Source organism: Vulpes lagopus, chromosome 11, assembly GCF_018345385.1.
Source record: "Vulpes lagopus strain Blue_001 chromosome 11, ASM1834538v1, whole genome shotgun sequence".
In the NCBI taxonomy this organism is placed as follows: domain Eukaryota; kingdom Metazoa; phylum Chordata; class Mammalia; order Carnivora; family Canidae; genus Vulpes; species Vulpes lagopus.
The window spans coordinates 35,131,765-35,203,853 of record NC_054834.1 but is presented as its reverse complement, the minus strand read 5'-3'; the positions used below and the strand labels follow the sequence as shown (position 1 = coordinate 35,203,853).

The window sequence follows — 72,089 nt, the reverse complement described above, 5'->3', positions numbered from 1 at the left end:
ATACTTCGCATACAGAAAGCACAAGCCATTACTGGCAACATTTATTTTCACATTTGATGGTCCAATAATGAGAAAAAAAATCTATTTACAGTCCAGAGACTGTTTCCCCTTGTATAGCATACTTCTACATAATTATAAAAGAGCATGCTCTTAAAAAATATTCTATGAAAATAAACTTAAAGGACATATTTTAGAAAAAAAAATTAATTCCAAGAATATAATAAAATACTGTTATATTTCTGCCATCAAATAACTATTTCAAGACATATTTTCATTACATTTGGTTACTACTGATCTATCTAGCCCACTTTAAAATCTATTACACAGTAAAGTTCATTTAAAATATTCACTAATCCACATTTTTCCACAACCTAAATAACTAAGAACCATCAAAGATGATTTTTTAAATATATTTTAACTGGGTCCATTTATGCATTTTGGACTATTTTGTCTTGGATTATTACCCAAATGAAACATAGACGAGACCCCAAATTTTCACTTATTAGGAAAAAAAAGCCTGTAAAAATTTTATGCTTTGCAATCAAAGGTAGTACTCCCAGCATGGTGCCTGCTACCCATGCGCAGCTGTGAATGAAAAAAATCAAGGTGTGATTAAACAGTCTTTTTCATATTATCCTCCCTTAAAGGTTTTTTAATTGGAACACAGCCATCATTAACAGAGCCTGTTCACCAGAAGCCTTTGCTCCCCGTGACGAAAGGAGCCACCCAACTTCTGGCTTCTCCTTGCCAAGTTGATGCCTGCTACTGACGTCTCTCAACAGTGTACCCGCTCTGTCCCATGTCAGTTTTAATAAAGGAAATAGCATGAAAATAACTCTGTTTATAAGCTTTTGACATCCTGTGGCTTTATACGAAATTTAATTTTCACAGCACAAACAGGAAGCACTGGGTTAGATCTTCTCTCCTGTGTACACACACCTCTTTCTCCCATCCCCATTCTGGTCCTCCTTCCCTGTCTCCCCTACGTCCCTCTGTGGTAGGACCGCGTGCTGGTGGCCTGCCCTGAAAACTTCAGAAGCATTTTGTGCTTCCTTCTGTGTGTTCCCTGCATCTATTTTGTTGTCAAAACACCCCTTAACTGAAGCTGTGTCCATTTGTGTCATGACTCCAGCTCTCAGATCTCCCATTTCCTGTCACCTGAGTCTTCTCCATGACATCCTTGGGCAGACTTCTCCCTGCTGGGATCCCTCCCCCAGTCTCCTTCTAAGTAAATATGCCTAAAACATTACTTTCTTCATGGCATTCCCCTGCTTAATATTTTGTTCTGGTTCCCAATTGTCCACTAGATAGAAGCACTAATCCCATAATGGGTTTTTCAACCCTCTACAATGTTGCTCAATTAATGTGTCCATCTTTCTTTTTTCTTTTTTTTAATTTTTTTATTTATTCATGAGAGACACACACAGAAAGAGAGAGAGAGAGAGAGAGAGAGAGGCAGAGACATAGGCAGAGGGAGAAGCAGGCTACCCGTGGGAGGCCTGATTCAGGACTCAATCCCAGGATCCAAGATCACGCCCTCAGCCAAAGGTAGACACTCAACTACTGAGTCACCCAGGTGCCCCTTCCTTTTTCTTGTAAATCCCAACATAGCTATTATTCAAGACAGGTCAATGTGCACATTGCTTCCTTTCTATCTGCACCTCCTCCTTCTCCTGCATCATGGTTACTCTTTCAGCCTGTCCCAGCTTCCCCTTTGACTTTGGGCACAGAATGTCCTTCCTCTTACACACCATCAGAACTACCAACTCATAAAGATCTTGCTCAGTCCTACTTCCTCAGAGAGTCTTCTACACTCACTCTACATAATAATTTTCCACCTCTGAAATAATTAACCCTTGTTCTTTTTTTAGATGTCTCTTCCTATTCTTCCATCTCTCATATTCCCTCATGCTCAAAGAAATTGGCTCAGACACCTGGTTGGAGACCTGTTGGCTTTATCTTCTCATTAGTTTTCCAGTTTATTTGCCCTTTCTTGGCTTAATTCCTTCCTTGTTCGGCCTATATAGTATCACATTCTCATCAACCTGATCAATAGTCCCACCTCACCTTGACCTTCAGCCTTGCTATCTCCAGTGCTGATTAATAAATTGTTTAGTCCTTCTGGGTTTTTTTTTTTCAGTAGCTACTGGTACAAATTTGATGACAATGTAGATTAGCTCCTTTAAATTTTCTATTTGCATTTATGACTATTTAGCAAATCTTCCCTACTCTCACTCAGCTTCCTTTTCTTTTAAGCCTTTTCTAGAGTTTAAGTGCCTAAACTCTTCCCTTTTCCTTTCATTCTCTGCAAATTGCCATCAGAAGATATAATCTTATTCAGTATCACTATTGTCACATTCAGATTTGCCTATATTTCTCCCTAGTCTTAGAGGAAGAGTGCCCTTAACTCTCCATGGCTGCCAATCCCTTCCCCTTCCATCTTCTTTGGGTTCCACTGTTTTAGTTCATCCTCTCCCTTGGCTTCGTCAATTTATAACATGCTCAAAGCATCCCCATATTTTTTTTCTAAGATTTATTTATGTTAGACAGAGAGAGAGAGCATGAGTGGGGTGTGGGGCTGAGAAAGAGGGAGAGAGAGAGAATCTCAAGCAGATTGTGAGCTGAGCATAGAGCCTGATGGGGAGCTGAATCTCATGACCCATGAGATCATGATCTGAGCTGAAATCAAAAGTCAGACACTTAACCGACTGAGCCCCCAGGTGCCTCCGCATCCCCATATTTTAAAATGACCCTGTTTCCTTTTTGGCTTTATAAGTAAACTTGTTAAAGGAATAGCTATGTTCCCATTTTTATTCTTAATTCCCAACCTGAGCCACTGCAATCTAACTCCTACCCCACTGTTTTACTGAAACTGCTTTCAAAAATACATATATACATACACAATGTATTAAGCCACAAGAAGGAAAGAAATCCTGCTATTTGCAACAACAGGAATGGACCCTGAAGGCATTATACTAAGTGAAATAGGTCAGCCAGAAAAAGACGAATATTGTAGGATCTCACTTATCAGTGGAATCTAAACACAAACAAACTCATAGAAAAGGGTATTAGATCTGTGATTACCAGAGATGGGGAATGGAGGAAACAGATGAACCGATCCAAAGGTACAAACTTCCAGTTGTAAGATAAATAAGTGCTGGGGAAGGAATGTATGACATGATGACTAAAGTTAACACTTATGGTATATTTAAAAGTTTCTAAGAGAGTAAATCCTAAAATTCTCATCACAATACAGTGGGGGGTTGTACCTATATGAAATGGTGGATGTTAACTAAACTTCTGTGGCAATCATTTCACAATATACTTAAGTCAAATAATTATGCTGTACACTTTAAACTTACACAATGTTGTATGTCAATTATATCTCAATAACACTAAAAAGAAAAAAAGAACAAAAAAACAAAAATGTTGCTAGTTACTCTTTCCTACCTGCCAAATGCAATGGCCTCATTCCATCCTTGTACAGCATTCCACAGTTGTTTGCCTACACCTTCACTTTCATGACATACCTCTGTATTCCCTTCTACCTTCAAGACTTCTCCTGAGAGTTTTTCACTGATTACTCTTCCTTGGCCTAGTCTTTTTTTTTTTTTTTTTTTTTTAAAGCCTTGGCCTTCTTTTTTTTTTTTAATTTTTATTTATTTATGATAGTCACAGAGAGAAAGAGAGGCAGAGACATAGGCAGAGGGAGAAGCAGGCTCCATGCACCGGGAGCCCGATGTGGGATTCGATCCTGGGTCTCCAGGATCGCGCCCTGGGCCAAAGGCAGGCGCCAAACCACTGCGCCACCCAGGGATCCCATCCTTGGCCTAGCCTTTAAACATGGGTCTTTATGAAAATTATTCCTAGGTTCTCTCTTTCTATTACTAATATTCTTTCAAGATGATTTCTTTGATTCCTATAGTTTTATGTGATTCTTGTATTCTGATTACTCTTCAATTTACTTCCATCTTCAATCTAAACTTTAGACCCATATTTCTAGAAGTCACCAAATTTCTTTTTTTAAATATTTTATTTATTTATGAGAGAGAGACAGAGAGACAGAGAGGCAGAGGCAGAGGGAGAAACAGGCTCCATGCATGGAGCCCGACGTGGGACTCGATCTGGGGATTCCAGGATCACGCCCTGGAAGGTGTGTGAAGCCCTGAAAGCAGCGCTAAACCCCTGAGCCACCCTGGCCACCCCAAATTTCTGCTGACATTTCAAATAACCTACAGAAAGCTGAACTCAGTGTTTTCACTTGACACTTGCTTCTTCCTCTATCTTTTTTATATTTGTTAACAGCTTCACCAGAATACTTGTGAGTGTCTCTTCCTAGGTAGCCATCTACCTTTTGTAGCCATCTACCTCAGATGCCTACTGTTCTTCTTTTGGAGATAGTCATCTGAGACTATTTCCTATACCACACCTCTAAGTCTAGTGGGTAACCAAGTCTTTACTCATTCTACCCTTCCAAAGTGCTCTCATCCTCATCCTGAAAACTTAAATTCAGGTGATTCTTGAATCTTCCTAGTTTATTGAAAAAGACATCTAATGAGTCCTTCCCTCAAGAGTCTCTATCTCTTTCAGTCTACTCCATGTATCAGCCCTAACAGTATTTCTGTGTTGCTAGACCTCTCTTGTTACATACATGACCATGTCACTTTTCTATCTAAAAAAATCAACACTGATCTGAAACATGTTTCTAAAAGCTAGCGTTTTATCTTCCCAAGGCAAAATAAGGTCTACACATAAAAGCTGGGTGAGAAGACCAGCATATAACTTTTGCCCACGTGATTTTTTTAAAAGATTTTATTTATTTATTCATGTGAGATACAGAGAGAAAGGCAGAGACATAAGCAGGAGCCTGATGCAGGACTTGATCCCAGGACCCCAGAATCATGACCTAAGCCAAAGGCAGATGCTCAACCACTGAGTCACCCAGATGCCCTTGCCCACATGATTTTTATTTGAGAGATGGTTCTTATTTTCTTCCTTTGTCCAAAGGACCAGGTGCCATGTATGAAACCATTCCTTCCTCTTTCCAGATGCAATTCCCTCTACTCCACAAAGGGTCTGTCATCAGTGGTTACATACCAGCTTCATTTGCCTACTGTGGCAGTTCAGTTGTATCTCACAGCCATGGTTAAAAGATGGAATTTGGGCTTCAGTGAGCTCTCTTAAAGATGTCTCATGTATTTCTACAGAAATGTATTTTCACTTGCCAATAAAATTAATGTCACTTTTTAAATGCCTGCTGCAATGTCCAGCATCCTGGCTTTCCAACTGGAATAAGATAATAAAGATTAAAGGAACTCACCTAATTCAAGATGGGCCTGGATTTCCAGGATTATTTTTGAAGATTTACATTTGTTCCTTTGCATTTTACATGCACAAACTAAACCATCAAGCTAATAAAGCTGCTTTCAGTCTACTCTGACAGCACATGAAGGTACCTACTCACTATCAGTGCCAGCCTGGGCATCATGCAAGTCTTAACACATGGATCTTCCCTCCCACCACAGCTGGGAGAATTTGGGGATTTTTTTTTAACTTTAAGACTTGTACAGGCTGTTCTTCCACTCACCTTCCAATGTGAAGCACTACTTAGAAGAAGACTGAAAGCCTGATTTTGTGTTGGTTTTTAAGCCTTTCACAAAACATAAATATTAAGAGTTTTATCTGAGTTTACTTGTACTGTCTCACTCAAGATGGATCTTAAAAATGCTTTAAGAATCTCCCCCTGGTTTGTCATGTGTTAGGGTGTGTGTGAGAGCAGGAAAGAAGAAGCCAAGGATCAAGTTGGTTTATCTTAAAATTTTTAGCTTGTAGTCAATCATTTCATTTTAATGTGCTACATCATACCACAGTAATTGTTTTAACCCATTTCTGCCAGTCTACCAAACTTTCTGTGAAATCAACTTACTTTGTCTTTTTGAAATTGCCCTCCAGAAAACAAGACAAATAGAGATCTGAAGTGACTGCATGAAGAGTTACATCAGAATCCTACTATTTAAGCATAGTTTGAGCTTGTTTTTCTCCTCACAACTTTGTGCATATTTGCCATACAAGGCCCTGAGATATCTATATTTTGCAGGATATAAAAACACTTAGATTAAATGGATCAATCAATTCATTAACTAATAATTAATTAACACTTAATTAATTAACTTTCTGCTTCACTTGTCTTCTAAGTACATAGCTGTTAACATTTGTTTAGGGGAGCCAAACATGATATACTAACAGTCGTTTTCATAAGCCATTATGCTATGTTACAGAAGTTTTGGGATACAAAATCATGTAACTATAATGTCCTCTTTAAAAAAAAAAAAAAAAAAAGACACCCTTCCCCCACCCTAAAGAAAAGCTATAAATTTAGGCCAATATAAACTTGTCAGAGTTCTCCCTCTCAATTTCACACCAGGGCGTGGTGCTACACAGCTGGGGAGCTGAGCTAATAAGTGTTGAAAAATGAAAAATGCTGCTTTATGGCATCACATAAACTGGCAAAAAGATTACTTTTACCTCCACCCCATTTTTGACAAACAAATGCCAAAATGTAGATGCTGTAAGAATGAGATTTTATGGTATTAGACCCATGGGGCAAACAGAATTGTCTTGTGGGATTTTCTTTTTATTGAATACTATATGTAATAAGAAGTGGCATAACATTTATAAAATCTAATCACTTTTTGTTCCTTTTTGAACCTCAAAGGGGTCATTTCTAGGAAAGCTGTTGGAAACACTGCATAATGATCTATTTATCCAGTAGTGAAAGAGGATTATCCCTTTTACAAGGAGACTGAGTTTTCCCCAATAGCAGAAATACCGTAATATGAATGCACAAAATGAGCACTTTAAGGAACATCACATTCAACAAATATTTATTGAATAACGATAATAAAATTCAGAGAGTGAGGCTAAGTGCTCTTGTGTAATTTACATTAAATAATATCATCAGGATCAAGTTGTTTTTCTTGGGATGGTTTGCTTCCTAGCTGATGGCCATTCACTCACTCACTCGTCACTCACTAGCCATTCATTCAGCACTCAGCCAGCAAACATCTATTGCAAATTTACCATTTCCCAGTTCTATAGGCCCACTAAATCATGAGAATCCTGCCATTACAGCAGATATCCTAAATTTATCATGAGAAGAAATCCCTTTATTCAGGGACTAGAAATCAGCCTGATAGAGCCAGAAACACAAAAAGAGAGAGAGAGAGAGAGAGAGAGAGAGAGAGAGAGAGAGAGAGAGACAAAAGGGTACCTTGTCAGGAACAGTTTTTCCCTATAAAGGTGCATATTGAACTCCAATGAAAAAGGGAGGAGAGAGCTTAGGCCTCTAGGTGTTCTTAAGAGTCCAATGACCAGGAATTTCTGATTGTAAAATTAGAGAACTGTGGTTGTCTATTCTTCCTATGTCTTCCTGATTTTTCCATATCTAAAAGCATATCCTTTCTCCTCTGAGCTTGCTAAAATTTTACCTATCGCTCTTTATAGTAGCTCTTAGTATTTATCTTATATTACAAGTATGTACACCTTCTGTCTCTCTACTAAATGTAAAATCCTTGAGGGTAGGACCAACGTTTTATGTATCTGTCATTCACCAACAGTGTTCAGCATAGTACATTAGGGATAGTCTATATAATCAAATACTCATGGCATCAAATAATACTTACTGTAGTCATCAGTAAAGACAATAAGTACTAATTGAGAAAACCAAAAAGCATTACTAACATTTGGGAAACATACCATCGTAGTAGTCCAAATCGTATGCTTATTAGTAAATAATAGGATGAAATGAGGGAATTCTGATCACAGTTTTTAAAATGTGTAATTACATGAAGAAGCCACTGAAAAGTGACCTTCAAATTCCCAAAAATATTTGAGTATATTTTATAGGATACGTTGAAACTTACAATTACATGAGCTGAGTCATTTTACCATTTTTATGTTCCATAATTTAATAAAATGCATCACTGGAGAATTTCCCTCTCCAACAAATCCAAATTCTGCAAATGGCAGATGGTTTTCAAGAAAGAATCTATTCTCCAGTCATTGTTACTCCTGGGTTACTACTCAGTTTACAACTACTTACATCAAAATGGTAAGAACAAGAAGGATTTTGGTGAATTGTAATAGGTTCTAACTATTAGGTAGATTGCTATAACATCTATCTGTTTTCTCATCATCCTGCTGCAATACACTCTGAGCCACAAAAAGGAAAACAGAAGTTCTTTAAGAATACAGACTTGTCGATCTATCAGTGCTATTAACATTTTACCTAATTTGGCTAAGTTTAATAAAAAGTTTCTACTACCAATCCTTGGGTAATAGTTACTAAAGTTTTGATATCTGGTTGAACTTTGAGGATGACTGCAATTGTGATGGTAGTTCACTATATCTCCACATCATATCTAGGACAGTAGCACTGATTCCTGATTTCATGCTAGAAGAGAGGATTATTACAGCTTTCTTCTTAAAGATTTGGTTAGACTCTTCAAATTTGGAAAGTGGTGAATATTGGACAACTTTACATTCACATGAGACATCTGGATATGTGAGTAATCACCAATTTGGTATTACTTACAACGAGTTTTTTCCATCCACTTGAATTCTAATGATGGTCATCACAATACAACTTTCACAGGGCTAGGCACAAAATACCCAAAAGGCTTAGGTGAGCTTAAAGTAAATCAACCACAAACAGCAGGGCCTGACAGAAACACTCTTAGAGAGGCATTAAAGCACTTCTTCAAACAATGTGGGAGGTGGGCAAGAAACTTCAGCAGAAAAACCTGGAATGTAGAAGTGTGGAATGTGGTGACATCTTTCGAGGAAATGATTTAGTCAACCACAGGTCAAAAAACACAATACTTATAAACAATAACAACCTCTAAGAACAGCAGTCATAGCCACAAATTAAAGTTTTTTCTTCAAAGCGCTTCATTTTGAGCTTCAGATCCCAAAATAATTTCCATAATTAGCATAACCTTTGAATGTAAAGAATGCTCTTTTTTTCTAATGTTATATAATTTAAAAGAAAAAAATTTGGTTCTTTACAGTATTCTGTGTTGTTTGGGGGGAGTTGTTATTTTTTGAGGGGGGAGGTCATATGAATCTTTTAAATGAAGTCCTCAGAGAAGTTTCTTGGATTGACTCTATTGGAAATATCTCAGAGATCTGCAGAACACAGTTAAGAAGTTTCAATATCACATTCTATATTTTCCTTCTCCTTCTTTTTTCCTTACTCAAAAATGAACAAGTCCCCTTTTATTTTTTTTAATTTAATTTTTCATGAGAGACACAGAGAGAGAGGCAGAGGCAGAGACATAGGCAGAGGGAGAAGCAGGCTGCACAGGGATCCCAATGTGGGATTCGATCCTGGCACTGCGGGATTATACCCTGAGCCAAAGGCAGATGCTCAACCATTAAGCCACCCAGGCATTCCTCCCTTTTTCTTTAAAGATTTCAGGGGTGGAGGGTGGAGGGCAGCAGACTTTCCACTAAGCAGGGAACCTGATGTCCATGGGGCTCCAGCCCAGGACTGGATCCTGATCTGGGCAGAAGGCAGGTGCTTAACTGACTGAGCCACTGAGATGTCCCTGAACAAATCCCCTAAATAATTTCATAAGAGAAACACGGTGCTTTACACAGAGGACAACTCGATAAAAATGCACGGACCCTGTGTTTATGGCCAGGGCCATGGGTCAAATCAAAATCATGTCCTGCATGAACTGAAACAATCAAAAGATTTCATTTGCTGTGCATTTTTATGTTTTCTGGAAGTTTGCTTTAAGACGAAGAACATATTTATTGATAGTTCTGTCTTCACGTTGATCAATTGAATGGCTTAAGACAATAATAAGATTAGAGTCTATGTATGTGTATCAAAGGAAACATGGGATTTGCCTTCTCTACTTCCATTCGGTATGCCTTCTCTGAATAAGCAACAAATTGGTAGCAGCTATTACCCAGAGTGGCTTCCAGATGTTAACCATGTGACTAAACAGACCTCCTCTCTGATGAGACTGGCAAGAGAGGGAAACTTAGTGTGTGCAATGATTTTGCTAACTACAAAATGTACCTTTTTGTCTATCAGCTCCACCTGCACTATGAAAAAAACCTACATAAATAGGATATGTTTTTGTGGGGAAGAGGAAGATTTGAATCTGTATAGCATAAGTGAATCCATTCTTTTTTTAAAAAAAGAATAGCTAATTAAATAAAAGCTGATTATTTATTTTTTAATGCTTTACCTTTTTTTAGATTTTAAGTCTTACATCCACACTTTATAGAAAGAGATATACATGCTTACAGTCTATGTTAAGATATAGCAAGTGCTTTTAATGTTTTACATAGTTTAGGTAAAAATTTGCTGTTAAATGGTTTTAAGCTAAAGTTGAACATTAATGCATTTTATATTTCTTTTGTGTGAAGAAAAATAAATAATTCACACTTTTTCAAGTGAAGTATGTACTTTTCCTGGCTTTCTTGAAATTATATTATTATTAGAAGCAAGTGCCAGCAGGCTTCATGGGTGGCATTTCTCACTGAAAAGCAAGACATGAATCAATATTTTTATTAGAGTCAACCCACTTGTCTTCATAAACAAAATATTATTAATGTTTCTCCATTTAGACTTCAGTGCTAGTAACAAGAACATACAAATTGTTGGAAGAGAGAAATAAACGATTCTGATAAGCAGTTTTTCAAAGACTATCATTGGTGCAAATTGACACAAGAAGTTGAGATTGTCAGTCAAAAAGTTTCAAAAGCTGATGTTTAATGTGTTTTTTCTAATGTATTGAGTAGACTGTTTATTCATCTCATACTTTCGCTACTGACACAGCTGTAGTTAATGAGACTTTTGAACATCCTTTGTCTATTATGCATTCTCTAATGACCATGTAAATATAAATTAGTGGAGAATATGGGAAAAAATTAAGTGAAAATTCTTTCTTTCACACACACACACAACCCCACACAGAGTGCCTTCAAGTGAAGAATAATTGCAAAGGACATAGCCTAGTGGCAACATTAAATGAAAGCTCTTTATTTTTGTTAATACTACTTTTTAGGGCCACAGTGTGGGAGTGGGAAGTGAAAAAGAAAGTAAATGGTCTGATGTGGACATGCTAGGTTGGTGGTGGCTGAGCTTATGTAGGTGCAGCTATAGAGGGCATTTGGGCTCAATGAAGACTGATCCAAGAAAAAGAAGATAGACTTAAGTTTTGAAGGATGGGACAGGGGAAAGCTACTCCTGGACAATAGGTCAGAATGCGTAAGGGCACGGGGCAAGAGGCAGCACAGCACATCTGAAGAATTCTTAGAGTTCGACCTGATAAGAAAGTAGAACAGAACTAATGAACAATCAAAGAGACAAACAAAAAACCAGACTCTTAAATACAGAGAATGATGATCGACAGAGGGTGATGGGTGAAGTAGAGGGGATAGAGAATGAACTTGTCCTGATAAGCACTGAAAAACATATGGAATTATTGAATTATTATATTGTATACCTGAAACTAATATAACACTGTACCTTTATTATACTTCAATAAAAAAGGACAACATCATATGTTTTCACTCATACGTGCAATATAAGACATAGTGAAAGGGATTATAAGGGAAAGGAGGGGAACTGAGTGGGAAAAAATAGAGAGGGAGACAAACCATGAGAGACTCCTAACTCTGGGAAACAAAGGGTTGTTGAAGGGGAGGTAGGGGGGATGGGGTGACTGGGTGATGGGCACTGAGGAGGGCACTTGATATGATGAGCATTGGGTGTTATACTATATGCTGGCAAATGGAATTTAAATTTTAAAAAAATGAAAAATAAAAGAAAAAAAGAAAAAAGTTTAAAACGCCAAGAAAAAAAAAAAAAGAATAGAATAGGAGATTGGCTGTCTTTGGAAATAAACAGGGAACTGAACAGTTTTTTGAAAACTGATTTTGTAAAATCAAACCTTATATTAGATATTTTACAAAACTTAAAAACCAATTCTGTGAAGAATCCTTTTATATAGTCTAGGTATTTAGAATATAAAGATGAAAAAAATCCAGTTTGCCTTCAAGAAGGTCAAAGAAATAGACACTCACTGAAATATAAATTATACTATATTTAACCTATCTTGTAAATTTAGACTTTGGCATGCATATCATACTTTCTTAAAATGAGGCATTACTATAAAAATAACCCCATTTGCTAGTTGTTCCCACACATGGATTTTCAAGAATCATCTTAAAATATGGCATTTTCTAAACAGTGCAACTTTACCTCACAAGTGTACAAGACAAGACAATCCTTTGGAATGTGGAAGGAAAATATTAAAACTTCTTGATATCTTATTTTATCCCATGTTTTAAATTTCTACTTTGGTTTATGTATTGTATATATATAACACATCACTCAATAGTGCTTTCATATAATTTATAAATAAATAAATATGCACATATAAGAAATGTGATAAAAATGTTTTACTAGTGAAACATATAATAGAAAAATTTTAGAAACAATCACTATAGAACTTAATTATTTTTCTCCTACCAATTAAACTGGATGACACACTAGCTAGACCAGGTAAATAGCATTGCTTTGGTTTAGTTAAGAGTTTAAGGCAAAAGGACCGCTAAAAACCTTGTTTGTTAGGAGTTGGAATGAACTTGTGGCCAGTAATCCTATGTGTTGTTGCTTTCAAAAATACATAAGCATGAAACAGGGTCATGCCTAAGAACCAGACATTTCTAGGGAGTCCTTTGGTGGGTTCACAATACCTCTAAAGTACATTCAAAATTGTGTGTGTGTGTGTGTGTGTGTGTGTGTGTGTGTGACTGTGTATTGGTGTCTGTTCCTTTCTTTTAAGATGGTCCGTAAGTGTAAGCTGAATCTTAAAGGACACGGTGAACATGCCTCACCATTCTCCCTACCGTCTAATTAAGAGACCTGCCACAGGACAACATTCTCTCTTCATAGGCTGGCTGACTTCAGTGCTCAAATCACATATGTCACATTTTAAACAAGTGGCCTTCCTGGATTATGGCTCTTTCTTTTCCTTGTCTTTTATGACCTAGTTCTTCTTTTCACTCAGCATCATGTCCTAATTTTGTCGGATTCCTACCACAAGAATTCTTGACAACGGGCTTTGTGTTTTTCAAAGAATTCTGCTTCCCAAGTTAAGGTGGAAACTAGTCCTAATATTGTGATCCTAACTCTGGCCTTGTCTGGTTTTCTCCAAGTTTTGGCCAGTCTACCTCTAGCTACTGCCAATATGACCAATGACAAGCAGGTGCCCGAATGAGTTTAGAGTTTCACTCTTCATTTTCTCTTTTTCTTCAAAATATAACTCAATCAAAATGTTTCTTAATTCCAGAAAGTAATATTTATAATTTTGTTGTAGGTATTTCAAAAGAATACAAAGATAAATAAAATATTTCTGGCTCTTAAGAAAGTGCAACTTACTAGATCACAAGGCTCACAGGATAAGTATTCACATTTAAGTTTCCTACCTCAAATCTACTGAACCTTTCACCACAGAACACTGATAATTTTGTCTATAATAAGTTTGGTATTGTTTGTGAGATTTCAGACTTTCAACACAGTTTAATAAAGATCTCTATTTTCACTTATTTTTAAAAATATTTTATTTATTTATTCACTAGAAACACACAGAGAGGCAGAGAGAGAAGCAGGCTCCTCGCAGGGAGCCGGAAGCAGGACTCGGTCCCTGGACCAGGATCATGCCCTGAGCCAAAGGCAGACGCTGAACCATGGAGTCACCCAGACATCTCTATTTTCACTTCTATTCTTTTACTTTGTTGGCCTCTGTGAAAGCAAACGAAAATAATGTATACAAATAAAACTGTTTAAGAAATGCTAAATTAACATCTGCCACTGCTTGAAACTCCTATTATTTTGTCACTTGCATCCATTTATCTACTGGGATAGAAGGCATATAACACAGAATTTACCATCTTAACCATTTGTAAGTGTACCATTCAGCAGTGTTGAGTAGAGTCACATAGTTGTAAGACAGATGTCCAGAACATTTTCATCTTTCAAATATGAAATTCTATCTGAAACTGTACCCATTATGTAATTCTTTCCACTTCCTCTGGTAGTCATCCTTCTACTTTTCTCTTTCTATAATTTTGACTACTCTAGATACCTCATACAAGCGGAGTCATACAGTATTTGTTCTTTTATAACTGGATTATTTTGCTTGGCATAATGTTCTAAAGGTTCATTCATATTGTAGCACGTGACAAAATTTACTTGATGTTTAAAGCTGAATAATATTTCATTGTATATATGGATAGACACTGTCTAACACTCATATAATTTTGGACACTTGGGTTGCTTCTATCACTTGGCTATTTATTATAAATAGCACCGCTGTAAACATGGATGTGCAAATATCTCCAAGACCCTGCTTTCCCCTATGACCCAGCAATTGCACTGCTGGGGATTTACCCCAAAGATCCAGATTCAATGAAATGCTGGGACACCTGCACCCCGATGTTTACAGAAGCAATGTCCACAATAGCCAAACTGTGGAAGGAACCTCGGTGTCTGTCGAAAGATGAATGGATATTTCCCTTAATCTATCTTCATGGTCTTTTAATTGTAATGGATAAAGAAGATGTGGTCTATGTATACAATGGGTTATTACTCAGCCATTACAAAAGACAAATGCCCACCATTTGCTTCGATGTGGATGGAACTGAAGGGTATTATGTTGAGTGAAATAAGTCAGTCGGAGAAGGACAAACATTATATGGTCTCATTCATTTGGGGAATATAAAAATAGTGAAAGGGAATAAAGGGGAAAGGAGAAAAATGAGTGGGAAATATCAGAAAGGGAGACAGAACACGAGAGACTCCTTAACTCTGGGAAACGAACTAGGGGTGGTGGAAGGGGAGGTGGGCGGGGGTGGGGGTGAATGGGTGACGGGCACTGAGGGGAGCACTTGATGGGATGAGCACTGGGTGTTATTCTATATGTTGCCAAATTGAACACCAATAAAAAATAAATTTATAAAAAAAGAAGCCTAGATTACATGTAAAAATAAAAAGACCCTGCTTTCAATTATTTTGTATATATACATTTGTGTCCATTTTTAACCTATATAAATACATTTTGCTCTTAAAGACTGACATTTTGCCAGCATTTTATAAGAAAGTAAATTCTCTGAAAGTATAATAATACAAAGGAACATTTGCCTTTACAATGTAAATTAAGGAGAATTTTACAAAAAAAAAAAGGAGAATTTTACAGAGCTCCTTCATTTTAATACAGATAGGACAATAGAAAATCCATCGTCATACTTCATATAAAATATTTTCCATTGGTCAATGATACAGATAAATAGATAGATATACACACACATGCATACACACATATATCTCCTGAAAGTAGTCCACTTTGGAATAAATTGTATTTATTTTTTAAACTGCAATGGCTGATTTTGTACTATGTGGTTATCTTTTCTTTTTTAAAGATTTTATTTATTTATTCATGATAGAGAGAGAAAGAGAGAGAGAGAGAGAGAAGCAGAGACACAGGGAGAGGGAGAAGCAGGCTCCATGCAGGGCAACCGACGCGGGACTTGATCCCCGGACTCCAGGATCGTGCCCTGGGCAAAAGGCAGGCACTAAACCACCGAGCCACCCAGGGATCCCCCTATCTGGTTATCTTTTTTTAAAATTTTTTAACTCTTTTATTAACCAACAGGGAAAAGGTAAGAAGAGAGAAGAAGGGTGCTAAAGTCAGTCACAGCAGGAAGAAGGACAATCATAATTGCTGATCTTTCTGATACTACTAAGTAGGAGTTTGTGCAGTACAATTAAGAGTACTGGGCCATAATTTTACAAGCAGAATTAAGTATCAGAGCTACATTTATAAAAATACCAAGTGTTCCATATTTAGACTTTCATGATACTAGAATCCTAGAACTTGTAAGCTTATCAAGCCCTACTCCCTTATTTCACAGTTGGAGAAATGCGCTCAAGAGACTAATGGACTGGGGATCCCTGGGTGGCTCAGTGGTTTAGCACCTGCCTCCAGCCCAGGGTGTGATCCTGGAGTCCCAGGATCGAGTCCCACATTGGGCTCCCTGCATGAGGCCTGCTTCGCCCTTTGCCTGTGTCTCTGCCTCTCTCTCTCTCTCTCTCTCTCTCTCTCTCTCTCTGTGTGTCTCTCATGAATAAATAAATAAAATCTTTTTAAAAAGAGAGACTAATGGCCTGTCTAATATCAGCTTATAATTCCTGAAGCTGGAACAGGAACTCCTCAGTATGATTTCAAAATTCTTCTTACTGTATACTATTATGATTACATGTATATTTCATCTTCCTTTAACTGAATGTAGCAGGATATAGATGTTCAGATTGTGTTGACAGGGAAATATCTCTTTTTGCTTTTCTTCCTTTTATTTATAATAGATGTACGGGATACCACAAAGTCCCCTCAGCAAATAGGAGGGTTTGAAGATTTAACCTTTACTGCCCTTAAGGAAGCAGGATCTGGTTAGGAGTTGCTAATAGTTATTGCTCTGAATTTGAAGAGCTATCAAGGTCTGCTGCAGGAGAGCAAAGAATGGATTCTAGAATCCACAGGCTGTATGATGATCTCAATAGAGGGACTCCAACACTACCAGGAGGACTTAGATAAAGTAGAATAAGAGGTGTTTCCAGAAAGTAGCTTGGGAATATGAGAAGTGGTCATGGGAGGCGCTCAAAAGGGAGACAATCCCTTTCCTAAAGAAGAGTCATGTGACAAGGTGAAGAACACGTACAGATGCCCAGGTATTTACATTGACCACTCAGTCTATGTTCAATGGAGGAACTTCCAGAGTCTTTACCCAAGGGCCTGCACACTGTTTTGGTGAGAATCACTTTGTGAACAGTGCAGCAGAGTGATAAATACCCATTCTCCCAAACTGTATTTGGCTTATATCTGAGAGACCCATGTGTCCACCTCCCCAGTGCTGCCTCAGCCTAGCTCACAATGCCCCAGGTGGTCCTTCTGTTCTAAACAGACCCCATCAGAACCATGCATATCTAGTAGAAGTAGGGGGACTCCTCTCAGCTGTACCTAGAAGGGCTATGTCTAGCATAACAAATGCAAGTGTAAGCTCCCTAGAACTGAAGTAATGGCTATACTAAAGTTTAAAAACGTAGACAACTATTCCTTTGTAATGAGTTTAGTTTTAGTCTTTTATAAGAATTCAGGACCTTTAAAAAAAAAGAATTCAGGACCTTTAAGTTTTCTCTAGTTTTTCTTTCATAAATGGATAAAGGCTTGAAGATATAAAGGACCTCACTTTGTTAATTTATAAAATTTTTAAAATTACCTAATTCTGAGACATTTTGTCTAATGTGTATGTATTATTTACATACATGTGTTTCTCTTTCCTTTCAAATAATTTAACAGATATAAACCAAACAATGGAGAGGATGCAACTTGATGCTCGGGAAAACAAGATGCATAACTGCGTATTGTTTGTATGACTAACTTGACTTCACTTAACTGTAATCATTTGAAAGTACCAAACATACTACTCTGAATGACTAGTCCTTCAATCATTTTTTTTACAGCCAACAAGTTGCCCTCAAGGGTTCTAAACACACAGCAAACTAGATTCTGACTTTGCCTTTATATCTTTAGATTTCCAGAAATATTAAAACCCTACAAAAAGGGAGATTTTTTTTTTTTGGCTTTTATTTTGTTTACTAGCTTTTCTTAGTTTAGACATCAAAATTACCAAAGCGGAGTACATCAAGCAATGGGCTTATAGACTGTCTAAAAGCAAATGAGTCACAACAAAAAAATTAAGAGATATACAAAGAGTAAAAGAATGCATGAATAAAAATCCGCCAGGGAATATTTTCCCCCCAGTTCAATAGGGCAAAAGATCTACCATAAAAGAAGCAAACAACCATCCTGAAACTTAATTACATTTCAAAGTAATGTAGTTACATGAAAGGAACAAAACATTTTTGTTCAATAGTTTGCCTACCAGATGGCACTTCTAAATATAGTCATCTAAAACCTTCTGTTTGTTCTATAAATAAAGATGAAAGGAATAGCAATAATAGCTAAGCATTTAAATCACTGGAAATAAAAGAGCACTTTGATTAGGTTTGGAAAAATCTGGTTTATTCTAACAAGGATCTTAAATCTGGGAAGACACAAGTTTGAGGTGAAGCTCAGAATCTCAAGCTTCCGGGACTGCTCTTGTCTCCGCTCAAAATGGTTTTCATTCAGGTAGAGGAACAAACCAGGAACTAATCCCAGGATACGTGGGGAAATCTGAAGTAACATTAGAACTCCTAATCAGTAAAGACTCTAAAGGGCTACAGTCCAAATCCCAGAAGTATTTGAGGGTTTGGGTTTTTTGTTTTGTTCTGTTTTTGAAATGAAATAGTTGGGACATGCCCTGTCTTATTTTTGTGAGCTAAAGTGTAAATGTGTAACAGTTAAGGACCGGGACTTTGGAGTCAGGCCCAATATGTGAGCCCAGGCTCTACAAATGACTGGCAGTATGCTCTTGAGCCAAGTTCCTTACCGTTTTGAGCTCCACTGGCAAAACAGATAGCAATAGGACAGAGTTTTATGGGAATGTACTAATGACAGCGCTTGGCACCTACTAAGTCCCAATGAATTTCAGCTATGTAGTATCACTATTAGTATATATGATCTACATTACATCACCATATTATTAGGCTTCTGATTTTCTGCTGTCTCAGAGCATGGCGTGATGTGCAGCCAGGTTCTCTGGCAATAATGGAGTTCTAACAGTAGAAGTCAAAGCCTTACCTGGCATATCTCCAAGTGGTTTCTCCTAGTATAACACTGCCCTCTTCTCACCTGGATCTTGAAAGTTATCGAGAGTTCGTATGTGGAAGGCAAGCCTAAAGATGGAAGTACTTCTTAAGAATTGGTTGTCAGAGGTCAGTCCACCCCAGTCCGTCCGTCCACTAGAATGACTTCATTCTCAGTATTCTCAGCTGACGATCTATAGGCTTTAGTGAAATGACTCAGAGTTCCTTTTGGATCTGGTGAACTAATGGCATGTAGGACCATTCCCATAGACAGCATTGGTCCAACACTGCAATTGCATAGAGCTTGTCTTGGCAACTGACCCATGATGTTAAGCAACCTAGTCACTTGGGAGTAGGGTGAGTACCATGAACAAATAAAAGATAAGTTGGAATTGCTTAAACATGATGCAAACTACAATGAATGGAAGACTAGAGTTTAACAGCACTTAAAGTTCTCCTGGGTTGTTTGATGAATTTTACATGAGGAAAGAGCCGTTTGAGGGGTCTACAGCCCTCGGCATTAAAAGATGTCTATGGTTAGGTCTTTATCAACAAGGTAATCCTACTTGTTTTCAGTAGTTTAAAACTTGTGATAAAATGTACATAAAATCTACCATTTTAATCATTTTTAAGTGCAGAGTTCAGTAACATTAAATACATCTGCAATGTCGTAAAACCATCATCACTATTTCCAGAAATTTTTTAATCATCCCAAACAGAAACTCTATGCCCATTAAACAACAGCTCCTCACCAATCCTTCTTCCCCTTTGCTTTTGGTAATCACTGCCCTCCTTTCTGTCTTTAAGAATTTGCTTCTTCTAGGAACCTCACCTAAGTGGGATCATTCAATATTTATCCTTTTGTGTCTGGCTTATTTCGCTTGGTATAGTGTTTCCAAGGGTCATGGAAATTGTAGCATGTATCAGAATTCCTTTCCTTTTTAGGGCTGAATAATACTCCATTGCACATGTTTACATTTTGTTTTCCATCCATCCATTGATGGCCAGTTGGGTTGCTTCCACCTTTTGGCTACTGTGAATAAGGAACACTGGTATGCCAACATCTCTTTTGAGCTCCTGCTTTCATTTCTTCACGGCCCAAAGTAGAATTGCTAGATCATACGGTAACCATTTAACTTTTTGTGGAGCAACTGAACTGCTTCCACGGCTGCTGCAACCATTTCACCTCTCCATCGGCAATGCACAAGAGTTCCAATTTCTCCACATCACCACCGACATTTATTTTGTTCTTGTTTTTGTGATAATAACCACCTTAGTGGGTGTGACATGGTACCTCCTTAGAACTGCTGTGCGAACCATTTCTTTAAAACTACAGAGCTGGGATCCCTGGGTGGCGCAGCGGTTTGGCGCCTGCCTTTGGCCCAGGGCGCGATCCTGGAGACCCGGGATCGAATCCCACGTCGGGCTCCCGGTGCGTGGAGCCTGCTTCTCCCTCTGCCTGTGTCTCTGCCTCTCTCTCTCTCTCTGTGACTATCATAAATAAATAAATAAAAAAATTAAAACCACAGAGCTATTACAACACTTGTCTTATCTTGAATATAAAAGCCACAAACGTCCTGTTCAAGGCCCAAAAGTGGAAGGTCAAATATGATTATATCTGCTGAATTCTGAGCAAAATAACACCAATTATATCTGCTAAATCTTGAGCAAAATAACACCAATATCTCTCCACATAAAATATAAGCCAGTCTTGAGGAACCCTGGCTGGCTCAGTGGTTGAGGGACTCCTTCAGCCCAGGGCGTGATCCTGGAGACCCGGTATCGAGTCCCACGTCGGGTTCGGCACGGAGCCTGCTTCTCCTTCTGCTTGTCTCACTCTCTCATGAATAAATAAATAAAATCTTAAAAAAAAACCAAAAAAAGGCAATCCTAAATTCTGGGATTGCAGCTAAAAATCCTACAGTAAATAAACAGGCTGCTTAGGCTTCCTGAAAAGCTGTCACCTGCACAGACCACCCTCCGCATAACCAAAGCGTCAGGGCTGCAAGACTTGCCTCTGACTTGACCAGAGGGGCAGGACCGCAGCAGCCCCAGCGCGCATGCGCGGCCCGAGGAGCGCCCCCTGCGTCCCTACGTGCGCGGGCTCGCGCGGCGAAGGGGCGGGGCTGCGGAGGGCGGGGCTGCGGAGGGGCGGGGTTGCGGCGAAGGAGCGGGGCTGCAGCGAAGGGGCGGGGCCGCGGCGGAGGGGCTGGGCTGTGGCGAAGGGGCGGGGCTGCGGCGGAGGGCGGGGCTGCGGAGGGGCGGGGCCGCGGCGAAGGGGCGGGGTTGCGGCGAAGGAGCGGGGCTGCGGCGAAGGGGCGGGGCCACGACGGGGCGGGGCCGCGGCGGAGGGGCGGGGCCCCGCACTCCTCGGGCGGCAGCGATGGCGGCTGTGTCGGGTTCCGTCCGCTTGCAGCGCTGCGTGGCGTCGCCGGCCGGGAGGCACAGCGCCTCTCTGATCTTCCTGCACGGCTCAGGTGGATTACGCCCTAGTTTTCTCCTTGGGGAGCGTCCTGCCCTCGGGTTCCCCAGTGTTGCCGTCGTGGAAGAGTCGCCCCCCCCCCCCCCCCCCAGGGCTCGGTGAACTCGGAAGGGCGACCCTCCCCGCTCGCTGGCCCCGCGCGGGGGGACCCGCCGCCTTCCCCGCCGCGGGTTCCCTCTGCCTGGCGGTGCTCGGCCCGTCGTCCTGCTGGTGGCCCCCGTGCCCCCCCGGGCCATCCCCCCATCCACAACACTGTCTCCATTGCAGCCCTTGCTACCGTGCCCCCCTCCCCTCCCCCCCCACCCGGGTTCTCCCTCAAGTCTAAACAGAGCGAGTTAGTAAGGTAAGTTTTCTGCAAGAGGCACATAAATTACTTAGTACTCTCCAGGGCCAGCTATTAGGGATTGGGGTTTCAGCCGCCTTGGATTCTGTGCCACTTTCTTCCTCCAGCCTCGTACTCCTGTAGACGCGGGAGATACTGGAGTGGTTTATGGATTATGTCCTTTGTGCGAGGCCCTGTGCCGGGGCCGGAGCGCTTTCTCCCAGTCCTGTCGCCCCTGCTGCTCCTTCTGCTTTGTTCCTCTTTCCCCCTCTTGTCCTTAAACCCCCGAGATGGAGCACAAGGTCACATCTCGGCCCGAGGGACAGATAGTCTCCTTCCACCGCCTGCCCTTAGGGCGTTTAATTCTTTGTAGGACTCCTCACCCTCATCTGTAATTGCTTAACGCCTGTCCTCCCCACTTCGCCTTCCCTTCCTCAAGAGTAAGGACCCTTGTGTTTTTGTTTTGTTTGTTTGTTTTTTTAAAGGACCCTTGTTTTAATCTTTGCATCTTTGCATCCCTAGTGCCCGGCCCAGGGTGAGTTCTTGGGAAATATATATTTTTTTTTTAAAGAAATGAGATGCAGCCGGTGTCCTCAGGGCGCCTACCTAAAGTCAAAAAACAAAAACAATTCAATTAGTTTGAGTCAGCAGTGGATGGGAGATCACAAGATGGTGCGTGATTTACTGCCAAGAGGATCGTAAGGAGAAAACTGTGGTTAGGCCTATTAAGCATTTGGAAGATGAAGAGCTTGTCGGATTTGAGCGAGAACGTGGGCTCTCAAGCCGAGATTTCTTCTGTAGGCCTAAAGAGGATGGTGGCTGGTTAGTGCAAGGGGATTGGGAAGGTACAAAGGGGAGACCTCCAATGGGCCAGTTGTGGGAAGTATTTTCATTTTAAAAACAAGTCCAGAGAAGTTGAACAGCTTGCCCAAGGCCATTTGATGTTACTGTGAGTGTAGTGGGTTTAGGATCCGCACCCAGATCTCTCTGACCCCCCCCAGAAGGGGTAAGGCGGAAAAACTCTGAGCTAGGCTGTATCATTTTGGAAATAGGGAAGAAATGGGCCAAAGATGTTGAAAGGGAAAGACTTGGCTGATGAAATATATTTAGAAGATGAAGCCAGATGTCTTAAGAGGACATCAATGCTTTACAATTAAGAGACTTATTCCTGGTACTGTTTGGAGCTCCAGGGGTGTTCATTTATAAGCATCCAGAAATGCCCCAATACTGTAGTCTTTGTAATAAATAAGCTGATTATCTCATAATATCTTTTTTTTTTTTTTTTTTTTTTAGATTTTATTTATTTATTCATAGAGACAGAGAGAGAGAGAGAGAGAGAGGCAGAGACACAGGCAGAGGGAGAAGCAGGCTCCATGCAGGGAGCCTGATGTGGGACTCGATCCCAGGTCCCAGGATCCGGCCTGGGCTGCAGGGCGCTAAACCGCTGAGCCATCCGGGCTGCCTCCTATCTCATAATATCTTTAGGAAATAGTCCTAGACTTTTCTTTGGTCCATGGCCACTTTGCTTAAAGTACTATCCTTACTCTTTTCAATTTCAAATTACTGACCTTTTTATAGGTTGTAAGCCCAGACTTGTACAATATAAAAATATATATATTTTTTCCCTTTGTACTTTGGAACAAAGAATTTATCCAAAGAATTCTGCCAATTATGCAAATGAAGTGCAATTCCTATATAGTTAGAGCTCCATTGCAGTAAATTAAAACCCTTACTGGAAGTCCGATTTTAACATTTGACTTTATGTGGTTATGTTATAAATGCTTGGGTTCTGGTTAATCCAAATACGGGCAGACCAGTTTTAACAGTCTTAGCAAAGCTCCTGGAATAAAGTGCTGGCTTTTTAAAAGTGCACCTTGTGAATGGATGACTGGAGGTTACTTTGTAGCATTAAGTTTTGCTTTTCAAGGTTGAAAAAGTGTATTTAGAGGCAGATTTTTTTTTTTTTTTAATCTTAAAAGGCTGAAGTTCTCTGCTAGGATATGGCAGCCATAGAAGAACATATGGGAATGTAATATATAGCCAACTTAGTTTGAGCCTTTCCTACTCCTAAAATACCAAAGAAGTACTTTCTTTCAGGATGGTAAAAACAATAGTTTAATTTAGTTCAGCTTTCCAACTTAGATTAATTCATTCTATTGTATGCTACTTTAGAACACTATGGTTCTTCTTTTAATGGTATTTTCATATGTGTAATTACCAAATTTAATGTCTATATTCCACACTACACCATAAGGTTCACACAGACCCGAACCATGGTATTTTGCTTTCTGCCCTTATAGTCAGTCTCAGTGAACTAAGTTGACTGTCGCTAAAGTTACTAGTAACCTCTTGTGTTGCTAAATGTGGTGAATGTTTTCCAGTCATCTTATTTGAACTGTCAGCAACATTCAGTGTTCTGGAAACACTTGATTCTTTCTACCTATTTATTTCTTTTGATTTATTTTGCAGACTCATACTCTTCTTTCTGTCCACTAATGTTGGGGTTCCTCAGAATTTGGTCCTAGGACCTCTTTTTTCATTTTGCATTTTTCTCTCCAGGCTAATGTGCATATATACCTGAGGATTCTATTTTTTCCACCATACGATGACATAAATTTGTGTCTCTATTTTAGGTTTCCTTTGTGCTCTGGACATGTTTATCCAACTGCATAATAAGTGTTCATTCATTAATCTATTCATTCAAGAGATATCTATTATATGGCCAGCAGTGGCACTGTTCTAGGCTCTAGGCATATACTGATGAATGAAACAAACAAAAATCCCTGTTCTTGTGGAACTTACATTCCAGTGGAGGAAATTTTATATAGTGGGTAGAAGTCCAATGGGGGGAGAAAAAAAAAAGTAGGACGAAGAGAATGGGAGGTGCCAGGGGTGATAGTTTTAGATAAGGTGGTCAGAGTAGGCCTCACTATGAGGGTGACACTTCAGCACCTAGACTTGAGTGAGGGAATCATGTGGATGTTGGGTTAGACTTATTGTGGACGAGGGAGAAGCCAGGACAAAGGCCCTGAAGTAGGTTCCCTAACATTCATGGAACAGCAGTCAGGCGTGTGTGCCTGGAGTGAGACGAGTAGGCCAGGATCTTCAAAAGGGCACAGATGGTGTGGGGCAGGGGTCAGCAAACTCTCCATAAAGGGTCAGATAGCAACTATTTTAAGTTTTGTGAGCCAGATATGGTTTCTTTGACATTCTTCTTTTCTGCTTACTTTCCCTTTTCAATCCTTGTTCTTTATTTTTTTTAGCAACTCTTTAAAAATGTAAAAACCATTCATAGGTTTTGACATTTGTCTTCCACCTGGCTGTACTTTGCTCAACTCCAGGTAGAAGACCCTGTAGGCAGTAGAGCAAGTATAGACCTACTGATTCATGTGTTTCCTGTCTCAGTGTGTAGTTCCTTTGTTCATTCATCTGTCCTGGCCAGAAACCTCACAGTCATCCTTGAAACCTTCCACCACTGACCCATCATAATGAACCTATTACCAATCTCTATTAATTTTATCTTCTAAGTATCCTTGTACCTCTTTCTGTGCATTCCATTGCTGGACCCCTAATATAAACATCTGTCACCTGAACAGTAGGCTCCTAATTGATCTCCCACACCCACTTTTGTCCCTCCCTCCTGTCCACACAGCTGCCAGAGTGACCCTTAGAAGATGGCACCTTTCTGCCACAAAGTAGCTCCATGCTCTTAGGAATTGTCACATCCCCACAGTTTCTCTTGCCTCATCTTGCACTCCCTGCTCTTTCTCATTCTTCGGTATCCTCCTCCCCCTTCCTATAAAGAATCTTAGCACTTGCCATATTCTGTCCAAGATACTCTTTCCTTGTGCACTTCACTTTTCACCATCCTGTAGATCTGAAAACTGTGTCAGTTTGTGTCATTTGTGATCTAAGCATTAAATGAATAAATAACTCGGTAAAATACAAAATGAACTTTGCTTTACAGAGCTTTTATTTTAGTAATTGTATCACCGAACTCCTTAGCTGGGTCAGTTCTGAATATAGTAAAACCCTGGCAGCACCAAGTGTCTCATCTTTGCAGTGGTTACATTTGTCTCTCATATTTATGTATGATTATTTGACTCATGTCCTAGTGAGCACAGCATCTGACACATTATAATAGGTATTCAGTAGATATATTTTTAGTTGATGTCTTAATGAACTGATTTAAAAAATTAAAAGTTGTTACCTTTAAAATTTCCTCTTCAAGACTACATAACATGGACCTATATTACCTTCCTTTTTTTTTATGGAAATATCCATACATTAATTCTTACATGGATTTTGGTTATTTTTCAGCCTTGGGATGTATAATCAATATTTTACATGATGTAAACCTGTTATCAAAATTAAATTTAGATTTCTTCAAGTGGGGGGCGCCTGAGTGGCTCCGTGGTTGAGCATTGGCCTTTGGCTCAGGTTGTGATCCTGGGGTCTTGGAATCGAGTCCCTGTGGGGAGCCTGCTTCTCCCTCTGCCTATGTCTCTGCCTCTCTCTGTATGTCTCTGATGAATAAATAAATACATATTTTTTTAAAAAATAAAAAAGAAAGATTTCTTCAAGTTAAAGTAAGCTGAATACCCCTTTTGAAAAATTTTGTTATTTTTACCAAGAAAATTGCTTTAGGTTGTTAAACTACAAAAGTTTATATGCACCTCAGAAATTTATTGTTTTTATGAGTAAGATGAGAAATGACAGTATTTAAAATCAGATACAGAAAGAATTTTTTTTTAGAAAAAAATAAATTTACTTCATGTATTTGTGCCTGTTATACCCTTTAAACAAACAAGGAACTGAAAACTCAAACAAGGTCTTTATTTCTTTATTTTTTAAGATTTTATTTCTTTATCCATGAGAGACACAGAGAGAGGCCGAGACACAGGTAGAGGAGAAGCAGGCTCATGCAGGGAGCCTGACGCGGGACTTGATCTCAGATCTCCTGGACCATGCTCTGGGCTGAAGGCAGTTGCAAAACTGTTGCGTCACCCAGGGATCCCTCAAAACAAGGTCTTTAAAGTGATTGGTGGTGTAGTTATTTTTACATATGGAGATTTTTTTTTTTTTGTATTCCTTGTTCCAGCCTCTACGTGATATGAAAGTTACATAGACTGCTTTTAAATATGCTGTGTTATCAAAATGATTTCTCTTAATCTATATTTTGTGATCCATCAGGTGATTCTGGACAAGGATTGAGAACATGGATCAAGCAGGTTTTAAATCAAGAGTTAACATTCCAACACATAAAAATTATTTATCCAACAGCTCCTCCCAGGTATGCAATAATTTATCTCACTACTTAGTATAACTGTGGCATAAAATGTATATAAATAGATGTACCAGCTAAATGTTCTTTAAACGTAATTCTGTATTTAAAATATTTTGAATTGGGGTACCTTTTGCCCAGAACTTTTTTTTTCCAGTTCCACAATTGGGCCAAGTTTTACAAGACGAAAAATTTCTTCACTCTTTGTAAAGCATTCCCTGAAGCTCTTAACTTAGACTTTGTCCTAAGCACAGCCTATAGAACTCTGCTTCCTTTGTCCCTAAGATTGCTCATCTTTCAAATTCTCTTTTCCCTTTGTTTACTCCTAAAAGAAACTGCTCCCAACAAATATAAGCTTTCTAATAATTTAGTTAGGCCAAAGTCCATAATCTCTGGCAAAGGGTTTCATGGCATTCTTTCTATACTTAAAAAGATTTAGAAACAATGTTAAGCTTTTTGAATCAGTAAACCAGAATAGGAATGTGATATTGACTACTTAATAAAATATTTAGATTATACAGTCAGTAGATGTGTTTAATAAAAATACACGGTCAGGAGATTGGTATAGTTTTAAAGTCATACTGTTTTTTATAATTATTAAGTTAGCATCTGCATATGCTTTTTATCCTGAGCACATATTTTAAACTGGGGTTTGCACATACTTTTTTTGGTAAGCAAACTAATGTGCTGAGCTGTGCATCCCTATCTGATTTCCCATTATCTGTTCTTGATTTGTTCTTATTAATTATGCTGTGTGCTTATACAAATCCATTTTGGTTTTTTGATTGTGGTTTTTATTTTTTTCCCCTAAGTTGTATTGAGAATCAGAACCAGAACTTCAAGGACCTTCTTATGTGCAATTAAGATTTTACTTACCTCAATTGATAGACTCGAAAGAGGTAGAACAATAAAATGATAATTTTGTTGTAAAATTAAGATTCAAAAAGTTATTTCAATATAATCTTAAAGTGGTTTAGTAGTTTGGTAGTGTAAATAAAAGACTAATAACCAAGGGGTTATTTTTGTATTGTAACTCAGATGTTTTTGAAATGTCAAAAGAGCTTGTCATTTGCTATTGGTTTTCAGAGTAAGTGAAGTTTAGAAGAAGAAAGACTGTGATATTCCTATGGAGATGGGAAAGATAAGTTCATTTCATCCTAAATGTAAATATAGTTGATAAAATTGAATGGAAGATCATTAGAAACAGATTCTAGAATTAATACTTTCAGCTTATGAATTTTATATCATCACCAGCTTTGATAGGTGTTCCAGGCCAGTGTATCTCAAACTGTAGGTCAGAAATATTTCTGAGAATCCAAAAATCTTCATGTGCACTCATATTATTTGTGGATGCTATTTTGTTTAAGTAAAATATAAAATCACTCAACTCTTTCAGTGAATTCATGGTAACATTTTGATATTATATATTTTCATTGTCACCTGTTTGAACAGGCTGTCAAACATTTTAAACCATGCTGACCAATGAAATGAAATACGTGAATTTAAATTTTCTTGGTACCACATTAAAAAAAGGAAAAACAAGTAAATTGATTTTAATAATATATTTTACTTAACTTACTATATCCAAATTATTATCATATCAACATATAATCAATATAAAATTATTAAAGTAACAATTTACGTTCTTTTATTCATTCTAAATCTTTGAAATCTGGTATATATATCTTACATGTGCAGTACATCTCAATTTGGATGCTGATCAATTAAATTTCTATTAAATAATTATTTACTCAAAACAAAAACACTAATTTGAAAAGAAATATGCCCACCTGTGGGTTTATTATTGCAGCATTATTTACAGTAATGAAGATATGGAAGCAACCCAAGTGCCACCAATAAATGAATGGATAAAGATTTGGCGTGTGTGTGTGTGTGTGTGTGTGTGTGTGTGTGTGTGACACTGGAGTATTACTCAGCCATAAAAATGAGTGAGATCTTGCCACTTGCAGCAAGATGGATGGACCTAAAGGGTATTATGCTAAGTGAAATAAGTCAGACAAATACCATATGGTCTCATTTTCATGTGGAATATTAAAAAACAAATAGAAACAAACCAAAAAACAGACTTAAATGCAGAGAACAAACTGATGGTTGCCAGAGAGGAGGTGAGTGGGGGGATCAGTGAAGCAGACAAAGGGGATTAAGAGGTAGAAATTTCCATTTATAAAGTAAATAAATCACAGAGATGAAGAGTACAGCATAGAGAATATAGTCAGTAATGTAATAACATTTGGTGACAGATGGTGACTGCACTCATCATGGTGAACACTGAGCAGTGTATAGAATTGTTGAATCACGTTGTATATCTGAAACTAATGTAACACTGTATGTTACTTATACTTCAATTAAAAAATTATGTTAAATAAAAGTGAAAGTTCAGTGGCTGGTTAAATTACGTGCATTTTTAAATGCTATATAGCTCTGTGTGGCTAGAAATTACCATTTGGGACAGTATAATTTGAGACTTTAAAGAGGAGGTCCCATATATTATAGTACATTAAAGACGACCATCCTAGATCAAATCATCATTTTTACTTAAATTTCTCATGGATTATAGTGCTTGGAATTGTTAGATTTCTTTTGTTGAAATGAGAGTGATTTTTTTTGTTGAAATGAAGTGATTTAAATTGTTAGTTCTCAAGCACAGATGGTTCTCCCTCAGAGAACATTTGCAATGTTGGGAGACATTTTTGGTTGTCAGAACTGGCCGGAGAGGCAGCATAAGAGGCTACTGGCATCTCGGGTAGAAACCTGGGATGCTGCTAAACGTCCTACACAGCAAGAGACAGCCCCCACAACAGAGAATAATCCAGCCCCAAATCTCAGTAGTGCCCAGCCTGAGAAACCCTGCTTTAAATTACACCTTTCTCCCACACGTACTAGATGATTAGTATCTTGAATCTCTGTTAGAGGGAAAAAAAATGTTGCAGTGTGGTCAGCTGTTTATATTTTAGAAAAACAAATATATGAGGTAATTAAAATATGAATGGTATCATTGTCTTTGAATCAGTACAAAAAGAAGTTGAGATTGCACCTAAGAACAGTTCTTTATGTACTAGGCTTTCTTTATTTTTAGATTTAATTACTCTAGGTCAGAAACGTTAAATACAAAATTCCACTTTCCTTCAAAATTTACTCTTGAGAGCATGGAATTGTGAAGCTTTGCTTCCTTGTTTTCACTGGTTATAAGATTCCTAAAATGAAGAAATTAAAACCTCACAATTAAGTAAACTTTACAGTTTTCCATTCAGAAACTTGAGAGCTTTTCAAAAATTTTCAGAAAGAGTGTGTTTATATGTTTTTAGTCCAAATAAGATCTATATTGTGGGTTATTACATCTCAGACCCCTATCCTTGATTAGAGGCATCATATATGACAGTGAAATGAAACACATTATAATTGAGGATAGTAATGCCAGTTAATTTGCTATCAATATACAAATCAAGTAAGTTTGTAAAATGTTTGTTGCTTTCAAACATAAATACCAGAACCCTCAACTGACCTAGAAAAGTTATTTTGTGTCAGATATTCAGCACGTTGTACATTCTGTAGCTCTGCTGTATTTCATTGGTCCTTTCCCACATTGGAAATCAAATGTCACTGATCAGGGATTACCAATGGCTCCAGACATTTCAACTTTATGATCTTCTAAATATTGGAAGGGATCTTATAACGAGCCAGTATAACAAGCAAGAACTGGTTCAATGTTTTATTATATTAGAAAATCTATTTCAACATTGTGAAATAGTGTGAAATCATTTTTCTTTTGTTCTGTGAACAGTGAAGAAATCAGCAAATCTTCCAAATGTCTCAGACTCTCAGAGCAATTAGAAACTTTATTTAATATGTAATTTAAAGTTACAAGATCTGAACTATTTCACTTTCAAATATGAACCACATCCTTATTGATTGAGGATTTTGCAGTCTTAGTTCATCTTACATCTCATTGAAGTTTTGGTACATGCTATTTCCTTTCTGTTTTAATGCGTTTCAAGATTATTTTGACTTAAGTACATGGGCCCAGAATCGAAGTAGTTAGGACGCTAGATACTAGTGTTTAAATACTTCATTCTCTTGTCCTTTTTGAAATTGGTAATGATGCTTTCTTTAGTTTCATAGTGAATTAAGTGTAATACATTTTAAGCATTTTCATGTTTTTAGACCTAATTCTCTGTCTCACAAATAATCGTTTCTTATTTTTTTTCCCATTAAATCGTGTTTGGTAGTTATGTAGTATGACTCCTGTTCACAATCTGACCTCTTTTCCGTATGCTTTTTCCAGACTGTTCAATCAGTCTGGCCCTAGTGCCCTTAGATTTTAGCACTATTAGTGGTGATTTTATATAAATATAGTTAATAAAAATTTGTCCTAGAGGAACAATATTTTGGAGCCTTTTTACATTTTCCTAACTAAAAGTAAAAACTTCAGTAAACCACAAGTATCGTAAAAAGTAAATGGCCACTATTAAGACTGTCATCCTATCTTTAATATCTTTAATGTCTTAAGTGTTTATTTAGTTGTGCAAATGTGAGTTCATACTAAACATATTATAAATTCTGCCTTTTTTCACTTAAAACTGTATTTAATGATTTCTTCCTATAATGATTTCAATTCCTTTTGTTTAGGGAGTTAACTTTTCTAAATTGTTTTCCAAGAATGGACAGTTTGCAGTATTACTAACAGTAATACTTAGCATTAATTTATTTTAAAAAACATTTTCTCATTTTATTACTGAAGCTCTCTGAGGTTTACCAGTTATTATATAAACAGTGCTTTCTATATCACTAATTCAACTTAGCAGTTTACTGAACTAATGTGTTTAGGTAAAAATATGATAGATAAGTGATTTTTTTTTCCTTGTACACTCAAAATTCTTTAAATATTTTTTCTTGGTCACAAAATTGTTGCCTTTACAATGATATCTGCCTTATAATTTAACAGCATCTGACACATAACAGACTGAGAATAAAAATACATAAGAATGTCAAAACAGGAACAGAGTACTAATTTGTTGATTAATTCTAAGCTTAGTTAATGGATAAAAGCTTTGCAAATATGTGTAGTTACATTTACATTTTATTCATTTTTGTGCCATTTATATTTAAGTTTATTATATATTAATAAAAATAAAAGTTATGTGGTACATATTCAGAGTAACAAATAATAGTAATGTATAAGCAATAAATTCACTTGTTATTCTTCTGATTACTTTGAATCAGCAATCTGATATGTGCTGTACAATGTAGAACCTTTGAGAAACCAATACTTCAGTTAAGAAGGAAAAATGAAGACATTTAGAGATAGGTCATCTAATTCTCATTTAAAATAAAATTGTGAAGGCTATTAATGCAGAATTTATCAGTTCTAGGTCTTAAAATTTGCATGTCTAAAATGAACAGATTGGCCTGGATCTCCAAAATCCTTTACAGTCATTGACTTTTTGAATTTTAGGTCTCTTAAGATTTTATGCAGTATAAGAAAGAACCAGTAATGTAATACTCCTCTTTTGTGCCACAGTGTTAGACCAATAGGTCAGGGAAATATCCAAGATATACTATTGTTCAGCAGGCTATTGAAGATAGAATTATTGTAGTACAGTAGTTAAGAATATGATCTTTCGATTAGCCCGCCTGGGTCGGAATCAAGATTTCTCTACATAGGCTTTAAGATCTTGAGCAAGGTATTTCACCTCTCTAATGGTGTCCCAACTTCCTGAAATGCAAAATAGAGGTGGTAATTGTATTTACCTCAAAGGGTTATCGTGAGAATATATGATGTTATTGAGTATATATGTAAATTCCCCAACATGATGTCTGACATAAAACAAGCACTCAATAAATGTTAGTTATTAGTAGTAATCTATGGTATCCCTGTGGGCAGGATGTAGAAATATTATCCAAAGGATTAATCGCTGATAATTCTTGAAGAAATTTTCCAGACCTATGTGTGTGGGTTGTATTGTAAAGGACTATTTGGGTTAGCAGTTTTATTTTCCCATACATGAGTTTTATCTTCATACTGTTCAAATTCCCAGATGACATAAAGCTGAGAAAAATAATGAATATATTGAATAATAAAATGGAAATCTGAAATGATCTGATAGTCTAGAATAGGATGAGCATACTACAGCCTGTGGGTTTAATATGGCCAAACACCTATTTTTGTAAATAAAGTTTTATTGGAATACAACCACACTCTCTCACTTACATATTATCTATGGTTGCTTTTGTGCTATAAAATGGAGATCAGTAGTTGTCAAAGAGACTATATGGTCCACAGAGCCTACAATATTTACTCTGTGGCTTTTACAGAAAAGGTTTGCTGACCCCTGGCCTAATGCAGTAGCTTTCAGAATTTTTAAACTCCAACTCACAATGGGTTTTATATTTTACTTGCTGATCCTGTACATACATTTCAGTGATTAAAGTATTATAAATACTAGAGCATAGGGTTGCCAGCTCTATTTAGCAATGAAGAAACAATATCTGAGACATATTTATACTAAAAAAGTATTTATTGTTTATCTGAAATTAAAATTTAACTGGTGTCCTGTATTTTATCTGCAACTCCATCTGGTTGTTACCCCCAGAGAGTTTGATTTAATTAGTTTGGGATGTGGCCAAGGCAGAAAGATTTTTAAAAGCTTCATTTCTTATTCTTATATGCAGCCAAAGGTGAGATCCACTGGTCTAGCAATCATAAAAGTTTGAACTAGGTCACTGTGGTGGAAATGCAATATAAGCAGTCAATTCAGGAGAGATTCACACAGCAGAAACTGGGAAAAATTGAAAATTAGGGGAAAGGAGAAGGTGGTGATGTTAATTTAGGGAATCTATGAGAAGATTATACGTTCGATGACTGAATATGCAATGTGTTTTGTATGGGGCATTTTAAATTTAGCATTTGGCCTGATATTCATGAGTTAGCACCCATGATTTTTTTTTATTTTATTTTTACTCTACAGTTTATTGAAAAATTGGAGTTTTAAACTGGAAGACAAATGTTTTTAAAATATACTGTTCCCAGTAAGAATCATCTGGGAAATTATTTAGTCTCTCAAATTCTGATTGAGTAGATATGAGACAGAGCTCATAATTTGCATCTTAAGGAGCACCACTTCTGATGTAGGTAGATTCAAAGTGTCTGTCAACCATTTGTACTCAAGTATACCAGCATGTTTATAAAAAAAAAAAAAATTACAGAATCTTCCTTCCCACTTCTGAAAACTGAAGTAGATTTTGAGAGTGATCTGGCTCTCTTTGTCGTTTTTCTGCATCAAAATTTGAGAGCTCTTACTTTGGAAAATACAGGTTAAATTGAAATAGAGTTTCAAAAACATTTTTGCAGGAGATAACTTTTTAAAATATCTCTATTACTTATGTGCTTGAGATTGAGATATTTTAAGTTTGGAAAAAGGTACTAATGAAAACAAAGTAAAAGGAGGGGAAAAGATATGTTATATAAATAGTAAACATAGGGAAGTTGACATACTATATTATTATTAAATAAAGTATACTACAAGTTAGTATTACCAGAGATAAAAATGAACATTTATAAGCTAAAAGTAGATGTTAAAGAGGAAGACCATAATCCTACATGGGCAAGTCCTTAATAATATTGCTTATATGCATGTGCAGAGAAAAAGGATAGAACTAGAGAGAGAAGCAGGCTAATCTTTAATCTTTGTTGAAGATTTTAATCCTCATTCTTCAGGATCTAATAAGATAGATCTAATAGACTAGAATAATAGAACAATTTAGGAAAAGAATGTGGCTAAGCAGATACAAAATTTCATTAGTACTATAACTATTTTGAACATTGACATTGATAGAACTCTATATAAAAAAAGCTTGTAGGACAGTCACCAAGAGATGACATAGAAAAAAGATCATAAGGATGGATGAGTATCAAAAGACGGAAATTGCACAGAATATTTTCTGTGATAAGAATGGGATGAAATTAGAAGTCAACAGCAATAGGATATTTAGAATACTTCCAAATATTAGGAAATTAACAACATTTCTAAATGTGAAAATAAATAAAGGATATCAACACAAATCCTAAAGGGAAGAAAGGGAACTATCATGAACAACTTTATAGTAATAGATTTGAACAGTTACAAAAAAAGATAAAAATTCAATGAGAAATACAAATGACAAAAATAAAGTAAAAATCAAATTACCCTCATTATTATGAAAGAAATTAAATTTATTATCAGCACCTTCACACAAGAAACCTTCAGGTCCAAATAATTACACTAGTAAATATTATTGAACATTGAAGTAAGAAACAAACTCAGGAAACAGGAGCATTTCCTAAAACATCTTAAGAGACCAGTATGAACCTGATAACAAAACTTAACAGACATTCAAGAAAAGGAAACTACAAATCAATATCCCTCATGAACAAATATGTAAAATTCCTTAACAAAATACTAGTAAATCAAATTCAGCTACATATAAAATGGATAATACATTGTGACCAGATGGAGTTTATCCCAGGATTGAAGAGTTAGCTTTACATTTGAAAAGCCATCAATGTAATCACTGTGTTAATAAAATGAAAGATCAAAAATCATGTTTATTTCAAAGGATACAGAAAAAGCATTTAACCAATTCATAAAGAAAACTCTGAGCTAATAAGGTAAAGAATGAAATTTCCTCAACATAATAAAAGGTGCATGGGAAAAAACTTGTAACTAACACCATATTTAATGATGAAGTACTGAATGCTTCCCCTCAAAGATTACATAGGAGGATGTCCTTAATTCTGTTCAACAATGTATGGAAGTTCAAACATAAGGCAAGACAATGAAATAAAAAGAAGAGAAAGTAACGGTGCCTTTATTCCCAGATAATATAACTGTTTACACAAAGATCATAAGGAATCTACTAAATATCTAGAAATAAGTGAATTTAGGAAGACATCAGGTTGCAAGAGTAAGATACTAAAATTAAATCCATTTTTATGCATTCACAACAAATAATAGTATGTCTTTTTTCATCTTTTTACTTTTAGCCAGTGTGTCATTACATTTAAAGTGGGTTTCTTACAGACCTATATTTTTGAGATTTGTTTTTTGTCTTTAACCAATGTGATAGCTTCTTTTAAGTGATTTGTTTAGACCATTTACATTTAATATAATTATTGATAATGTTTGGTTTAAGTCTACAGCTTTTTGTTCCTCTTTCTCCCTCTGCCATCTTCTTTATGGATAATTTGGATATTTTTAATACTCCATTTCACTTATCTATTTTTATTTTTTCCCAATTGCTCTAGGGATTACAAGATATATAAACTTTTCACATAGTTAGATTTTTACCACTTTACATGACATGTAGGAAGCATACAACCATATCGTTTCCTTTATCTTCTCCCTTGTTGTGCTTGTCACATGTATTTCATTTATGTATGTTGAAAACTCTATCAAAACACAGTTATAAATTTTGTTTTCAATAGTCATACATATTTTAAAGAGCTTAGGGGAGAACAATAGTCTATTATATTTATCAAGTTGTAGTCTATTACAGCATGTCAGTATGTTTTGATTAAATTGTAAATTGCCATTATGACTATAAGGTATTCCTTTTCCTCAACCCTATTTAATAGATGTTTTTAATCAGCTAAGTTAGGGGCACGTTAAGTAAAAGTCAGCAATTAACTTGCCATGTTGATTTAAATGGAAAATATTGCTTCACTTTTTTCATTATTAATTTGGACTTCATTTAATTGAAGTGCTCAATAAAGATTTTTGTTTCTGTAACATACTTTAGTTGTATTTGTAATTAGAGGTTTTCTTGGTTTGGGCTTACTATTAGAATTTCCATTTTAAAAATAATAGCAATTTTTTAACAAGCCAATTAATAACTTATATGATGATATAAATTGCTCTGTGTTTTGAAAAATTCTAAAAGTAGTAAGATTTGCATAGTGCCTCTACCGTTTGATTACTATTTTTCCAGTGAAGTGTGTATTTTTTATTAAATGTATTCCAAAATAGGGTTAGATACTTTTGATTTAGGTATAGATAACAATGGATTCATTTTTATTCTCTTGTGATTCAGTTCCTATCTGAAGCGCAATATTAGGAGATTGCTGTCCTGATACCAATAAACTTCAAGTACACTTCACTGGTAAGGAACCTACTAAAAACAGCTATTTTGAAGAAGTAATTTTGAAGAAATAATTTTACTTCTTTGGTAATTATTTTAAATAGCACACTTAAATACTCATAAGTAAAAACTTTTCTTAGAAACATGTGTATAGGGCAGCCCTGGTGGCTCAGCGGTTTGGCACCACCTTCGGCCCAGGGTGGGATCCTGGATACCTGGGATCAAGTCCCATGTCAGGCTCCCTCCGTGGAGCCTGCTTCTCCCTCTGCCTGTGTCGCTGCCTCTCTCTCTCTCTCTCTCTCTCTCTCTCTCTCTGTGTGTGTGTCTCTCATGCATAGTTAAATAGAATCTTTAAAAAAAAAAAGAAAGAAACATGTATGTTTGGGTTTTTTTAAGCAACAAAAGAAAAATTTGACCTTTTCTTAGAAATTGCAGTATGGATTTTACAGAAATTAAAGTCAAAGGATATTCAGAGCAAAGTAGGCCAATATTAGATACTCTCTTATTTCTTGCTGACCGAAATTATTCCCAGTGACATAAATGATTATTGATATTCATCATTCGACAAATACTTGTTCTTGGTACCGAGTGTATTGCTGTGGAAAAGAAATGGAAAATAAAAGAGCAACTAAATATATTCATTTCAAATAGTGATAAATTCTATGAAGACAGTTAAATAGAGTAATGGTATAGTGTGTGTGTGTGTGTGTGTGTGTGTGTGTGTGTGTGTGTGTGTGTGTGTTTTAAGGTGGAGGAGATGTACACTTTAAATCATAGGGTCAAAGAAGGCTTTCCTAAGGAAGAGACATTTGATCTGATCCCTAAATGATCCGTGGAAGCCCACCATGCAGAAGTGTGGTGCAGAGCATTCCAGGGAGAGAGAATATCAGATGTAAAGCCACTGGATCAATAATGAGGCAGTCTCCTGTTTGAAGAAAAACAAGAGGGAAATGGACCTGGACCTGGTTGGTAATTGCTGGGGAAGTTCTATGAAATGACTGGAAGACTGGAGCCACATGATGTTATCTTAAAGGTTGTGAATGACCTTTTGATTTTATGACTTTTAGAAAATACAGATCAAAACAGAACTTGGTATCAAGCTGAATATCCACTCTTGTTTTTCAGCCTTGAACATTTTATTCCAGCTTAATATTTTACCAGTATGTTTGATTGATTGATTGATTTAGGAGCCACACAGATGTTCTTTTGCCAAGCATATTTATTTATTGTGGTAATGTCTGAGCTATTTTATACTAGCTAATAAAGTGATTTATTTGAGGGAAAAGGTAAATGAGTATAACATATGTGCCAGTTTGTTTAGCTGTTTTGAGAATCAGTCTTATTTTTATGCTTTCTTTAAAGATTATTCTAACATATTAAGAGAATTATGCATTCTTGATTATGTTTTCTTAACAAAAAAGTTCTAAATTATTCTTTGTCTCATTAAATTTTCCCAATTATCTCTTTTGAACAAATTCTAATTCTCTTAGAGAATTGAGAGAACAAAAAACTACTGTTTGTGAAATTTACATCGGGATTCCACCTCCGTGGAGTATCTATGACTGATTAAGTAAGGCACTGTCAAAGACAAAAAGTTAAGTGAGTGTCATTTTTTTCTGTTAATGGCTGAGTTCCCAGAATGATTCAGATTTTAGCCTATGATATCATCCTTATTTAAGTGTTTAGACAGACAAATAAATACTTAGAGAAATAGCAGAATAAAATGAAGAGGGCAGCAGAAATCTAAAAGAGTAACAGTTTGATTCAAGTTTTTAAGTGAATGCTGTATATTCAATTTTCATTCAGAACATTGTGATTTCGATGACAAATTGAATGCAGTTTGGGATTTCATTTTGTCTGACACTGACATTAATACTAGTGGAAAGCACCTGCTTTCATTTTCAGAGTACTTTAAGAAAGTTAATCCTGAGAAAGGGATTCTGGGAGATGGGAGGCTTGAATGCTTTCTGTGTTCTCTCCCCTTCTGATTCCAATTTATTTACCTCTCTTGAGCCAAGCAGCTTCTGAGGTCAGAAGGCCTGCGGGAATGAGGGAGAAAGCAGGTTCTGTGGAGTCCTAGTAAAAATCTGATGCAGAATTATATCTTCTATGGACCCCTTGAAAGCCTGGAGAACAATGTAAGAGAATCCCCATGAGTGTGGCAGATCCTAGGAAGAGCTCAATCTGCAAAAATCTTCCCTCCTCTCACTTTTTTGTCATTAAGTGTTAATTCACAGACAATAATGCAGTATTAATTAAAATTCCACAAGGACTGTCAAGGAGAATTCTTTGAAATTATTTTTAAATTACTAAATATGTGATTAATTGCTTAGATAAATAGAAACTGATGGATGCCTGAGAATAAACAGGACAAGTCTGAAAAAGAGACTGATTTTGATGATGGTAGGGAGAGAGTAACTAATATTACTCAACTTTAGAACACACTCTAAAGCCACTTCAGTACAATCAGTATGATCCTAACAGAAGGATAAATACTTCTGTAGAACAAAATAGAACCTTTCTCAACTAGAGTTCTTCACCTGAATCACAGAGCTCAGGAAGTGATTTATTATTGTTTTCTTGATTTCCTCAGGGATAATACAGAGCTAGTATCATTCTGGATTCATTGGAGAGAGGTCCATTTATTATATATAGTGTATGTGTTAGGCATCAGGATTTCATTCTTCCACAGAATCTAGGTTGAGAGAGACTAGATAACTCAGAACTATAAAATTAAATATGTAATGAGGATGGAATTTCACCTTTGTGAAAGATTTTTTTTTTCCTTTCGGTAATAGTACAGACACAATTAACTATCCATATGGGAGAAAATGAACCCTTATGGCACTTCATGTATGAAATAAAATTCCAGGAACTCTCAAGACTTAAATCTAAAAAAACAAAAATCTTAGAAGAAAATTTTGAATTCCATGTATAAAAAACGTGTGGATTAGGAAGAGTCTCTAAAATCAGGAGATCTAGAATTTTCAATTTTTTTTAAAGATTTTATTTATTCATTCATGAGAAACATAGAGAGAGGCAGAGACCAGGCAGAGGGCAAAGCAGGCTCCATGCAGGGAGCCCGATGTGGGACTCAATCCTGGGTCTCCAGGGCCATGCCCTGGACTGAACACGATGCTAAAAACCACTGAGCCACCAAGGCTACCCTATTGTCTTTTTTCTAAGGACAGATTATATCAAATGCAATGGCTTTATCTGAATTTTTAAGAAGACACTATAAATACGTAATGTCAATATGTAAAAAAATAGATGTTAAAAATACTTGAAATATAAATGATTACTATTAAAGTGTCAATTATAAGCCAAGTCTTCTTCTAAACTAGTAAAAGAAAAAAAAAAAAACAGGAAAAAACCAGCAAATGTTACAAATAGGTAATTCCATTTATGTAGAGTTCTAGAACAGTAAACAGTAATCTATAGTAATAAAAACCACTCCATGGTTACCTGGGAAGTGAGTGGAAATTGCTGGCAAAGCGGCATAGTGGAATTTTCTAAGAGGATGTTCTGTGTCGTTGTGGAGATGATTACATTGGCAGGTCTTGGACCTATGTACTTAAATGTGTACTTTAATGTATGTAAGTTATACTTCAGGAAAGTTGATTTAAAATATAATTGATACCTTTAAATGCTAATATTTTTAATGATGTAAACACCTGTTGTTAGGGCTTTGGACAAAAGGATTTTCTCTTTTTTTGCACAAAACTGAATTTTTATAGCCTAAATGGTAGCAACTTTGAAATATCTAAGAAGATAAAAATATATTTCAAGCCAGCAGTCCTGTTTCTTGGACTTTTCCATGGAAATAAAAGTCTCCATACATAAAAACACGTACACAAATATGTTCAATGCAGCACCGTTCTTAGTGGCTAAAACCTGTGTAACCAAATAAATGCCCATTAGTATGGGAATGGCTGATGAAACTGTGAAACATCTTTATCATAAGGTTTTAGATAGCCATTTAAAAGGATGGGTTCAAACGATATCAGGTGTAAGAGTACCCATAAGTTATTGTTAAGGGAGAAAAGCATGATGCATGTAAGAAAAGCAAATAGACCATTGCATTTTTGAAAAGCAAATAGTGCTCTGAAAAAAATATCCTATAAAGATGCATGTTTTACTGTATGTGCACAACACAAAAACAAAAAACATTCAAGGATATATTCTAGATCCTAAACATGGTTTGCCTAGCATAAAGGTTGGGGTGTAAGAGGAGTGGAAGGATAAAGCAGCAGTGAAGAAGAGGAGTGGTGCACTGAAGAAGATTTGTACAAAAAACACCAAAACAGCACACAGAATTTCTCATCTCTGCAAAATACCATGTATCTTATAAGCTAGAAGAAAATTTAGGTTTTTGTTCTATCTTAACAGGGATATTTAAAATATATGTTCAGAGTTTAGAAAGATGTTACAAAGTAATGTTTATGACATTCTTCTAATTTAGTAAATAAACAAGATCCTCTGTAGGTGAGGTGTTGTTTTCAGACTGCTTTCAGTTTCCCTGAGAAACTTTCCAAATACAATCCTCTTGATTTCCAGGCACCAAAAGTGGATTTCCATTTATTCTGGAGTGGTATGATCTATACAGAAAAATGAGTTCTACTGTTGGTCCCAAGGGCAGATCTATGCAGATTGTAGAGTCCTTTTGATATAGTGGATGAAAGAATGAGAATTGACTATTCCTAGCTCTTTAGATTTGTGGAGATTCTACTTGGTTTTTCACTAGAGAACATATGGGGAAACACTGTCAGGTCTCTGTTGGTATCTTTCAGCCCTCCCCCCCCCCCAACACCTGTACGTATTTCATACTATTATTTCACTGACTTTGGAGGGCGAGAGTCTACAACTAACTCTGACATGGGCAAGGTAGTAAATGTAGGAGGAATTCTACATTTGTGGTCATCACTGGTTTAGATTTCTTTGAAGTTATGATGGGTACTTTTAGCACTGGTTGTGTTTTCTAGGGCCTTCTTGCATTAGACATAAATCCTATTTTCAGTATCATGGAAGGGAAAAGCACAGATTGCCATGTGGAAAAGTTTCTTTGTACCGTACTATCCTTCATCTTTGGAAAACCTTCATTCTCCATGTTTATCTTCTATATCCTGCTATACCTCTGTGTTTGCTTACGAGAACGTCTAAGATTGTTTTCCTTCCCCTTCATTTATATACCTTTACCAACATAGGACATGAACACAAGAACCCTTAGCCCCATTGTAATTGTTGAAAACAGTACATTTAGAATACCTTGTCATACACACACACTCACTCACTTTAGTAGAGAATTCCAGAGTAGAAATATACATTGAATAAGATTTAATAATACTATAACCATCCCACCTCATATGTAAATATAGAGCATCTTGTAAGATCAGTTTTGTTCAACAGAGCACCAAGTTCAGAGCATCTTATCACATAAAACATAAGTTCAAGGAGGCACCTGATTTGAGACCCAAATGATGCAAACAGTATGGAATATCTTTAAGATGAGGATTTCCAAAGATTATTTGTACCCCATTAAATTCTCATTTCGAGGTTCCAGAGGAGACCAAAAAAATAGAAGTTCCAACTCTTGATTAAAAAGAAAAATCAGGCCCGCATTCTAAGGATGATCTGGGTGTGTTTTAGAAAGCTCTTATATTATTAACTCATCTTTTCATACTTAAGTGCTACAAATTAGCCACCTTTTAAAAGCATTTTGGCGAATCATTTTTTTCCACTCTTGAGATATTAAACTTTTTGCAGGGACAAACATTATTCACGTGGCTCTGAATACTAAAATATCGATCCTACATTAAAGGGAGGTAAGGGACTAAAGTAAATTAAAACAGAAATTGAAATAAAAAATGGTAGACTTGATCAAGTAGTCATTTAAATTGAACAGAAAAAAATACACATATACACATTATATATAAATCACACACATATATATACATATATATATATGTATATATATACTCTTTCTCATGGGGATTCTCTGGAGAATTTATGAATCTGAGAAGATGGACAGAATAAAGAAAAGATGATGAGTTGGCCTTAGGAAATGTTGATGGGATCAGTGTAAGTATAGGCAAGTTAATGCAATATGCATGAGGCTGCTTTTAATATGGACTCTTTAACTTATAAAACTTAGAGGAAATTGAAATTATTCAACACACTAGTGTTTGAATTTGAAATTGAAAGATCCATTTTAATAACATTCCCTTTTCCTTTATTTTCTTCTTTTTTTGTTTTGGTTTGTTTTGGTTTGGTTTTAAACAGGCCATATACTCCTATGAAAGGAGGAATCTCCAATGTATGGTTTGACAGACTTAAAATATCTAATGACTGTCCAGAACACCTTGAATCAATCAATGTAATGTGTCAAGTGCTTACAGATTTGATTGATGATGAAGTAAAAAGTGGCATTAAGAAGAATAGGATATTAGTAGGTAAGACCTTTAAATGTTGGTGATTTAAATTTCTTTCACTCTTGTATATTTCTGTACATTGAAATTTACTTGAAATATTATTTAGAAACACTCGTATATCACTTGACCTGTTCATAGTTTCAAACCGAGTTTACATATTAAGGGTTTTAAAAATGGTAAACAACAGCTCATGAAACTTTAATTTATTTTCTTTTTAATAATAACATAATTTGAGAATTCCATGCTTAATTTTCAATTAAGAGATAATTCATTTCAGTTTTTAAAATATTGTATTTAAATGAGCTTAAGTTTTATAAACATGTTTAAACTACTATGGCCATATTTGAGGTAGCATATACAGTCAAAATATAATATAAAATTCATGAAAAGTAAACTTCAGAGTTAGTAATAGGAATAGGGCATTTATAAACTCCTGTTAAATATATCTTCAGCAATTTCTGTTTCCAAGGGGATACAGTGTGCCTTTATATAAGCTGTTTATTCTACTTAATGCCCTTTTCTTTTTCTGTAATCATTAAATACATAAACTATAAAATCTCTATTTCTATAATGCATAGGAAAATGAGATTGGCTGGGTAGAATGTGGATGTTGCAGGACATATTTTGATGAAGGAGTTTTATTTTCAAATATAACTTCAATTTATAATGAGTTGTATTTAATGATGAAATTATAAAGCAGATTGGCTATCTCTGTCATATTCTAAATAACATTAAAATACACATTGGAAAAAAATAATAAAATACACATTGGGATCCAATATAGAAAAGATTTGGGTACATCAATAAACTTCCTTTGTGTTTATTGAAGTACTGAACAAGTCATTGAGTTGAGAGGCAGTATAATATAATCCATAAAATCCATTCTCTTCTGCCTTGCCTTCAGCTTCCACTTTTGTTAGTTAAAAGCAGTGTGCCATCCAGCCCAGCAACATCCCTTTTCTGGTCTTCTGTTTCAGCATCGAAATAGGTAACAAAATGAGAGTGCTGGAAAGACCACGAGGAAGGGCACCCAGCTCGGTCTGGGGGTACATTATAAAACACTTAACAAGATAGAATTCAAAATGTGAGAATGTACGGCAGGGTTCGTCATTCATCATTTAGCAAATATTTTCTAAGTTCCTGTTGCATGCCAAGCGATCTTAAATGCCCAAAGGGACACACAGATAAATAGAAAAGGATCTGTGTCACAACTGCTAACAACCTGGAAGAGCCCATGAGGTACTTAAGCGAAACTGTAATGCCAGCAAGCCTGTTGTGAGTGCCCTAAAGCAGTATAACTGACATTCAAAGAGAATGATCACGTATATTTATTATTATTTCCCAGGATGCATTGCAATTCCTGGCATAGAGCAGATGCTTAGGAAGTTTATATGAATGCCATGACCTGATCAGTAACTTGATTTAATTAAGTACCACAGGAATTCAGATGAAGCAGAGATCATACCTATTTGAGGCTATTCAGTAATTGTTTAATAGTTGTTTAGTAGGAAGGTAGCAATGACATTTGAGATTCGAGATGTATGCATAAATAAAAGTTTAACTACTGTGGAGGTCTAGGCATAGAGAATAAGATGAAGTAAAAAAAAAAAAAAGTAGTACTTGAAAACGTCTGGACATTAGATGGCTTTAGGGGAAAGTTTGTTGTCTGACCAAAATGCCTTGTTGACTCTGATAGCTGGGCTAAGAGACTACAGAGCATAATGGTAATAGTGACAAACGTGGGTTCGAACTTGACATCTGCCCTGTTACCAATACATTTCCTACACTGCTTTTCTGCTGCCTCGCCTGGAAAGTAGGAATACCAGCACAACATCTGTTTTACTGGGTGGTATTTGTCAAATACTTGGCTCATTCTAGGTTTCTCAAACTCTTTTTGAGTCCCCTTCTGTCCTTTCTTCTGTGGATGATGGGTGAGGGATGATCAAAGAAGGCCTTTGAGTCCTACAGCTCCTTAGAACTGTGCATCAGGAAAATTAATCTGGCAGAAAGGTTAAGTGAAGAGATGCAAAGTTGAGTGTGGGGAAAAACCAGTCACTGAATTGATCATTGTAAGGTAAGGAGATCCTGAAGTAATGTGATAACAGTGGGAAAAGAAAAGAACAGTTTAAGGGATTATTTTCAAATAAAATTACAAAATATCCATACATAAAAAAAGTAAAAATTAGGGATGCCTGGGTGGCTCAGCGGTTGAGCGTCTGTCTTTGGCTCAGGGCGTGATCCCAGGATTCTGAGATCGAGTCCTGCATTGGGCAACCTGTGAAGAACCTGCTTCTCCCTCTGCCTGTGTCTCTGTCTCTCTTTCTGTCTCATGAATATATAAATAAAATCTTTTAAAAAAAAAAGTAAAAAATACTCTAATGGATTGAGGACTGTCACATTGATCTATAACTGTCATTCCCCAGATCCATCAGCTGCTTCATCTTATTCATCTTCAAAAAGAGACTGTGGGGACTGTTGTAAGATCAGAGACTTAATAAGAATTTTGAATCAAGGTTTACTTCTCCTGTTGCGTTTAACTGAACATTTTAAGACTTCTAATACATGTTGTCACATTCCTTTCACAAAAAAATTATACCTATTGATATTTCTACCACCCCTGTTAGGATGTCCATCTGACTACATCCTCACTGAATAATATTGCTGTAAAAAATGTTGCTGAAAATAAGGTCATTAATTTTACTTAATTTGTTATTTCCCTTCTAATGCTGTTTGTTATATTTTAACACAGGATAACTGTTCTTAATTGTCTGTTAGTCTTCCCTTTTATGATTTTTCTTTTCCAAGTAAGGTCTCAGTTTAAGACTCTCTAGAGCTTGTGTAAATATTCAAATAGATTCTCTACTGGTTTTCTCTAATGCAATTTATTTTTTTCGACACATAATTCTATGATTCATCTGGAATTTATTTCGCTTTTTTTTTTTTTTACCATGTCTTGGGGGTTTTAATTATTTTCTGAAGTACCAAGAGAACCTAGTTAAAGGATAGTCTTATTTATAAAGCAATCAGTAATATAGTGAGTATTTCATCAAAATTCCACTGAATTTATAACAACATTTCATTTTGGAAGCTTTATAGGTTACTACATTATAAAATGGTAACATCTAAAATTTATGACAAAGGCATATTAAAACATTAAGATATTTATATATTATTTTACGAATATAAAATATAGCTGGGAAAGAAAAAAAGAAGGTATTTTGTTTTTTGTTTTTTTGTTTTTTTTTTAGAATTTGTGAGATGAACTGATTAACTTCTATCCAAAAGCCTCCTTCCTAGTTTGAGATATGAAAGGGACCACAAAGTGCAGATGCAAGATGTTCTTGTTACCTGAATTGTTAGTTATTTAGCTAGTCAATGAACATAGACCTTCAGGAAGGATTCTTCAGCACTAAACATGTCCCCAAAATACACATGATCCTTGACCTCTTATGCTATGACAAAAAAATTAAGTTATATTACCTCCTTTTTGTGTGCTGGATTCTTTACATGGGTTAGTTATTAATGCAGAGAAGAAATAGCATTCTATCCTGCAAGAAATTTTTTGTTGTGGTTGTTATTTGCTTGTCTTACTGCCCACTGAACCACCGATTTATTTTAAAACATGGCACAAGAAGCAGTATCATTGCTGTGTTTGAATATTAGTACATGCATTCCCTGAGTTACAAATATCATAATTATAGATGCACTGATGCATCTGATGGCAGTATAAAACAAATAAGAACTTGGGCTCTGGCCTCAGCCTACAGATTTCCAACCTGGATTCACTACTCTGTGGTGATCTCCTTAACCTCTGTGCTTGGATGATAATAATAGTACCTATCATACAGAGTTGTGGTAATTGAATTAGTCAATTCATATGAAATACTTGGAAATGTGTCTGGCATGCAACGTTGAGACCATTTTCTTGCTGTTATTATATAGTCTTTATACCACTTATGCCACAGCCTCTCCAAACAGAAAGGCCCTACCTACTAGGCCAGGCTTGCCACTGGGAGACTCATAGGGTAGCTCACTACTTCTTCCCTACTAGCTGTCTTATTTTTGCTTAGTGGTAGGTATACATGCTGTGTTTCCCTCTTTCTTTTTCATAGGTTAAATATTTAAATATTAATATTAAATAATCTTATTTTTAATTTAATATTTAATAATTTGATTTTATATTTTTCTACTGGTTTTTATGTTTTTGTAGTGTCTGTTACAGAACATTTTAAGAGAAGTAAGTTTTAAGTGCTATTCATAACATTTTAATAAAGAAGAGATTCAATGGGAAGTCAAAGAAAAATGCACTTAAGATTCTGAACAGTTTTTATTACACACATACACACTTGCACCACAGTGAGGATGGGCTATTTTTAAAACTTGTAAAAGGGAAAACTAGAGAATTTTAAGATTGGAAAAGAAAAACATGGAGCTAATAGGTACAAAAATTGTTATCCTTATTGACTTGTTTAATATGTAGTAAAATCTCTGATATAATATCATACAGTATGTGCTCATGGAACCCTCATCTCAGATTTTAACTGCAACCAGTATAACTTTGTAAAACAATACCTTTCTCTGTATTTGGGTAGATGGGAGTCTGTTCATTGTCTGGTTTTATTTTGATTAGTGATATTTTATTATATTAAGCCTAGTTTTATAAAAACAATTGTTTTGGGGCAGCCCCGGTGGTGCAGCGGTTTAGTGGTGCCGCCTGCAGCCCAGGGCGTGATCCTGGGGACCCTGGATCGAGTCCCACGTCAGGCTCTCTGTATGATGCCTGCTTCTCCCTCTGTCTGTGTCTCTGCCTCTCTCTCTCTGTCTCTATGAATAAATAAATAAAATCTTAAAAAAATAAAAAAATAAAAACAATTGTTTTTATAATAAATGTTTTCCAAACTGTTTTTGGATAGTCTACTTAGTTTGTTCAGGTCAAAGATGGTACTTCTCATACCAAATTTGATCTCCAAATTGTTCATAAAAGTGTTAAGTCTTGCAGTATCAAGAAAACTATCAAAAATTCTACAGCCTAATGAGGGAGATACAGAAGTAAGGTGTTCTGATACAATGTATTATAAAAGTGTGTACAGGGTACAATGTGAGCAGTGAAGAAAGACAAGTAAATTCTGGGGGAGTTAGGGACTGCTTCTTAGAAGAGAGGACTCTCCAAGCAAGTTTTAAAGAAAGAGTAAAAATATGACTGGTAAACAAAGAGGGGAACACATTTATAGAAGAAAGCAAGGAGCACATCAGAATCTCTCAGGATATACTAGTTGAGTATGCACTCAACCACCGATAATTATCGAATCAGAAATAGAGAATGACTTGATCAAATGTGCATTTCAGAAAGCTTATGCTGTTAACTCTATGGAAGGCAGGCCAGTCTGAAGGTCAAGAGAATAGCAAGGTGGCTAATGCAATAGATACAAGAGAATGATGGCAACTGACACAGACACTGTTTTCAGATTTAAGGAACACAAAGATAAATAAGGTTATACTGAAGGACATGATACTCAACTGCAAGCATTAGCTGTGAGAACAAACTCTTGGATTTTTAGTCATCAGTGGAAATATATTGCTTTCTTAATGGAAAAAATAAATTAACTTTGGTTAGATAGGAAGAACTAAACAAAAAGTTTACTACCTGCCCCAGTGTTTGAGTTGGATACAGAGGAGATGGTCAAGAAACACCAGTGTGTTCCTTGGAGACATTTGTGACTCCTCACTCTGTATATTAAGAATAGACATAAGAGGGACACCTGGGTGGCTCAGCGGTTGAGCGTCTGCCTTTGGCTCAGGGCATTATCCCACAGTCCTGGGATCACACCCAACATTGGGCTTCCTGGATGGAACCTGCTTCTCCCTCTGCCTGTGTCTCTGCCTCTCTCTCTCTCTCTCTCTCTCTCTCTCATGAATAAATAAATCTTTAAAAAAAAAAAGAATAGACATAAGAAAGCTTGTTTGATTTTATGTATTTATACCACACATGATTCTACAGAGGGTAAGATAAAAGGAGAAACATGGACAATAAAATAGTGACTTTAAATCACTTTCTGATTGCTGACAGTATAGTTACTAATAAACTTTTGGTTCAAATCTTGTAACCTGCAAAGATTGTTAATAATGCTAGATTATCTTGATTCTTGTTTTATTAACATATGGGGAGTGTCCATTGTGCAGAATGCAAGCAAATTCATAGTACTATATTAATGTCAGTCTTGAAACTCATTTCCTTTTAGTATGTTTCCGTGTAATGTGAGAAATCAAAATGGAGAAAGGTATATAAATTTGCCCATGTATACCGTTCTGCTTTAAAAGTATATATAGTAGTAGTACTGTGAAAATAGCTGGCATTTGTATTACACTTGACAGTTTTTAAATAATTTTCATTATTATACATTATGTTTTCAGATAGCGTCAAATTATAAGGTTGTTTTCATGCACAAGGTCTATTTTGAGCCTTGTGATAGTGAAAACAGGATATTTAAAAAAAAGAAAACTAAGATTCAAAGAGATTACTAGCTAACATAAAATGAGGGGGACTAGAACCCGGATCCTTTGACTTGGTCACCTTTGTACCAGGATGAGATTCCGTTTTTGGCCACTAGGTGGTGACAATTTGCTAAGACAAAACTGATAAAATTTAGGGTTTAACTTTGATCTAGGACATATAGAACATGACAAGTGATACAACCAGATAATAAGAATTTTGATAATATGAGCATACTGTCAGAATTTTGAAGCAGGGAAAATCAAGTTCTCCTGGAATTACACCTGACTAATTTACATGGATGTTCTAAATACCCATCGTGAGAAATGGTTAAGGGAATTACTGTCTATTAATACAATTGAATATTATGTAACAGATACTGTATGTACACATAGAAGTAACTTTATGAATATGTGTTCAATGAATAAAACTATGGATTTCGTAATTCTTTTGAAGGACTTAGTCAATATGATTTGAAAGAAAAAGTAAGGTACAAAAATTACACATGCACTCTAATAATTAAAATGAACTTCTGAAAACATGTCAGAATTATGTATGAATAGTTGAAACTTTGGATGGTCATTTTATTTCTGCCTATATGGTGAAAACGCTTTATACGTTGGATATATATCAATGTTTTTTATAATATTTAAAAATGAAGGGATAGTTAGAATGACCAAGATGAATTAGCACCAAAATTTCCAGGCTTCCTTTGTCCTGACCTTATACGAATTTCTTCTGAAGCTCTCTCTTGAGCTAAAACTTGAGAATGATAGCAAATTTCTATTTCATTTTAACATATATTTGCCTTCATTAAGCAACTTGTGTTTTTTCAACAACAATTAGAACTTTAAAAGCTTGGAACTCCTGTTCAAACAGCTTTTTCTGGAAGATGGATAAGTATTTTGTTTTCTCTGTAAATTTTGTATCAGAGAACATAGACAAATAAATATATATTCCCAAACCTTTTGAGACTTTATCACGGTTCAGTCTGAATCACTATGATACATAAGTTAAATGAAATAATTGTTGAAATTTGAAGGGAGGGTAGATTTTATTACATTCTAAAAATCCTATGCAATTGATGGTAAACTTGAGTTTTTAAGTATTTTTTTTTCCTCTGGATTTTGTTTTCAGATAGATTAGTTTTCCCAGTGTAGTTTTTTTATACATTGTTTCTGTTTTATTTTATTTAAAGAGCTCATAAAAGTTAGGTTTATTATTTTTTTAACATGTTTTATTCAGCTTGTTAATCTTAAATGTATGTTGAAATGTTAACTCTTGACGTTTTAATACTTTGCCAGCAACTATAAATATATGTTATAACCATTACCTACAATGAGTTTACTATTTGGTATTTACTTATTGAACAGTATATTTTATATTGCATTTTAGATATTTAGATGGAAATTGGATTCAGATAACCAGTCTTTTGTGTTAAATTTCCTTCTATTAGAAAAAAATACACAAAGTCCCTTTTCATAGTAAGTTGTGATGCTAAAGGTAATTATATTATCAAAGATGACTGGTCAAAAATTGCAGATTACCTCACAAGATTATAATTAGGTAAGGGACTTAGATTAAATCTCTAATAAGATTTCAATGAGTACATTTATTTTCACTGTAAATTATGAGTACTGAATATGAGGTTAAAAGTCTGTAGGATGCATTTATGTTTGTTCATAATGACATCTCAGATGTGGAAAATGTTTTCTTTCTTACTTTTGGTTTTGTTCTTCATAGGCTGGTTTCGGCCAGGGGGCTCTGAAACCACAGAAAGTGATTAGGTTACCCTAGTCAATAAAAGGAAATGTTGGAGGGGGAAATTTGATCTGTAAAATTTTCTCAATATGTATGGTTTTAAAGTAATTTTTAAGTTGTTTTTGCTTACTTATCTGTTTTGTTCATATTTTAAATCCTGTGATTCTTAAATCTCAATCATATTAAAAGATCACATTTAATGATCCTAGCCTCAACATCTTTTTATTAAATGTTTTCTTTTTGCTCCATTTTATGAATTTTGAAGCTTTTTTCAATTATTGGTGCAGCTTAGATTACCTAGAACTTTATTGTCCAATATGATAGTCCTTAGCCACATGTGACTATTTAAACTTAAATTTAAACTAGCTAAAATTGAATAAAATTAAACATTTAGTTCCTTAGTCACACTGGTCACATTTGATACATTCTGTAGGTACGTTTCGCAAAAATATAATTCAAGCTCTTGAATTTCTCCAAAAAATAAAAACTTTGTTGCTACAGGCTTGGTATCTATAACATATGGATTTCTTTTAAATCATGACCATATTTTTACTTTCTGTTCTTACCCATTATACCTAATCCTGAATTGTCTGCCTTGCAGCCATTGATATTTTTCTAAGACTATGATTCTCATACATTTGATTTATAGGTAGAAGAGCTTTTAAAAATTAGACATATACTTTGAGATTGTGTTAGAGGGCCTGGGGCTGAGTCTAAGAATCTTTATTATTAAGGAGCCAGATTTAGAAATTGTTAGCCTGGGGCACACTAACCATTCCCTCCTGCTTTTTCTAAGCTTCACTTTTACATCCAGTCAGATCACCAAAGAGCCACATTTCCTGAAGATATAAATTTGTCCCCTTATAGAAATACTCTTATAGAAGCACAACTGATATTTATTCGATAAGATACTTATTAAATGCCTACTATGCGCCAGGCACTGTTCTAAACATAGGGAGGGAACATCAAATAAAACAGACAAAAATCGCTGTTCACATAAACCTTACAGACTATTGAATGTTCGGTCTTTATGTCCTCGACTTATATAAAAGAGTCAAGAGCAGAAGAGGCTGTATGTAAAATGTCTTGTTTTGAGTTTTATGTTTAATAAAGAACTACTTGATGAATTCCACCCAGGAATTCAATGTTAGGAGAAGTTTCTGGTATGATTCGGCACATGATTCCTTCTGTTGGAGAATGTTGTCTTGTTACAGGGAAGCAGTTGGAAGTCCAGTTGAACTCCTGATTGCTGCTGCCTCCCCGTATTTTGGTCTTGTGTTTCTCTCCTTCATTCTTGATCTCTCGTTCTTCCAGCAACCCCATCTCTCCCTCCCTCACATTTTCCCCTCATCTTAGAGATGTAGTTTTGTTGTTAACAGTGTTTGGTTATAAGCAATGTAGAATTGATTTTGTAAGTAAATTTGAAAAAGGGGAAATCTAAAGCGATGAAGGAAGTAATAAGCATTTGCTAAGATTGGTTTTGTGAACTTTAAGGAGGGCTGAAATTGTATTCTGGGAGATACAGATTCTTATTCTTAAACTGAAAGGTTTCTGTATTTACAGTAACTGTAAACTTTGAAAGTCCTTGCTGTTTTGACTTTTACAAATGATTATTAAGCATTTGTATATATACTTGGTGGAAATCCTGGAGTGCCTGGGTGGCTTAGTTAAAAATCTGCCTTTGGGTCAGATTTTTAACTGCCCTGGTCATGATCCCAGGGTCCCAGGATGGAGCCCCACATCGAGCTTCTTGCTCAGTAGATAGTCTGCTTCTCCCTCTGCCTCTCCCTCACCCCCTGCTTCTGTGCTCTCTCTCTCTCTCTCTCTCTCTCTCTCTGTCAAATAAATAAATAAAATCTTAAAAAAAAAAAAAAAAGAACTTTGTGGAAACCCTAAAGATCATCTAGTCCAACTATCTAATCTTTTCTTTTTTTTTTTCCCAGCTATCTAATCTTAACTGGGACTGAGATCTTAGGTTTTAAATAATTTACTCCAAGACACGCAGTGAGAGTGTCACTAGCAGGATTAGAACTCAGTTTCTCTTTATTTCAGTATGTCCTCTTTCCACCAGACTTTAAATTAGAAAATGTTTCATGTGCATTAAGTATGATAAATTTAAGAGATGTTTTACTACTTTCATCCTATAATATATGGTTTCTAAGACTAAACAGACTTATATTGCATTGTCACTGTGTACCAGCAAGCATACTCACCACTGGGCATGGACAATAACGAAGCCGGTTCTTCTGCACATGGGCACCAGAGAGTGAGGACACTTTGCTGAGCTCCTCCTAATCCTGCAACCAGTGTGATGGTGGAAGAAAGAACTGTTTCTTACCCTCAAGGATTTCAAAATCTAGAGAACTTAGTTACTGAATTAAAGCTTGACAAGAATTATTCTTCAAGATGTTTGCTTTATAACTCACACACTATATATTACATAGAAAACTTGAGGAAAAAAGAGAAGCCTGTAACTAGAACTGTAGCAAAACCCAATAAGTTTCAAATTTTCTGCGCTTACTTACAATGAATGTTTACCAAAAACACTATCTTGTCTACGGTAAACTCTGCATATCCAAATGGGGCATGTCATGCTTATTAGTGTACACATTCATAGGTAATGTAGTCCAGTAGTTTTTAACCTTTTTTGAGAATCCGATGCACATATGCAACTCATACTCAATTTTAAGATGTGTATGATGCCTCCTCCGCTGCCAATCCATTCATGATCTCTCTTCAGACGTTTCTGCTTCTGTGACTGGAGTGGGGGTTATTTTGAAAGAGCCTTTCAAGTAGTTCTCATCTACAGTGAACTTCTGCTGATGAGACCCTATTATTTCTTTCTGGTATGTTGAAAACCACAGATGTAATATTTATCATACACTGTAATTATTTACATATTATGTACTTCTTGAAAAGCTAAACTTCACAAGCCTAGTAATCTTCGCGCATACATTTGTATCCTGCCAAATATTGGCAGGCCAATAATATTATTAAGCATTATTAAATAAGTAAAATATAAAAATAAAAGTTCTATTTTAATAAATGCCAGAGGGTAGTAAAGTATATTAAAGCCCGTGGCAAGCAATCTGGACTCTGAAAGTCCTAGCTTTATAGCTAAAATTAAGGGTGCATCCTTAAGCAGATCACCTAATCTTGGGCCTTGGTTCACTTCATCTGTAAAAGGAGATTATAGTAAATTCAAATTTATATTCTACAAGGACTCAGCTTTACACTTTGTTAAGTGAAATAAAGCAGGAGATTAGAAATGAGATCTGGACTCTATACCAATGTATATTTTTATATTTCCACAAATGTGTGGCTGTGTGATTTACTTTCTATATTTATTTCTCACAAAATGTAAAATAAGACACCTTTTAACTCTCACTCAAGCTCAAGAACAGCATTCCAGGTCTCTAGCCTGAAGTTGGGCTACTGCATCACATACCCATCTTGTATTCTGTGATGTCTCATGAAGGGCCCATGTATAGAATACGTGCTGCTGAAGGGAACATGGGGACCATGTATTTTAGTCTGCATATCTCCGGTGGCTAGCACAGTGTTGGGCACATACAAGACAATAAAAATTTGCTAAATGAGTAAGTTATTTTTTTACTCTCTTGAAAAAGTTCATATAGGTACATACATTTTAATTATACCATTATAAGTCAGTTTCCAAAACAATATTATAATTCAGGATGTTTTAACTAGCTCACCAAAGTTTTGATCATCCTCCCTAGAAGATTACTGAACATCCATTATATGGCAAGCCCTAGAAATTTAACTCCTCGTGGGGCTTGGAGCTTGGCAAATAAAACAAAATGATGTGTGTTACTAATTCTGGTGGCAGTGTGAGGACTCCTATGCTACAAGTATAAGCAAAAGTTTAATTAGCACTTTTACTATGACTCATTTTGAATTATGATAATATGATAGTATATTTTTACCCAGAATAATTTCTTTAATTCCAGCTCTTTTTATAACAAGTCTCTTTACCAGTGATGACATGGATAAACCACCGTTATTTACTCAATTGCAAGTATTTTTTTAATGAGATTGAAAGTAGACTAAATTTATTTTTAGCACTCTCTCTCTCAAAAGGTCTCCAAATATTTTAAAACATGCGTGGAAGCCTGACACAGATGTATCTTGTTCTAAATTATTGTCACAAATATTCTGCTTTTTTTTTTCTTTTTGCTAAGTGAATTTTTGCTTCTTTTAGGAGGATTTTCTATGGGAGGGTGCATGGCAATGCATTTAGCATATAGAAATCATCAAGATCTGGCAGGAGTATTTGCTCTTTCAAGTTTTCTGAACAAAACATCTGCTGTTTACCAGGTAAGTTCCAGATTTTAAAAACAAAAGAAACAAGCATGAAATTTCACACATTGGAACAAACAAAATGAAGCAGGAACAGTCAGTGCACACAGCACTGCTGGGAATCCATCCCCAATTAGTTATATTAAATATTGATTCCAGCTGATATTAATGTCCAGGAAATGCCATAGAAAGAATATTGTTAAGCACAGTGTCAAAGGGGAAAGGATAAAAATAACCTATGTATGATACATATGTATCCCTTATACATATTAAAAATACGAATGACTATAGCAAGGTTGTTTATTATGTCATGAATGTCATCAAAACAAAAAATCCCTTACATTCCCGATACCTGTTTCATAGCAGCATGCTAATAATATGAATATAGAACCTTTTAGCATTGTAACTTCATACCAAAAATGGAAACAGCAGATACAGAAATGAAAGCTAGAATGTAGTTTTTCCCTTGATGGTGCCTTTCTCCATCCTTCCACTCTACATGAAAAGGTTTGTCTGATGGAGTCACGTTTTCTCCAGGAAATACTTCGACCATGTTCAAGGTAGTCCTCTATGGAGTCAGTGCTGGTCACATACAACTAACTGTAGCTCATGTGATGCCAGCAACAGGCTGAGCCCCCTCGCCAATAAAACAGTGTATGCCTTAGACTGTACCACCACTGTACCACTCCTTTTTCCCTTGGAATATTGAAGCTTTGGTAAAATTGCAATTTTTTTGCCCTGTCTGATTTCCAAGTGATGTTCTTAAACAAATTTCTTAAGCATTTCCATTTTTGTATCCTGTTCTCTAGGCTCTTCAGGAAAGTGATGGTGTACTCCCTGAATTATTTCAGTGCCATGGTACTGCAGATGAGTTAGTTCTTCATTCTTGGGGTGAAGAAACAAACTCGATGTTAAAATCTCTGGGAGTGAGCACGAAGTTTCATAGTTTCCCAGGTGTTTACCATGAGCTAAGCAAAGCTGAGCTAGAAAAACTGAAGTCATGGATTCTTGCAAAACTTCCAGGAGAAATGGAAAGTTAAAGTTGAATGAATCAAGATTGATTTGGTAATCTACATGTAATGTCTTTGTGAAATGTGTTTTTTACTGCCAAATTACAATTGATAAATGATAATTAAAATATTAATAAATATCAAGTATACTGATTTTTCTACTAGTTATTGAAATGCTTAGCACCACAGAGAGTAGCATCATCTTACTTAGACAAACATTTGTATATTATTTTTCAGATACATTTGTAAATATTTGGAGACCTTTTGAATAAATATTTAAGTTTTAAAAATAATGTAAAGTTAGTTTAAGTATGGGCAATGGGAAAACATGAAAAGGCTTAACATGGCATTTTATTTCAAAGTGCCCTATTTTGTTTCCAAATATTTGGTAATATTTGATATGTTTGTTTAATGATTTCTAATTTAAATCCATTGTGGTCAGATAGCATACTCTGTGTTACTATTTTGTCTATATTCATGAAGGATATTGGTCTGTAGGTTTTGGGGGTTTTTTGTTTGCTTTTTTGTTTTTTGGGGGTTTTTTTTGGTTAATTTGTTTTGTACTGTTTTTGTTCTGGTTTTGATATCGGGGGGAAGACTGACCTCATAAAATATATTGGGAGATGTTTTGTCTTCTTCTATTTCCTGGAAGAAATTATGTAAAGTTGGTATTAATTTTTCTTTAATATTTGTAGGAATTCTCTAGTGAGACCATGTGGGCCTGAAGACTTCCGTATATTATACCCTTTTAACTCGTCATGTTCTACCTTCAAGTTCATTATACTACCTCACACTTGGTGTAAGGACCTTCTCTTTTTTTTTTTTTTTAATTTTTTATTATTATTTATGATAGTCACAGAGAGAGAGAGAGAGAGAGAGGCAGAGACACAGGCAGAGGGAGAAGCAGGCTCCATGCACCGGGAGCCTGATGTGGGATTTGATCCCGGGTCTCCAGGATCGCGCCTGGGCCAAAGGCAGGCGTTAAACCGCTGCACCACCCAGGGATCCCCAGGACCTTCTCTTTTTTCATTCTTGGTCTTCATACTATTTTTGCTATTTATAAATATTCTGTAAAGAGCATGTACCATACATCTCACAACCTATTACCACTATCTTATTTTAAGTCAGTTTTCCTTTAAATTATTTCCTTAAATAATGAGGAAAACATATATCTATCTACCTGTGTAGTTACCACCTCGGTGCTCTTCAGTTATTTTTGTGCTGCTGTGTGTTTGTGGTATCCTTTTCATTCTGCCTGAGGGGATGTTCTTTAAATAATTCCACTGTAAATCTGCTGTTAGTGAATTCTTTCAGCTTATATGTCTGAGGAAGTCTGCTTTTTACATTTGGTTTGAAAAGACACTTTCACTGGGTATGAAATTCTAGATTAACATTTTTTTTATTCAGTATTTTAAACATGGCATTCCACTCTCTTCTTGTTGACTTTATTTCACAGAGTAAATCCGTTATTATTATTATGTTTGTGCTTCTGTGTCTGATGTCATTTTTACTCTTGATGTTTTTAAGAGTTTATCACTGATTTTGAGCATTTTGATTGCAATACATATTGGTCTGGGGTTTCATGGTTCTTATCCTGTGGTTCCCTCTAATCTTTTTGGGTGATTCTTTTCTCTGGTTTCAGATAGTCTACTCACACAAGTGTTGCATCAGTACTCTGCTGAATAATCCAGGTAGATCATGTCTAGGTCTCTGTAGTTTTCTTTCTTTCTTTCTTTCTTTCTTTCTTTCTTTCTTTCTTTCTTTCTTTTTTTAAGAGAGCATGTGCAAGAGAGAGAGCAGGGGCAGAGGGAGAGGGAGAAGCAGACTCCTCACTGAGCAGGAAGCCCACTGTGGGGCTCGATCCTAGGACCCTAAGATCATAATCTGAGCCAGAGACAGATGCTTAACTGACTGAGCACCCAGGTACTCCTGGAGTTCTCTTTCTGTGCAGCTTGCTCTTCCCTGCTATGCCATCCTACAAAGTCTAGCCACCCCAATCTACTCAGATTCTTAGTGCTGTTTCTCAACACAGGAGGCCTCCAAGCTCTGCATGAAGTGCTTCTCTCAGTGGGAGAGAGAAAGAGACTGATAAAATTTAATAAAATCCAAAATTCTTTTACAGAAGACTGTGCAGGGTTTTAATTATTCCAAGCCTTTAATGACCTTCAACTCCTTGAACTTTTAAATACCTTGGCTTGAATATACATGGTATTACTCGTATATAAAACCCTTCCAGCTGCAATTTGCCCTAAGAGTACCACCTATACATGGCATAAAGAAGGGTGTACAACCCAAATATAGTGCAAGGAAAGGGATCCAGATTTTGTTTTTTTTTAGAATGCTTGTCCTGTCAACTTAATAATCACATATTCTAGCATAAATCTCAGCCTCTGCCATAGTATACTTTTCTGTGAAATTGTTGTCTGGAGATCAAACTATATAGCATATGTAAAAGTCTTTAATAAAAATGTAAGTCAAACAAATTTAAGCTACTTCTAGTATTGGTTAGTATGGTTATAAATCCATCTCAAGTAGATCCATGCATGGAGGATATATCTAAAATTTCATGTGGATAACCTTCAATCCAATTCTGGTCCCCTCCGCTGTGGGCTAGTAGGCTACTCATTGTATTATGACGAGCAGTATGTTCTGAGGAGAGTCTCCAGCTTCCAGTTCTCCTCTCTAATCTTGAGATGCCTATTGTCCATATGTATCTGGTCTCTTAAAGCCGAAGTTTTGAGCCTGAAAAAATATGCTAAGGCTGGCAACATCAGGGTTTAAGGGATCCTCCTAAAGAAACCACTCAGTCATTCCTTTTTCGTCCCATCCCAAAACTTTCTGTTGCTTTACCAACAGAAACATTTCTGAAGGCAAGGAAATTGAAATAGCTGTGAAACTTTCTTATGTAGAAGAAGAAAAATGGCAAGAAGAAAATGTATATACGTATCACAGTAAATTACATATGTTTATGTTGGGAATACTAGAATTTTGCAAGGAAGAGAAAGGAAGCTAGGATATAAGTGAAGAGAGACTTGCACTTTTTACTCTATTTCTTCTGTTTGAATTTTTATAGTGCACTTTAGTACTTTTATGATCCGTAAGTGAAGCAAAATGTTTATTGATAGTATTTTGTCTCAACTGAAATCTGAATAAGAAAGAGCATTGTCAGTGGTAAGGAGCTTAAATATATTCTGTATAGGAAGTTGAATATTTCAACCGAAGCATAACAAAGTGAACTGAGAACAAAATCTAAAGCAGACTGACAGTTTGGCTATTGATAATTTGTGGCACTTTCATGTAAAAGAAAATGTCCTGATATCATTTAGCCAGAATATATTTAAGCAAAAAGTCTTTATCATATAAAGGGGATTTCTTGATATAAGAGGACAGAATTACCAAAGCCAGACAAACATATCAATACCAAAAGCAAGCAGCTATTTCAAGAAAATTCATAAAGTCAGTTGGTTCATAAGACTTTGGCTCAGAGTAATTTTAACATGTGAAGAATTAGAATTGTATTTCCAAAGAAGAAATGTGCTGTTGTATAAATTTTAATTTTACTTCCCAGTTTGCCCTTTAAAAATATGTTTCTGTGGGCATACACATGTAAACTCCTCTGAAGAAGCTTTAGCATATTCTTATACTGAGGGTAAGATGCGTGTGATAGCTCTGTCATATTTGTTAAATTTTGCCATTTAGCTGTAATCACATCAGCTTAATTTGTTCCATACAACATTGAATTAAGACTACCATGAACAGGACTTTACAAACCAGAATTAAGTCATCTTGTAGCACTGATCTCAGCTGTACCCACAAGGTTCTGGTCCCATCCAGCTGAATAGATACCATGCACCATTATGGGTTTACTTTGGAGGCCAGCTGTCCTTCTCCATAAATTTCTATATTGACCCCCCCCCCACACTTGGTCATTAGCATTAATCCAGGCATCATAGGATCTATGAGCAATTACATGGACTCTGTCTTGGCCTACAAGGCTGTCACTTAGGACAGTGTGTCCTCCACAACACCATAGCCGTGATTTGAATTGACGCTGAATGTTTCCAGAAACAAGAGGAATAATCATTTATCGTTTTAAATACCAGCACAAAATTTCTTACCAAACCAACTTTTTAAACTGGATGATTCCCATTGTAGCAATCAGAGCCCTTAGGCCATACATAAATAACAAATTGGTTATCCTCTCTAGAAAACTTTCACAAATCACAAAGGTAACTTCATTTTGGAGTGATCTCTATAGTCATGTGAGATCTATTTGAGATACTCGTGTTATTCCCAGAGATAAGTTAACACCTACTTTACAATTGTTAGGCCCCTTAAAATGGAATCTACCATCAGTCAAGGGCACAGGTGACGGTGTATCCAAAGTGAATTCCTGTCTAGCTGGTAAGCCTGATAGTTCTAAGTTCTGTTGAATAATGGAGTCTAGTCCTTGCTTTTGCAGAGAATGCCCAGGGGCAGTCACCATGTGCTGTTTATGCACATCATCAGCTTGGTAGCATTTGTCCATGCCACAGAATGAGTAAGTGACAGCTATGGAGATGGATCTGAAAGATGTATGGATAGGTGTGTTTTGTTTTTGTAAGGGAAGGGTTTGGAACTGGGGCCAACCTTCTATGGGCCCATAGACTTATTGTAACATTAGAAAAAATGGCAATCACATTTTGAGTCCTCTGTTGTGGGATGGCAGGCCCAGCAGTCATTTACATTTAAGATGTTTGTAACGGTTTGGGAAAACCATACCAGGGTATTCTCCATCCTGAGGAAAACCCCAGGGGTGGTTCTGAAACACAGTGAAGCTTCTGGGGTCTAAGATATTCTCGGTTTCCAGAATTGCTGTTTTCCCTCCACTTAAATGTAACTGTGTCCTATCTAGTAGCTATACGGCCACCACTTGCCAGTTATTCCCTCCTCATACCCAGACCTTTCATCTGGAAGAGTTGCATACAAGAGGGACAAGGGCATTTTTATAAAACTTACAGAGACCCATTATGCACCCCCCCAACTTTGGCCCACATGGGTCATGGTAGGGAGGCTTGGCAAGTACTCATACTCAAAGTGTTACTGATTATCTTTTTGATCTAAAGTCATATTAGTGCAACAGATAAATCTGTATCTGTGAAGCAGAATAAGTTTGAATCCCCTGCCTTGTTTTGGCTAAGCAGCCTCCCAGAAGGTGTACCAACCAAGACAGCCTGGGATGGTCATTAGGAGAAAGAAGACTCATACTCAAGAATAAACAGGAGGAATCCTGAATTTTCTTTTTTTTTTTTTTTTTTTTAAGATTTTATTTATTTATTCATGAGAGAGACACAGAGAGAGGAAGAGAGGCAGAGACATAGGCAGAGGGAGAAGCAGGCTTCATGCAGGGAGCCTGACATGGGACTTGATATTGGGTCTCCAGGATCATGCCCTGGGCCAAAGGCAGCACTAAACCACTGAGCCACAATCTCCCAACACTTTCATTCTGACTCTAATTCAGAAAACAGCCAAGAAGAGATGATCCCTTTCTGAAGACATTTGCATTCATTGAACAAACTGCCTTACTAAGATGTATGGAACCAGAGGAAAGTGAGAGAAGTAGAGCCAGACATTTTTTAGTCAGTTCTTAAGAATGCCCCAGTGCTCAGTATTACCAGATTCCAGTGAATTGCAGGGAGCGTGAAAAGCCCATTAAATACCTATCAGCCCATTGTTGAATTGTTTCGTGATAAAAGGCAAACCATTGTCAGGCTGGAAGTGATCCAGAAATATAAACCAAAAATATTACACAGATTACTTTCACAAGCCACAATAGTGGGGCCAGTATAAGCTTATCAGGCTGGAACAGCAACACAACCTGAAAAAAGTGTTAATAGCAATGAGGCACCCCTTACAACCCCAAGAAGAGGTCCAAGATCAGATGTAATTAATGTGTTAGGAGCATGCTGTGTGGTTCCCTGCACTGCGAGCCAATTGGGTCAAGTTTTGTTAGGACTCAAAGTTTAGCATGGGATGGTAGCCTATGCTTCTCAAACAGGATCTTTTACTCTGTACCCAGTCTGATGGTTGGTGTGTTACCATGTCTGGTAGGATGATGGTTCAGATAAGCAACAGTGGCATCTGGGTAGTGCAGACTCAACCAGCAGCTTGAGTCCAGTCCGTTTCAACTGAAAATAGCTCCATCTATATGAGTGACCCAGAAGGTTCAATCAGCAGTCACTACTTGTTTCCTTAGTTAGCAGTGCCAAAGGGGGGTGTCTTTAATCTTCCAGTCTGTAGTTTTCCAAGTGACGGTCCAAATAGGCCATGGCAACAACTCTGGAGTCAGTAAAAATATAATGAGGTTTACCAAGGATAGTATTTGTCAGAACTATAAGAGCAGGCTTGTGTTCTGCCCACCGAACAGACTGACCATGTCCATCTTCACTTCTGAATGGTTGGCTTTGAGGCCAACTTGCAGCTGCCTAGTGGACACCATCAGATTTCAGTTTAGCCAAACCATCAGTGAAGCGAGCCCCAGCATTGTGGGGAAACTCTGTGAACCCAGGGCCCCACTGAGCCAGCAACTTAACCTGCAGGTGGTGGAGTGGAAGAGCTGCCATTTTTTTCATGTAGAGCCAGGATGCCTCTGAGGCCAGGCCAGCTGCATTCTTGAATGTACCGTTTCCATACTGGAGCCTTTTGACTTTGTTAATTAATCATTGAGTCTGAGTCCATCCACCCCAAAATAGAAACATCAGGTTATAGTCGCAGTTCCCCCAGGGGTCAGGCACTCAGCTTCAGCAGGAGCCCTAGTAAACTAATAGCTGCTTCTCAAAAGAGATAAAAACCAGTAGCTATGCTGAGGAGGTAAGGAGTCCAAAACCCCAAGGGGCATCTCCTTTTGCCAGAAGCTCCAATTGGCAACATAGTCACCAAGACTTGTAGCTCAAAGGGATCGTTGAAGATGGAAGGCCCCAAGAATATCTATATCTGGCCCTTCCGAGTCAGGAGAAGCCCTCTTGGTACTTATGCGTATTTGTGTCTAAGCATGTACAACACCAATACCAATTCTACATTCAGCACTGGGACCCAAAACAGCAACATATTCACATGGAGAACTCCACCCCCACGTTCATGTTAATTTCCTTCCCCACTGTGAACTCTGCCCCAACCCTATCAGTTGAATTGGGGTATAATCACCACATGGGACCCAGTAAAATGGCAATTCAGTCCACAGTTTGAACCCCTGTCCTTCCCAATATTCCTCAACATACTAGATAGATAGTGGCCTTTTGTCCCTTTTGGGAATCGGAAGATATCACCCTAGCCCTAACTTCTTTTCTCCTTAAACCAGCTGAGGTCAGTCAAAGGAGGAGGGATGGGTCACAGGGGTTCAGAGAGGGAGAGGACTCCACACAGTAAACGAATCACATCTCAGTTTTGAGAGGCATGGCAGTTGGTTGCAAAAATTTATTTCGATTTTAGCGTCTCACTCTTTGTGGAATCAACCTCATCAGCATTGTAAGCCAAATCCAGGACAATAAGAGTTTTAATACCAGTCAATGCCCTCTCTGTGGGTTCCCATGAGAAATTATTTCAGGGAAATTTTCTGGGAGGCCCAAAGCTTCCTTAAAACAGGTAGGGCCCACTGCAGAAAAACAAAACAAAAGTTCTGAGGCCTTTTATCACCATCTTCAAATAAATCTAGGATGGCATGATAGACTGCAGGAGAGGCTGAGCCATAAGGTGGCCCAGTTGTTCCATTTCTCCTTAGCAACCAACCTGCAGGATGCCCTGCATCTTCCAGGTGAACCAGTTAGATCTAATAATCTGCCTTGTCTCTGTCTCTGCTTGTAGGGATTGGGAATTTCCCTGCTTTCATACTCAATGTAGGTATGTGTCTCTGTAACTGTTTCTGAAAGAGGACAGAACCTTCTGCCCATTCAGAACAAATGTTAGCACTAGTTATTCTGAAGGAGTAGACCAAGGCTGCCCTCCCACTTGGAGGGGAATTAGCAACAAACACGGCATCATTTGGGTAGTTGTTCTGACCCCTCTCCTCAGTCTATAATCACTTCCCTCAATTTTCCTCATTAAGAGGAATTAAGATGGAAGAACAATGATTGCTCGACTGACCATACAATTTGGTCAACATGTTTGCAACTGTTTCCCATGGACTTCCTTCAAGTTCTGTTTAACCATCCTGCAGAGCCTTCATGCCTTTCTAGTACGCCAGTATTTCAGAGAATGAGTGAAGTTTCACTTGAAATAGAGGGGACTTTAACAAAAATGTTAAGTATTATTTTAAAGTATATTTTCTTTGTGCTGTCCTCATGTTGTTACGTGCATGACTTTTGTGACTTTATGTCAGACTTTCTTTTGGATTGGTTGTGAAAGCCACGTAAGATTTTTATTTTGAGAATAGAATTAATAGTTCTATGATAGATAGTGCACATCTTATCTTAAAGAAATCATATTTTGGGCAGACTGTCCATAAGAGACTTATGTATTTGCCGATAATTTAATTCCTTCCTTCTTTCCTTCCTTCCTTTCCTTCTCTTTCTTTCTTCACTTAAAAAGTGATGAGCAAATTTGATAACTTTGCATTTTATTTTAAACCCATTTTAGGGGTGATTTTAAGGTAGCTTGCTACTTCAATGTTTGTTATTGTAACTAATAATTGGGATTTTGGTTTGGTTTGATTTTGTTTTTCACTACCTACTGCTACAGGCATATTAGTTAAAAATCACTCTGTTTTCATTTTCTATTTCCCTCTTTCTTCCCACCCCAATTTTTTCTAGTCAGTTGTTGGCTTATCCAATTGTAACCAGAGATACACTTGACATATTAGTTACTTGACATATTAATTTTGGCCACTTCTGGTATGCTTTCTTTTGCCAATGAAATTATTGAAATTGAAAAATTGGGTGGGGGTGTCTATGTCTTTCCCCTGGGCATTAAGTATTAAGCCAGTTTCTCTATCACGTAACAAGAGAGAAGTGTTAAAACCAAAGTTCACGGCATGCAACTGGCAGAAGCAAATAAATGGTTCCCTTTAAAAATTTCACTTCAACGGCAATAAATCTCTAGTTAAGTCTAATAACAGGATTTTAAAATGGCAAATGAAAAATATATCGATTTCAAGTAGTAGCTGAAATGCATTTCTTTTTTAGGTTTCTTAATTATCCTGTGAAATGTCAAGTGTGCTTCAGGGCAGCTGGTTAACATTGTCTTAGTTCTGCCATAGAATCAAAGGGTTTTTATTGCTGGAGGGAATTCAGAGATTATCATTTTACACATATGGAAACTGAGATCCAGAGAAGTGAAGGGACGGACTTATAGTCCTGAATAAGCAAGGCTAAAAAGTGATTCTTCTTTCTGATGGTCTTTCCACTCTGCTGCAATGCAATAGTGGTGGTGTTCTGAAAGTATAGCTACAAATTCCCATACATTTCAAATGTTTTAGATTCAGAATCATTTCCTTTCCTTTGTAGCTATTTTATATGCATGCTGCTTTTGGTTCCATTTTTCCCTGTTTTGCTGAAGAATGTAGTGGTCTCTCCCTCTGCCTCCATGTAATAGCTAGCCCAACCTAATCTTTAAGTCATGGTATAGACTTAAGGGTTAATATTACCAATCTTTTTTTTTTTTTTCAGAGTTCTAATTTCTGAATCCTGTAGCCTTATTCAGTCCTTATCTTATTGGATATTTTCATAGGATTTGACACTCTAATTAACCCTGATTCTGGAAACTCAAACCTTCCAGTCTGGTTTTTCTAGTGTCTGAGGATTATTTCTGCTTCCCCTTCAATGGCTCCTTTACTATTAGTCCCTTAACATGGAGGCTAATTTTGGTTCTGTTTTTCCTTTTATTCTCTCCCTGGGTGATCTTCCTCCTCTACAGCTTGAGGCTGCTAGGTTCATAACTACACCTGTATACCTTTACGTCCTCCACACCAATGTTTTGAACATCCTCCTGGAGCTCTCCAGCTCCCCCTTTGTTGTCAGGCAGCCACTCTACCGTTTAATATCTTAAAAAACAATGCAAAATAAATGCACATTTATCAAATGTGTGATTTGGGTTAAAAAAGAAACCTATTCTCTCCAAGTTTCTATTCTCTCACCTATAAAATGGGTTAAAATGAAATTTAAATGCCAAGAACCCAGCACAGCAATTGAGAAGTTTTGCTTTGTTGTCCATTCTGGAATTGCTTCTCCTATTGTGATCAGTTTTAAAGGACTTTAATATCTTTGGGTTATACTCTATTCTTCCCCACCTCTCATCTTTGCATCATGTCAGTTCACAAATGCATTGATGTTCTGTCAAAGAAGCATCTTTCCATTTTGGCCTTCACCCATCCTCAAAGTCTCTGTCTTAGTTCTGATCTCATCATGCCTTGGATGGGTCTCCTTTCCTCTAGTTTCTTCTATCAATTCATTCTTCAGCATGGTGTCAGAGTTATTGGCCTGCCCCACCACCTAACAACATCCTGCTGGCTTCCCAGTGTCTTCAAAATAAAATTATAATTATTATAATTTTCTAGCTAAGCAGTAAATCCCTTCATGATCTGGTCCCTACCTACTATTTCAGCTTTATCTTTTGCCCCTCTTTTTTCTCATGCCACAGTGCACATGAATGGACACACACACATGCACACATGCACACACAGACTCCCAATGCGTCTGCCACACCCAAATTCCCTTGATATGCCACTTTATCAAGACTACCTTCAGTATATTATTCCCTCCATTTGTAAGGCTCTCTACTCCAACTGACTTTTTAAGCACCCATCTATCTTTGGCAGAAGAATTTGTGCTCTTTCTATATTTCTGTATGGACTCTTTATATGTCGGTCCTCTACCCTTTCCAAATTTTTATCTCCAAGGCAAGGGCTATATATTAGTTTTCCTCCTTGATACCCACTACTGTGATGGCCACACAATAGACATGTAATAAATAGACAACATAATTATCATTTCCTGCTTACTTCTTAATGAAGGTTTCTTTGGATGTTATTTGGAATTTATTTTATAAAAATCCAGGACTGTGATCTGTCTTCCATGTTAGCTTAGAGATTAGATTTTATTTTTAGGAAGACAACATTTTGAGTCAAAATATTGGGAATAAAACAAACAACAACAACAACAACAACAAAACCCTACCAGTACGCATTTTGCTCCCCACCCAACCTCCAGCAGATATGGATCATTAAGCAAGACATTCTTCCCTGAGAAGGCAGGTAGATTCTTTTTTCTCCACACAGCACTCCAAGAGCCACTATCAACTGAATGAAGTTGGCAGCTGATGTGGAACCTGCTTGGGATAACAAGTCATTAGAAAACACAGTGTGGATATCAGATGACCTGAAATTCTGGTCCAGCTTTGTTGCTGACAGCTCCAAGATGCATGTGAGATGGCATTTTATGTGATGTCTTCCATGACATAAATATTCAGCAGTTAATTGCCTATTAGTGAATGATGATTACTGAGCTATTTTTGCCTCATTTTCTCTACCCAAGCAATAGGGGAGGTAATTTCCAAGACATTTTTGATGGTTGGCATAAGAATAAATGTAACAAGGAATGTGAATTAACTAGGAGAAAGTTTAAAATCATATAGAAAAAATAGTTTCATTGAGTTAAAATATTATGTACATTGAAGTAGTTAACTTACAGCTGTGTTGTAACAACTAGAAAGGCAAAATATACTAATGTATATTTGCAAATGTATATAAAAAACACTTGTAAGTATAGTACAAAGAACTTTTTTTCTGAACTAAAAAAATTACCAACAAAATGCGTCATCGTCCTGTAATACTTTAGTGTGTATTTCCTACAAACAAGAACATTCTGCAGTTCCATAGTACAACCATAATAAATCAAGAAATTCAAAATAATACATTACTGCTATCTCATCCTCATTAGATTAGATCCCCATTCAACTTTCACCAAATGTTTGATTATATCCTTTGTGGCAAAAGAGTCCACACTAGATCATACAATGTATTAAATTGTTATGTCTCTTCAGTTGCCTTTGGTCTGGAGGAATTCTACAGTGTTTCTTCAACTTGTATTACCTTGATGCTCAAAGCTTTTAGGCCGGTTATTTTTGTAAGCTGGACTTGTCTGATGTTTCCTTATGATTATATTTGAGTTAATTCCTCTCATGCAGAAATATAGAAGTGCTGGTATGTAGTTTTCATTGTATCCTATCAAATGAATCGTGGTTTCAATTTATCTCATTACTAAAAATACTCATTTTTATCATTTTACCAGTATGGTGACCTCAGGATTATTCACTATAAAGTTATCCTTTTCCTTTTTGCAATTAATAAGTATTTTATGATGAGGTTCATTGAGACTATGACAGTATCTAATTCTTCATGAACATTTTAATTTGCTTATTTACTTATATCAGAATCAACTCGTGGCTTCCTCTTTTGTTTGGTGTGTTGCAATATGTCACTGTAATATGTTGTAATTTTTGGGGGGAGGGGGCGAGGATACTGATATTATCCCAAAATTGGCAATTTGGAGCTGTTTTGAGTTGGCTTTGGTATCATTTTATGCATATCTCATTTTTTGAAAATTACATTATTTCACAGCTCAAAAAAAATGTGGGCTTATCTTGTACTTTTTTGCCTAAACACTGAATCAATCATTTCTCCAAGGACTTCTGGTTCCAATTAATAAGCACTAAGTAGACTTACTCTCTGGGGGTATTGTTGTTCCCAGGCTCTCGGTGGAAAACACTGGCCTCGAATGTATGAATATTCATACATACACATTTACAGCTATATTTATGTATATTTATATATACTTTATATTGTGTATATATACTTATAAATATTAGCCCTGTATAGTCTATATTACATCCATATATTTATATTTTATGAATCCATATGTACATAAAATTTGTAATATACATGATATATGTAGAGAATATACACATACATATATATGTGTAATGAATTTGTACATATACCTCCAATTCTTTTTTTTTTTAAGATTTTATGTATTTATTCATGAGAGATACAGAGAGAGAGGCAGAGAGAGAGAAGCAGGCTCCATGTAGGGAGCCCAATGTGGGACTCGATCCTGGGTCTCCAGAATCACGCCCTGGTCCGAAGGCAGGCGCCAAACCGCTGAGCCACCCAGGCGTCCCTGTACCTCTAATTCTAACAATAGTGATTATTCTACTCCTGATATGTTTTACAGCCAGCTTTTATTGACTTCCAATTACGGCATTTTCAGAAATTTTGCAAATTGGTTGTTAAACCACTGGTAGCTTGAAAATGGCCATTTTGGGAATCTTCACACCACAGAAATTGACAAAGACTCCCATCTTTGGGTGGGTCTGATTCATGTATTTACAGCTGAGACACTCAATCTTGTTTTTGAATACCAGACCAAATTTTCCAGTGACTTGCTAGATATCTTCTCACTGATATTGGTAATATCATTCCATGAGCAGCAACTCTAGGATAGATAACCTGATCATCATTTCCCCTAATTCTGCTTCTCTTCCTAATGTTCATCTTATTATAGCTAAGAGGGCACCTTTCCTCCTAGTCCCACAAACAAGGAATAATAGAATCATTTTTTATTTCCCCTTCACCTTAATCTTCCTAAATTTAGCCCCCAGGTTCTGTTGAGTGCATCTCTGACCTGTTTCTTATGACCCTGTTATTCATCAGCACAGGCTTATTTTAGGCTTTTGCTTTTTTTTCTTGCCTGGTCAGTTGAATGTTTATCTTTTCTAAATATCTTACCTTGACTGAGAGATAGATACAATAATGGAATGTTTTCTCACTTGTCTGAAACATTCTAAGTGCAAGTTGTCAGTACAGGATGATGTGGTTCCAGAAAATCCGATCAACTGTGACTTAAATGGTATAAAATAGCTGCTAAGTTCACAGAAGGAAGTTGGAGGAGAAGTGGTCTCAGGTTTGGTAGAGCTGTCCAATACCATCATTAAAGCCTATTTTCTATCTGTTCACTCTGCCATCCCCAGTATATTGGCCTCTTTTCTGACACTTGTCATTCTATGGTCAAAAAATGGCTGCCAGAGCACCAAACAGTGTATCCTCACACCACAGAGAAAGCATATCACAAGAAAGTATCCTCATTCATCTTTCTTTTTTCAAACAACATAGTCTTTCGCAGGAGCCCAATTCTGCCAAGATTCCAAAACATGTGTTTATTAATTCAATGAGCATTCATTGAATATTATTTTAAATTTTAGGGTAGGGTGGTTGACAACACAGACAGAAATCCCTGCCCTGAAGGAGCTTATATTCTAATGGTGCATCTGTTCTCCATTAGAGGTAATCTAAATCTGAATCAGAGGAGGCCAGAAGACTTTCCAGAATTACCTTAACTTACTTCCTGCCACTCTCCTTTTTTAAAAACAGGAGCTGGGTGTTGATTCTGGTGTGTTTTGATTCTGACCTAAATTATATTTTTCCTGGCTAATATTTCTTAGTTTGTGAAATGAACTTGGGCTTTTTCCTATTTTTAAGTACTAACATTTGCAATACTATTTTTGCATTTTTTGGTTCATTTTGGTCGATTATAGTGTTGAGACTTTTGTAGCCTTGCACTTTGAACAGCCACTCTTCCTTAAATTTAGTGTGTCCCATTTGAAAAGAAACTTATACTTTAAATGGAAACTTTTGCTGTACAACATGGCTTTGGAAAAGTGCCACAGGAATGTTTTTAGATTGTATAGGACTTGGCAATGAAAATAATTGGTTGAAGAATGACATTAAAAAATAATCTTTGGATTTTGACACCTTATAGAAGAAAAGAAAAAATGTTATTGTATCACTCTTTCTCCATGATATGGTTTTCTTAAAGGAGAACAGTGTATGTTTAACTAAATAATAACTTACTCCTTAATGTCTATTTTAAAAGGACATTTTATCAGTTTGGATGCTTTGGAACAGCATGTAATAGAAAACACAGACTCTGTCTTAGTCCATTAGAACTGTAATAACAAAATACCACAGACTGGGTGGCTTATAAACAACAGAAATTTATTTCTCA

The 72,089-nt window shown here is 36.5% G+C and overlaps 1 protein-coding gene across 1 annotated transcript; it reads left to right on the top strand.

The window, feature by feature from the left end:
- The first annotated feature begins 21,165 nt into the window (after positions 1–21,165).
- LYPLAL1 (lysophospholipase like 1) lies at positions 21,166–57,204 on the top strand. The gene is made up of 5 exons (XM_041722019.1): positions 21,166–21,306; positions 26,827–26,926; positions 43,331–43,500; positions 55,953–56,068; positions 56,860–57,204. The coding sequence occupies exons 1-5, from the start codon at positions 21,213–21,215 to the stop codon at positions 57,088–57,090; spliced, it is 711 nt and encodes a 236-aa protein (XP_041577953.1). The 5' UTR covers positions 21,166–21,212; the 3' UTR covers positions 57,091–57,204.
- Positions 57,205–72,089: the final 14,885 nt, after the last annotated feature.

What these genes read in the sequence shown, in the direction of transcription:
- LYPLAL1 (XM_041722019.1), top strand. Translation starts at nt 21,213, where the DNA reads ATGGCGGCTGTGTCGGGTTCCGTCCGCTTGCAGCGCTGCGTGGCGTCG. An exon ending in GATCTTCCTGCACGGCTCAG is followed by an intron (nt 21,307 to 26,826) that starts GTGGATTACGCC and finishes GTGATCCATCAG; the next exon opens with GTGATTCTGGACAAGGATTG. An exon ending in GAAGAATAGGATATTAGTAG is followed by an intron (nt 43,501 to 55,952) that starts GTAAGACCTTTA and finishes TGCTTCTTTTAG; the next exon opens with GAGGATTTTCTATGGGAGGG.